The sequence below is a fragment of the Alosa pseudoharengus genome, unplaced genomic scaffold (assembly GCF_046254945.1).
Source record: "Alosa pseudoharengus isolate Yale_2024_CS ecotype anadromous, Long Island Sound unplaced genomic scaffold, YU_APseudo_1.1 YU_APseudo_1.1_scf_9, whole genome shotgun sequence".
NCBI classification, from domain to species: Eukaryota; Metazoa; Chordata; class Actinopteri; order Clupeiformes; family Clupeidae; genus Alosa; species Alosa pseudoharengus.
The window spans coordinates 28,281,677-28,353,765 of record NW_027468881.1 but is presented as its reverse complement, the minus strand read 5'-3'; the positions used below and the strand labels follow the sequence as shown (position 1 = coordinate 28,353,765).

General features: G+C 44.4%; 2 protein-coding genes across 2 annotated transcripts; one reads left to right on the top strand and one right to left on the bottom strand.

The window, feature by feature from the left end:
- The first annotated feature begins 28,290 nt into the window (after window positions 1–28,290).
- On the top strand, window positions 28,291–29,373 carry her3 (hairy-related 3). Its single transcript, XM_076277262.1, has 4 exons — window positions 28,291–28,341; window positions 28,467–28,562; window positions 28,652–28,733; window positions 28,868–29,373. Exons 1-4 carry the CDS (start codon window positions 28,291–28,293, stop codon window positions 29,371–29,373), a joined length of 735 nt encoding a protein of 244 aa, XP_076133377.1.
- Window positions 29,374–32,140: 2,767 nt separating this feature from the next.
- On the bottom strand, window positions 32,141–69,438 carry gpr153 (G protein-coupled receptor 153). Its single transcript, XM_076277497.1, has 6 exons — window positions 68,666–69,438; window positions 53,975–54,651; window positions 46,474–46,903; window positions 39,817–40,006; window positions 37,958–38,142; window positions 32,141–35,440 (listed from the first exon to the last, which is right to left on the bottom strand). The coding sequence occupies exons 2-6, from the start codon at window positions 54,328–54,330 to the stop codon at window positions 34,412–34,414; spliced, it is 2,190 nt and encodes a 729-aa protein (XP_076133612.1). The 5' UTR covers window positions 54,331–54,651; window positions 68,666–69,438; the 3' UTR covers window positions 32,141–34,411.
- Window positions 69,439–72,089: the final 2,651 nt, after the last annotated feature.

Here is a 72,089-nt window from a genome sequence, read left to right as displayed (position 1 = left end):
CCGGAGAGCGAGCGGAACTGTATGGACAAAAAGTGGTGTGCGTGTGCATCAACGGTGAGACGGCGAGCCGCCGGCTTTGGTTGGCTAGCATTCAGGATGATTGCATTCTCGGCCTGGACGTGCTAGAGAAATGGGGGGCTGTGGTGGACATTTCCCGGTTCACACTACACTTAGGGACGAGCAGCGTAGTGTTGCACACGGCGGGGAAAACAGAGCATGAAGTGCGGAGAGCTGGCGCGACGAAGAACTCTCCAACTCGCTCCACACAAGCCCGCAGGAAGCAAACTCGCAAAGAGTGCTCGCCATCCAAGACTCCGCCCCTCCCCACACAAGCCCGCGAAACTCAAGCCCGCGGAAACAACAGGTCTCATCCAGGTCCGCTTGCTGAGTCTCCGCCCCTCCCCACACAAGCCCGCGAAACTCAAGCCCGCGAAAACAACAGGTCTCGTCCAGGTCCGCTTGCTGAGTTCGCCACTGCTCAGCTCACGCCCACTAGAGAGGAGCCAGGAGCGCGGGTTGAGCAATCACCACTCTCCACTCAGAGAGCGCGGCCCTCTGTAGAGACAAGGCAAGCCGTAAATGAACTCTGCACTCGTAGCTGTGAGGGGCTGAGTGAAGCACAGGGTAGCCAGGTGCGGAGACTACTAGCAGCGTACACCGACATCTTCGCTGCAAGAGATGAGGACTGCACCCGAACGAGCCTGGTCCAACACGATATCGACACCGGAAATGCTCGGCCCATCCGACTTCAGCCTCATCGCTTACCGTTCGCCAAACGACAAGCAGCTGAAGAAAAGATCAAGGAAATGGCCGCGGCAGGAGTGATAGAGCCAAGCAGTAGTCCCTGGGCTGCGCCGGCTGTACTCGTCCGGAAGAAGGACGGCTCGTGGCGGTTCTGTGTTGACTACAGGCGCCTCAACCAGGTAACCCGGAAAGACTCCTACCCGCTCCCCCGCATTGACGATGCGCTGGACAGCATTGCCGGCTCCTGCTGGTTTAGCTCGCTGGACTTACGCAGTGGCTACTGGCAGATTGAACTAGCCCCGGAAGCTCGGCCGAAGACAGCGTTTACCATCGGGCAAGGGCTGTGGCAGTTCCGGGTACTTCCGTTCGGCCTATGCAACGGGCCAGCGAACTTTGAGCGGCTGATGGAGCGTGTCCTGGCGGGCATTCCACGTACATGCTGCGTGGTTTACCTGGACGACATCCTGTGTCATGCAACAGACTTCACCGGTGCCATAGGACATCTGGAAAAGGTGTTCGGCGCCATACGGGGTGCTGGGCTCAAACTGCACCCGAAAAAGTGCCACCTGTTCCGGAGGCAAACCAGATTCCTGGGCCATGTCGTGGGGGCCACCGGAGTGGCCACCGACCCAGCTAAGGTGGAGACGGTGAGACGTTGGCCTGTTCCGCGCGATGGTGCTGAGCTGCGGAGCTTCCTGGGCCTGGCGTCATATTACCGGCGTTTCATCCGGGACTTTGCTACAGTCGCCAGTCCGCTGCATCGTTTGACGCACAAAGGCCAGCTCTTCGAGTGGACGCGAGAGTGCGACGCGGCATTCCGGCGGCTGTGGAGGGCGCTATGTGAGGCCCCAGTGCTCGCTTTCCCTGACCCTCAACTGCCGTTCATCCTGGACACCGACGCCAGCGACGTGGGCGTCGGCGCCGTCCTCTCTCAAGCAGGCGAGCAGGGCGAGCAGGTGGTCGCATACTTCAGCCGCTCACTGGACCGAGCGGAGAAGAACTACTGCGTGACCCGCAGTATTTCCGAACCTACCTCTACGGCAAACGGTTCCTGCTGAGAACGGACCATGCATCGCTCACCTGGCTGCTGAACTTCAAAGAACCAGAGGGCCAGCTGGCTCGCTGGCTGGAGGCGCTCCAGGACTACGACATGGAGATTCGACACCGGGCGGGTCGCCTTCACGGCAACGCGGACGCCCTGTCCAGGCGTCCGTGTGCAGCAGACCAGTGCCAGCACTGCCACCGGAGGGAGGAGAGGAGCCTGGCCGCGGCTCAACCGGAGCCCGCTCGTCGGCTACAGGCTGCATCACCGCTGGCAGAGAGAGAGAGTCGCTGTTTTCAACGCTCACCAGCGTCGCGCCAACGAGAGGGTCAACGCTCGCCAACAGCACGCCAGCGAGAGACTCAACGCTCGCCAGCGCCGCGCCATCAAGAGAGCCACCGCTCGCCAGCTTCACGCCAGCGAGAGAGACAACGCACCGCAGCCCAACGCCACAACACAGCACTGCAGAGCGGCAGCTGAGGCCATGGACGCGCAGTCGCCGGTGGACGTGATGTCGAGGGAGGAGATCCGGAAGGCGCAATCGGAGGACGCCACGCTTGGCCGAGTGTGGTCATGGATCGAAGCCGGTCAGCGACCGCCATGGACTGACGTATCAGCACTCGATCCAGAGACCAAAGCGATTTATTCACAGTGGCCGGGAATAGTAGCACGTCAAGGACTGTTGTATAGACACTGGCGAGCCCCCGATCGACAATCTGACATTTTCCAGTTGCTGGTTCCTGCTGGATTACGAGCCCGTGTACTGGAACAGGTACATGGGGCTGTGGGGGCGGCTCATTTCGGCATCGCAAAAACTCTTCGTCGGCTGAGAAGCCACTTCTATTGGCCGGGATGCAGGCTGGACGTTGAACTGCATGTTCACTGCTGTGACGCCTGCACAGCGAAGAAGGGCCCCACGCGACGCTCGCACGCTCCGCTGCAGCAATACGCAGTCGGGGCTCCCATGGAGCGGGTAGCCGTCGATATCATGGGCCCACTGCCAGTCACAGAGCGGGGAAATCGCTACGTGCTCGTAGCTATGGACTATTTCACTAAGTGGCCGGAGGCGTATGCAGTGCCAGATCAGAGCGCCCACACGACAGCGGACAGACTGGTCACTGAGATGTTCTGCCGGTTCGGGGCACCGGAAGAGCTCCACAGCGACCAAGGGAGGAATTTCGAGGCGGAGGTGTTTGCTGAGGTTTGCCAGCGCATGGGCATCCGGAAAACGAGAACGACACCTCTGCATCCACAAAGCGACGGGCTGGTCGAACAGTTTAACCGGACGCTAGCAGTGCAGCTGGCCATATTGGCCGACCGCCGACAAAAGGACTGGGACTTACACTTGCCCTTAGTGCTCTGGGCATATCGCACAGCGGTGCAAGAGTCAACGAAATGCACACCGGCAGCTCTGATGTTCGGGCGAGAGCTACGCACGCCGGTGGACTTGGTGTTCGGTTCGCCTCCGGAAGCGGAGATTGGAGGTAAGCCAGGGCTGGAATACTACAAGCAGCTACGCGAGAGACTGAAGGGAGTACACGAGTTGGCCCGGCAGGCTATGAGTGAAGCTGGAATACGTCAAAAGCGAGCTTACGATACGCGCTGTCGCGGCCAGGAGTTCCAGACCGGCGATAAAGTGTGGGTGTACTGCCCGGAGAGAAAGAAAGGCATTTCCCCGAAACTCACTAGCCAGTGGGTCGGGCCGTGCGATGTCTTACAGAAGCTGTCTGATGTGGTCTATCGTGTAAGACTGATTAAGCGTCTGAGAGTTGTGGCTCTCCACCGTGATCGACTGGCCCCGTATCGACCCCTGGCCTCAGCTGAGGGTCGTGGAGACTTTGACACTGACTCTGTGGAACTTGGTGACAATGGAGCTGTGGCTCTAACACCGATCACCGTGCAGCCTTCACCGGAAGTCACCGCCGCGACAGCGGGGCGCCCACAACGCCAGCGTCGCGTCCCAGCCAGGCTCATGGACTGACGTAGGGTAAGACTTGAGTCAAGGGGACATGGACTAAGTCTCGGGGGGGCTGTGTAATGATCTGAGCCTAGCTGTCATCACTGTACTCCCATAATGCTGTGCGTGTGTGTGTGTGTAATGTTGATGTTGGTTTAGTATGAGTAATGGCGTTTACCTTATCATGTATGTGTTAGCTGGTATAGTCTTTCTTTATGTTGTACCTCATGTGTTTACCCCGTGTATTGTATGTGACTACCCTGTTTGTGTATTGTGCTTGTTTAATTGACCTCCCTTGTGTTGCCTGTTTTATGACGTTCGTGTTTTTGGTGCGTAACCAATAAAGACCATTTTGAGACAATCTTACAGTTTGTTACAGTATAGAACGCCAGTCATTGTTGGGAGATAGGTCCCGACAGGGCGAACCGGACCCCGACGCGCAGCGGAGGGGTCTTGTTCCGCCCTGAAGGGACCTATCTCCCGACAATGACCGGCGTTCTATACATTATCCCGCTTATTACACGGCTACTTACAAAAACGACACAATAAACTCCCCACGATATTAGCCTACATAGCCTAGGCTATACGGCTCTGGCCTAGGCTATAGCCTATTTGTTACCGTTTCATCATGGCTTTTGCTGAGAAACAAATAGTTCGCAACAACACACGCTGAACTTGAATCAAACATTCTTTAGAACACAGCTGATCAACCATCTTTCACTTTTGAATGAAGTTCCGATCCTTGCGTAGTGATATGAAAGAATTGACTTAGAAGCACAAAGTCCATTTTCCTTGACAGCGGTCTGTTATACTTAGCAACGGTCTGTTATTCAGAATTAGCAGACCGCCGAACGTTGGGAAGGCCCATTCAAGTGAATGGAGCATTCAGCAGCATTATGAAGAGCCGTGTAATAATGGGACTTAATACAGACAGAGTGGCCGAGTGGACGGGCTCTGGTTATATTTTAGCCTACGTCTTCGTAGACAGTAGCGTAGGCTACACCATTAGGCCATCTTGAGAATAAAAGACTTCACAGCTGCTAACGATCATCCTCCACAACCATGAGGATAGGTAGGCTAAACGGTCGTTCGTCTCCTTTTTGCTTCTTATTGTAAAACCAACTGTTAGGACCTACACAAGTGGTCGGCATCCCGGTCAATATTTGATATTAAAATTTAAATTTTGAAGCTATTTGTAACTATGTGTAGCCTATGCAACCCGACTGTTGTAGGCTTGCCTACCATTCTTGCCTACCACTCTAGTTGTAAACAAACGGTGACGTAACATTAGAACGGAGGTGCAAAAGCTTAATAAGTTATTATTATCGATTCATAGTCATAGTCAAGTTTATTTATATAGCACAATTTAAAACAACCTGTGGTTGACCAAAGTGCTCAAAAAATAAAAACAGATAAATAATAGTTAATATAAGAAAATGAATCAAGACACACACACAAAAAAAACACAACAGGAAAATAAAACTAAAATAATATGTACATATATATAGCCTATAATTACATTCCACAATTCATTTAAAAGCCATTAATAGCATATGTTCTTTTAACTTGGCTTTAAAAGCACCTAATGTGAAAAGGGAGGTTGTTCCACAACTTGGGCCCAGCTACTGAAAAAGCACGGTCACCTTTATTTTCTTAAGACGACTCTGAGGTACTGAGAGCAGTTGTTTACTGATGACCTCAGAGTTCTGGGAGGGCAGTGAAAGTGTACAAGCTCACTTAGGTATTGGGGAGCTTGTCCATTTAAAGCTTTAAAGACCAAAAGAAGAATTTTGTAATCTACTCTAAATTTCACTGGTAGCCATTGCAGAGATTCCAAAACTGGAGAAATATGTTGTGTCTTTTTAGACTTGGTGAGCAGCCTTGCAGCTGCATTTTGCACCATCTGAAGTCGGGATAGAGTGGACTGAGTGACACCAAAATAAAGGAAGTTACAGTAGTCCAGGCGGGATGAAATAAAGGCATGGATCAATATCTCAAAGTCTTTGAAAGAAAACATAGTTTTGGCTTTACTTAAGATTCTAAGGTGGTAAAAAGATGACTTGACAACAGCATTAATTTGTTTCTCAAATTTAAAATCAGGGTCAAGTAGAAAGCCATGATTTCTTGCATAAGGTTTTACAAATCTGGCAAAAGACCCTAGTTCACAGGCTATTTGCAGCTTCATGTGAACCAAAAAATAGAATTTCTGTTTTGGATTCATTCAGTATTAAAAAATTGGTCGACATCCATTGTTTAATCTCTTTTAGGCAATCAAGCAATGGGTTTAGAGCACCAGAGGAACCACATTTAAATGGGAGATACAGTTGTGTATCATCCGCATAGCAATGATAGGATATACCGTGCTTTTTCATAATTTGACTGAGTGGCAACATGTACAGTGAGAATAAAATACAACTAAGCACTGATCCCTCTGGAACACCATAAGATAAGGGGGCAGATGAAGATGAAGTATCATTGAAAGAAACTGAAAAGGTTCTGCCCTCTAAGAAGGAGGCAAACCATTTCAGTGCAGTTCCTGAAATTCCAACCCAGTGCTTAAGGCGCTCTAAAAGAATGCATTGAAAAAATAAAAGAATGCAATTGATTATTGATGTAATTTATTTTATTCACTTTATGTCATTTATTTTATTCACTTTATTCACAACACTTAAAACATACTTACAAACAAACTTACATACAAACAAACATACATACAGCTGCCGTGGCCTACTGGTTAGCACTTCAGACCTGTAACCGGAGGGTTGCCGGTTCGAATCCTGACCAGTAGGTGAGCAAGGCACCTAACCCCTCACTGCTCCCCGAGTGCCGCTGTTGATGCAGGCAGCTCACTGCGCCGGGATTAGTGTGTGCTTTACCTCACTGTGTGTACACTGTGCTGTGTGTGTTTCACTAATTCACGGATTGGGATAAATGCAGAGACCAAATTTCCCTCACGGGATCAAAAGAGTATATATACTATACTTATATACATACTCAACAGAAATGTTATCTCATAAATCCACATCAACAAATCCATTTACACAAAGAAGGCTGTGGCTCCACAGTAATAGTAATCTAATCTTAATGAGGTCATATGTAATATTATATCATTCATAAAGACCAAACCAGTAGGCCTACCGGATTTCTCACATATGCTATAATCATTAGGTTTATGTTACTATCAGGAACCCACCCCATGGTGAAGTGCAGCTGTTGTTCCTCTTCTCTCCTCTAGAGGGAGATCTGACCTCAGTGTGTTTGGCTGGCGAGCTGAGGAATATAGATTTACATTTTACAAATAAAATAATCATATTACAAGATGGCAAATTGACATTTGTACACGTGACGTTAACTCTATCTAGTCCGATCAATATTGGGTCAAAAATAACTCCTTTATCTTTTTGCTGTTAGTGACTAAGCTTATCTCGTATTTGAGTGAAAAAATGCATTACAGCTTAAATGCTGTATGTTATGAAAAACGTGTTGGTGTAGAAGGCCGCATATATCTGTTGGCTAAATAAATACCAAATTTGGCAATTAAGGGAACTCTCAAAAACAAATGTTGAACCAATGTACTCCTAACCATGGCAATTATGAAAATACAATACAATATTACAATATCACATTTTTTACAATACAATCAATATTAACCTTTTTTTATGATTTCTAAAACTGATAATGAAAAAAAGGTCAATAACATAAAAACATAGCAAAAGGGTTCCCATCCCTAGAGATATACAGGCACATCCCACATTGACATATGTTGTAGAAAGAGTGCCCTCTTTTTAGCACATCGCACTGTTTTTAGGTATCATGCTTGTCTCAGAGATCTTTTAAGACCTGTTAAGACATTTTTGATTGCAAAGAAGCAGCATTTGCATCATCGGTACGTAGGTACTGATTTTTGTATTGGCTGACGAGAAAGAGTCAAGGTAAGGTAAAGTATGTGCCTAATTTACCATTTACCTCCGGTCCGGTCACCTCAGATGCTGACTGTTGCTGGTGGTGCTGTCCAGCGTCCAGTAGGGAAGCACGTTCTCCTGTCCGTCTCTCCTCCTCTCTCAGCTCTTTTAAAGTCTTGCTTGATGTGGGAAGGAATTTATGGACTTTACACTCTCTGCAATGAAATGTTTTTATTGACCTGGTGATAATGTCCTGGCGATCATTTCCATGTCGACTTTTATTAAACCTCAGGGATGTGGCAGAAGCTGGCGCTTGATCCAAAAATCACTATAGACCTCTGAAGTTCGCTTACAAAAAAACTACCATCTTTGCCCATATAAGGAGATCCGGTATCTTGAGATTTTTCCTGTGGGAAAATAACATGGGGATTTGGAATTATCACAACTGTTAAACTCTCACGGGGACAAAGAAATCGGAAATGCAAACGTTTTGCTCTAGGTTTTTTGTGCTTTGTGGATATATTCAAATAAAGTCAACAGCAGCTGCTATGTCAGTTCTGGCAATTTTGCCGCAACAATAAACTTGCTAAAGCTTGTAAAATATGCCTTGACTCATCAACTTACATTTGCGGCAATAATAAATAATCAATTTGGTGAATTCCAGTGAGTTTAATTCATTGATTATTTACAATGTAATGAATTAAGGCAATCCGTAACACTCAAAACAAAACACACTTTAGTAACTCCAGTTTGCACAATGGATCTCTGTTTTGCAGTGAACAACGTCACCCTAGCATCTCCAAGATAATTTGCAGGTCCAGCTCTCTGAGTTGTGGGTGAGCTTCAACAACCGATGCCAGATTGAAACAGCCTTTCTCTGAGATGAGACAGGCAGAGAGCCTGATTGACAGGGGAGGAAATGATCCAGGAGACAAAGAAAAGGGGAACATATTTACATGGCAGACATAGATGTTGACACTAAACACTTACCCTAATATTGCTCAAATGACTGAATAAAACAACATTTATCCTGCAGAGGAGTTGCTTATATCTCGTGACAGTGCGTCTTCAGCTGTGCTCCATACGTGTCTCTCGCCTCTCCCCTAATCACTTTTAACCGTCATTACCAATTTGTAAATGAAGGTGAATAACTACTCATCATGAGATGTACAGTATTTCGTAATATCTTTATTCTAATTATGTTTCCCATTGTAATAGTGCAATTTGTAATGCTTTGCATGGACGTGCGCTGGTGTGCGTTCATGAATGATAGAAGGATGGTGCAATATGACTGTTGACATGCACTCTTAAAATAGCATATGAACAACTCGCCATTGACTTCTGACCAGGTTTAGGTGGTGTACGATAGAGATTTTTAGACAACGTGCCAGGCCCCTCCCTAGGTTGTTAATTGCCACACCCCTGGGCGCAATGTTTAAAAAATAAACGTGCAAAATACCGAATTAAACTTTGCTCGGGTGAAAACGAGTTGCGCTGGTGTGCAAAATACAGCCCAAAGACGTAAGGGGAAAGCCAACCACTTCTTTACCCATTCAGAGCTCAAAGCCCTTAGATGGATACATGCTCTCTACCAGTGGACTCCCGTCTATGACGGACTATTAGGGCCACACATGAAAATATATATTTTTTTTTTTGCCACGACGAGATTAAACTCCACATGTCGACTTTAAAGTTTCTCCCTGAAAGAAGATCTAGGTGGGCGGGGCCAGGCTACCGCGGACCAGCAGTCTCCAAGTTTGAGAAATGCTGAAGTAAGTGGCTATCAACCATTGGGGGTATTACAGTACAGTTACTTCACGTCATCAAAAGCTGCGCAGTAGACAAACAGGCTTTCGTGAGAACTCTGGATTTCCAGGGTACTTGTACTCTGCACAATGTCAATAAAGTTGAATCTAATCTAATCTAATCATTGAACCTGGCAGAACATGCCTGCATTTTTGTGGTGACATGATTAAGAAAATATTTAAGACCCAGCCAATCTGAACATTAAGATAATTTAATACTATTTAAGGCCTTATTTTTTGGAAAAGTGATTTTAAGTGATTTTAGGATGTTTTAAGACTTTTTGAGTACCGGCCACCCTTGAAATGACCAGAGTTCCACCTGGGCACTGGGGTACGGGCGCTGTAGCCAGTTGTGCCACAGTGCCCCACAACACATCTTTTGACATTTGCTAGGATCAACCTCATAACTTGATGTATGGCACAGTAGTGGTCCATCAAATGTGGCCTCGATCGCGACAGTATTATGCCTTTGAGATTTCTGAGCGAAATCGCTGAAACGTCTGATTGGGAGCCACTCTTGTGATCCCATGTATTAAACAGTAGGCCTACATCACATCCCTGCAAAGTTTATTTCAAAAATATTGCCCAACCAGCAGTGCTCAGTATGACTGGATTATGGATCCATTTAATGCAGCATGTTGGTATTTCATTGAATATATTGTACAATGCTGTAAAATGGCCTATGCTTCCTAATATGTTGCTGGAAAACAGAAATATGTGTGTTATGTATTTATTTATTATTATATCTGCAGCACCAGCTGATTTTAACTCTGTTGAAGAGGATATATTTAGAACTTGTCATTATTTCAATAAATTTGACAATTTTAAGCTTGACTTACCACTTTCTTAGAGCGATGAGGGACAGGTGGGGCTCGAGAATGCCCCCTTGATCAAAGTGGGGAATGAAAGAAAAAGTTTGAGAACCACTGATCTAGTTTGTTAACTACCACAGTCACGAGTTGGGTCGCGATAGTCTGTCAATTTTTAAAAGTGGGTCCCCAGAAAAAAAGTTTGAGAAACACTGGGCTAGTGTATAATGTATTCCTACAGACTAAAAATATACAATGTAGGTGAATGGTAATTACACCAGTGGTGGATGCATACAAAAAGGAATTGCCAATACACCTGAAGTATAATGAAATATAATAATCAAATATTTATTTAATAATAATTAGCCACGTAATAAAAGTGACAACCAATAGCTGAGAAATGTCAGCGAGCGAACAATTCACTCAAGGGGAAAACCGAACGTTTTGGTAACGTTAAAGCAGGGATCACCAAATGGCGGACCGCGGTCCGAGTCCGGACCGTGACGTGATCCTATCCGGACCCAGACCATAATAGCCTAATTTAGATTTTCACGTAAGATTTCAAATCTGCGCTAAATGTTTCGTTGGTTAGGATAACAGCATTTACTTCAGGAGCAGGAACCATCATTTCGCTTGCTGCTACTCAGCCAGTGAAATCTGTGAATTCTGATAAAGTCGAGTCAGTGAGTAAAGTAGCCTAGGCTATATGGGAAAGAGACTGATAGCCTGAAACGAGCGAGGAGAGGAGACGGGACGAGAAACAATCAGATGGATATCTAAGTTAACGATAAGTTATATCATCGATTGCTCAAAGAGGAGGAAGCTAGACAGCGAGAACAGAGCTTTATATAACGATACGGGGGCAATACCACGCAAAACTGTCACGTCCGTAACGCCTTTAAGAAGGCAATATGATTGATCCACCACAATCTAGTTAAGCCGACATGTATTCACTGCCCAACAACGCGATGTTCCTGGGTTTCCAGAATTTCGGGTCAACATAAAAAAAAAACTAAAAAAATTAAATTAAACTTGCTGATTAATGGGTTCAAGGAACCAGCCTTGTCTCAGCTCAAATTTTATTTTAAGTTCACGTTAAGATCTTAAAAATAGCCAAGGCTACTCATTTTTTCTCCCCAATCACTCTTATCTTGCCTTATTTCTCCTCATTTCGAATGCCTTTTAGGCTACTTATTTTATTTCACATTAAACATTAGGCATAGGCCTACAATCTTCTTGAATTTCCCCTTGGGGATCAATAAAGTATCTATCTATCTATCAATCTACAACTAGGCTCCATCCATCCATCCTAATATTATATATACACAGTGGCGAGACATTTTTAACAAGGGTGGCACTAGTGAGGCACTGATTCAAGGATGGCATGAGGCAAAACATCCAGATAAACAGAAACAGGCTCAAGATGTTAAATTAGCACAAATACATTAGGGAAACCAGATGCAAACACCATACTCATAAATTGAAGGACAAAAAAACACAAATACCTTACTCTCACATAAAATGTCTTTGTATTTGAATAAAATGTAATACAAACATATTAAAGTTAATTATATAAGTTGTCTGTCACTGGGCTATGCTGTTCTAAAACAAATTCCATCATTGGGACATTAAAATATAATACATTTTATTATATTACTGTAAATGAAGATATACAAAATATACTCATCCAAGACATTTCCCCCACTCTATGGCCATCTATTTTTGTAGCTGTTACAATAATTTGACCTGCTTTTTTGTCTATTTGTTTATTTTCTCAAGAAACTTCAGGTTGGTATGAAGGAGTGTATTGTGTATGTGAGCAATTTCATCTTCCTGAATCTCAATATTATGATCACAACAAGTCTGGGCAAATTATTAATTAAATTTTCACGTGGGGTACACCATAACCGGTTCCATGTGTTTGAATTGAATGACTTCCATGAGTTTGAATTGGATGACTAAAGTTCTCAAGAAACTTATCTGCCTGAATCTCAATATTCTGATCACAACAACTCTGGGCAAATTACAAGTCAGCACCAGTGCTGCATTCATTGTTTTGCACTTTTATAATCACATCACCAAAAGTAGGTTATTGGTTTTACCAAAATAATTTGGCACTATTTTTAAACTACAAACCTATAAAGTATTTTGATACAAAATATGATGCCATTTTTTTCCAACTAAATAAAATAAAAATGACAACATACTATTTTGTATTTTACATACATGTATCAGACATACTGCCTATCTCTGGCTGTTGGCTGCAGCAACTCAAGCTAGGTAGTACTGATTGTTTTGTGTTTGTTTTGTGTTTATGTTAGTTTTGATCCAATTTGACAGCTTTGCTATGTTGCCCACCCAAAATTTCTACCAGCCCACCCAAATATAGTAGCCTAGCCTAGGTTAGAACCAGCCCTGCCCTGCATGGAGACATATTTTACGATAATAATGGAGAAAATTTTAGCAAAACTTTAGGTTTTTGTTAACGGAATCTCCCGACCCTCATTCATCTATTTGCGCAACAGCCCACATTCTGCCTTCAATCCAGCGAGACAAGTGAAATAAATGTTTGTTTTTTTAAAGCTGTCATCGTCATAGGCACGATATTTAGGCTACCTCTGTTAAGCCTACACAAAGTTGCGTATTTCCTGATCGGGGAAACCTTTCGTTCCGCAGTTCAATTGTGCCGCAGGCCAATAAAGGCAAGTGTGTTTGCCACTTACATTTCTGACGTCTGACACTTCACACTGCTTCAGGTGCATCAAGAAAGGTCCCGCCTTACACCATGTTAATGGCCAATCGTAGACTAGGATTTGGGGTGGCACCTGGGGTGGCCAATCGAATCTCAAGGGTGGCCTGTGCAACCCGGAGCCACCCCTCTGGCTCCGCCCCTGTATATATATTATACATACATACATATACATAGCCTAAACATTATGATGCTCCGGACCTTTGCTTGAGGAAATTTTCCGTAACTGGACCTCGCTGAAGATTAATTGAATATCCCTGGCCTAAACATTATGATGCTCCGGACCTTTGCTTGAGGAAATTTTCCGTAACTGGACCTCGCTGAAGATTAATTGAATATCCCTGCGTTAAAGGTTAGGCTAAACAGAGACCAGTGTGGAAGACAATACAATATACACAAGTCAAGTTAAATCACAAGAATATACCAATCACAACAGTATTATTAATCATATATATAATAAAATAAAACCCCAAACCCCCAAGCGCTAGCCGTTGGAGCTCGGTGGTGCACAGGATGGCAGCTCTCTGAGCTGCAGGCAGGACAGCAACCGCTGAACGGCTCTCCAACTCGCCGGTGATCCAAGCAGAGACGAGAACGTGTGTGTGTGTGTCAGTGTAAGTGCAGTTGACGTTACTCACGACCGATCACTCAGAACCGGGAGATTCCGCTCAGTCCTGACACAGAGGAATCGGAGGCAGCTATGTCCCAGCTAGCCGGGGATGCGACTCCGGTGGAGGATATTGCTGCAGTCAGCCTGCAGTGCACACCTCAACAGCAGCAGCGGGTAGTTGGCGGTTGGCACTCCGGTGGGCTCAGCACCGGAGGCAAAACGCAGTCGTCCCTGGGAGGTCTGGCTCCGGTGGGCCCAGCACCGAAGCACAACGAGTCCGTCTCCGAAGGAGAATGCAACAGGAGCTAGCAAGTCAGCTACCCAGGTCAGGATAGCTTCAGTTACAAAATAGCACTGACAAAAAGCTAGCTAGACAAATAATAGCTGACCGGTAACTTAAAAGAGAAGGAGTAAACAAGTACGATGCGCCGATGTTACGGAGTAAGTGGGCCTATGAACTTGTTCAATGGTCTCCACAAACTACAGGCAGCAAAGTATCCTCTCTCTCCAGTGCAAACCAGGACCGTGACTGATGAGCCTTCTCCTCACTGAGGTGATGGAACCTTCAGTTTCACCGCAATTTCGCGGGCATAAACAAATAACAGATAATGATTGGCTGCTTAAACAATTCAAATAAAAGCAAAACAAACAAAGACATTTGATTGGTTCACATGTATAGAATGTCGTAAATCACAGAAGCAAATAAATTATAAAGTATTCTGGTACATGGAGTAAATTCATACAGTAACAAAAAGGGTAGTACAAGGTTATTAAGCATACTGAAAAACGTCATCAATTTTACAGTGTGTGTGTGTGTGTGTATCTGTTTGTGTACATGTGTGCACATGAAATGGGTTAACATGACCCCTGGAGGCAAACATATGGAAAAAACATATGGTCATCCTAGGCCCTACAGTTCTCTAGATATTCACAGAGAACTGTGTCTGCCCTACCCTCCTTTCGGGGGGTCCAGTCCAGCGGGGGGGCTACAGATCAAAACGAAAAATGACGGTTCCATGCTATCCATGTGGGGGTACATGCCCACCAAGTTTTGTGTACCCCTGTCTTTCAGTGTCCCGGGAATCCTTGTTGGTGTACGTCACTAAATGTACACATAAATTATTTTATTGTAAGGCCCCCCATGAACGAAAGTACACAAAACTTGGCATGCATTCGGAGGGTGTCATAATGATCCTACACTTTTAATTTCGTGCAGTTTTGACTATGTTAGGTCACAGATACCTTCAATTACAACACCTCATTTTTACTTTTTTGTGTTTAACTAGGTGGCGCTATACATGAAATGAGTGGTTATGGAATGGGTTGACATGGCCCCTTGAGATCAACATAAAAAAAAAATGGTCCTCCTAAACCCTACGGTTTTTGAGATATTCACAGAAAACTGTGTCTGCCCTACCCTCCTTTCGGGGGTCCAGTCCAGCGGGGGGGCTACAGATCAAAACGAAAAACGATGGTTCCATGCTATCCATGTGGGGTTACATGCCCACTAAGTTTCGTGTACCACGGTCTTTCAGTGTCCCGGGGCTTCGCTGCGCGGCGGTCATAATAAGAAAATGAACATACAACATATTAAGGGCTCTATTTTGACGATCAAAAACACAGTGCAAAGCTTATTCTTATCCCAACGCAAAGCTTATTCCTATCTTACACTCTAATTTCCCTTCACTTTTATTAAGCCTTGCACCCAGGGGTGTGGTAGAAGGTGTGGTCTGGCGCATGATCCAAAAAACGCTATCTTACACCCTCTAAAAATCATTGCCACTGACCAAGAAAAACAGAGGGTTCTCTGAGAATATGAGTGAGGTATCTCACTATGCATAGGAAGCGCCCTCTGGCATGGCCGTAGATTTAGGGTGGGACGCTAAGGACTAGTCCTAATCAATATTTTAAGATGACGAAATTGTCCCCACCAATATTTTAGCGAACTTATTTGTGCTGCTGATCATTCCGACGGCCAGCACAACAGTACAAGAAACATCGTCATATGATTTGCTGAAAAACAGAGGGGGAGAGGGAAGGGTTATCTGACATGCACGCTACAATAGGCCTACACGCACGGAGAGTGTCAAAGCACAGGCTACTGTAGCCTACTACCGCTCACCGGCAGTCAAGCGAGCGGGTGTGTCAACGACAACGGTAAGTTAGGGCTGTCTGCCAATACATAGCCTATCCCAAAAAAGGCCAGAGTAAAACATTGTGATATTCCCTTTGCCCATCAGCATGTACATGTTTGCCCCTTTTGTGGTTTGTAGATCAGCTATGCCACCCAAAAATACGAAGCTTTTTCATTGCAGTCTAGGCAAAATAATTAGCCATACAAACTGGCAACTGGTGACCAGGCTTTCAAATGCGAATTTTACTGTGTAAAATAGCATTAGCTGTTAGGATATTACCCAGGATATTGTCACAGATAACCTAGCTTCTGTAATCTTTCAACCAAAGTTAGGAGTCATGTTGAATAAGGGTGTGCTGCACGGACAGTCACATAGGCTATAAGTCACCATCACTGACTGTTGGGCTACCAATCTTGCAGTCGCAATAAACAATGGATCCGCGACATTTTCCTGTTCCTATATTCTGTTTATGTACGCTAATGTATTTGTGAATGTAGCCTGCACAATGCAAAGAAATAAAAGATAAACTGGTGCATTTCCATACTCATAGAAATGAACATTGCAAAATGAACTTATATGTTCTATGATCTCATCCCAGAAAGATTTTCTTTGACTTGTTAGTTTTTTGAACATTTATTTTATGTAATGACATAGCAAACATGATGAATTGAATCCACATATCCTTGCACTTGCGAAACTATTTTTCAGCATTCACGTTCCTCTTAAAGTGACAGACACTCAATTAGATTTACACACCAAATGTGATGATATAGACAAGTGTAGCCTAATAATTTAAATATCAATATGATGTAATCAAATTACTAAATATGTTTAGTTATTAGTAATCATGCCGATCATAAAATACTATAAACTAGATGTACCGCAGAGCGGTACAAAATATGACCGCCACCCACTCCAGCACATTTTTTCCACAAAAAGAAATCACGCTGAAAGGCCTATATGATTCTAACTGTCTCACTAAATTGCATTATCCACACTCAATTCTCACTGGTATCTGCTAGACAACAAGTACCAAAACATGATTAGTTCATAGATTTCACATGTAAAATTCATTTTATACAACCCCACCTCCATCTTGCCTGTTCATAATTCTGAGAAATTCTTGATTGTTTGTGTTATGTTTATGTTATGTGTGTTGGTGTGTGTGTGTGTGAGTGTGTGTGGGTGTGTGTGTGTGTGTGTGTGCGTGCTTGTGTGTGTGCCTGCGTATGTGCCTGTGCATGCAAGCGTACATATGTCTACTGTGTGAGTATGTGTCATACGTATGATTACTGTGAATGTATGTGTGTGTGTGTGTGTGTATCTGTTTGTGCACATGTGTGCACATGAAATGGGTTAACATGACCCCTGGAGGCAAACATACGGAAAAAAATGGTCATCCTAGGCCCTACAGTTCTCAAGATATTCACAGAGAACTGTGTCTGCCCTACCCTCCTTTCGGGGGGTCCAGTCCAGCGGGGGGGGGGCTACAGATCAAAACGAAAAATGACGGTTCCATGCTATCCATGTGGGGGTACATGCCCACCAAGTTTTGTGTACCCCAGTCTTTCAGTGTCCCGGGAATCCTTGTTGGTGTACGTCACTAAATGTACACATAAATTATTTTATTGTAAGGCCCCCCATGAACGAAAGTACACAAAACTTGGCATGCATTCGGAGGGTGTCATAATGATCCTACACTTTTAATTTTGTGCAGTTTTGACCTTGTCAGCCAGAGATATTGTGATGAAAACACCTAATTGTTTGCTTTTTAATTTTTAACTAGGTGGCGCTATACATGAAATAAGTGGTAATGGGATGGGTTGACATGCCCCCTTAAGACCAACATACATAAAAAAGGTGGACCTCCTAGGCCCTACGGTTCTCGAGATATTCACAGAAAACTGTCTCCGGCCACCTACAGGCCAGTTGGTGTATAGTAACATAAATTAATTTATTGTGTGGCCCCCCATGAACGGAATTCCACAAAACTTGGCATGCATACAGAGGGTGTCATAATGATCATACACTTCCAATTTTGTGCAGTTTTGACTATGTTAGGTCACAGATACCTTCAATTACACCTCATTTTTACTTTTTTGTGTTTAACTAGGTGGCGCTATACATGAAATGAGTGGTTATGGAATGGGTTGACATGGCCTTTTGAGATCAACATACAAAAAAAAATGGTCCTCCTAAACCCCACGGTTTTCGAGATATTCACAGAAAACTGTGTCTGCCCTACCCTCCTTTCGGGGGGTCCAGTCAAGCGGGGGGGTTACAGATCAAAACGAAAAACGATGGTTCCATGCTATCCATGTGGGGTTACATGCCCACCAAGTTTCGTGTACCCCGGTCTTTCAGTGTCCCGGGACTCATTGACGGAAATTTGGGCATGCGAAAAATAAAAATAAAAAAAATAAAAAATCTGACTAAACCTATATGACCGCCGCTTCGCTGCGCGGCAGTCATAATAATTATCAATATACATTTATAGTTTATATGAATTCCAAAATATGAAAAACAAACCTATGACAGCCATAACTTTCTATGTGTGTGTGTGTGTGTGTGGAAGGTCAATCAAATTCTATGATTGCCACTGATGTGAATGATCTCACAAATCACACAAACCAAATCAAATTTTAAAAAATCGCAATAGTATCGAAATCGAGATTCTTCACTTGCTATAAGTATTGAAACAATAATGTTGGTATCATGACAACAGGAGTTGTGGATGTGTCCCCACCAAAGCTGAGACCAAACCTACGCCCTTGCCCTCTCGACCAACCACGGAAGCACCTATTGCACCACGTCTGTCTATATAATAGACAGACCAATTGCAGCCCATGTCACCCCGTTATATTCGGCTGCGCAACCCTCTTTGCTCATTCTCTGGCATGCTTTCTCCCGTGCAGTAATGCAAAACGGGCGTATTGGTGAGATACCTCACTCATATTCTCAGAGAACCACAGTTACGTTAAGTAACTTTCCATTCACTATGGGAAGATATAGACTCCCGTATTGCATGCCTTCCGAAGCAGGAAGAGTCTGATATGACGAGTTCTTAGGGTTCATTTCACTCGTCTGCAGTCCCCACACTAAGCACTGTATGCGCCAGAGTCGGTGCCGTTACATCCAGCCTATAATAACGAATAAATGTGTCGGGGTTTGTTCAGCAGCCCACTGCACATACGTCTTTAATAACAAAAATTCCTTGGAAAAATGCCCAAGAAGTGCCCATGCCCCGAGTAGAATGTGCTCTAAGTCGCTCGGGAGGCTGAATGCCCCTTCATACAGCAACTTAATTGCGTTGACTAGCCAGTGAGAGACATGTTGCCTTGAGATGGGTTTCCCTGTGTGAGGAGGTGCCCACGACACAAACAGCTGGTCACTTTTCCTAATAAGGGGCAACCGTGGCCTACTGGTTAGCGCTTCGGACTTGTAACTGGAGGGTTGCCGGTTCGAACCCTGACCAGTAGGCACGGCTGATGTGCCCTTGAGCAAGGCACCTAACCCCTCCCTAACTGCTCCCCGAGCGTAGCTGTTGTTGCAGGCAGCTCACTGTGCCGGGATTAGTGTGTGCTGAGTGTGTTTCACTAATTCACGGATTGGGATAAATGCAGAGACCAAATTTTCCTCACAGGACCAAAAGAGTATATATACTTATACTTATACTAATATTTCTCGTTCTGTCTACGTACATTTTTAGTGCACGGACAGGGCACAAGCAATGCAGCCTCTGCTCCTCTGATGAGGAAAAAGGAGGAGAGTAAAAAGATCGTAGCTCTATGGCCTTGCCAACATATGTCGAAACGATTACCTTTGGAATGAAAGCGGGGTGCAGTCTCAACGTTACTGCTGTCAGATCTTTCAGGACCATGGGCAGGTCCCAAGATGGCATTGTAGGCTTCAGCGGCGGACGTAAACAATGTACACCTTTCATGAACTGCTTAATCAGTGGATGGCAAGCAACCCACCGAGAGTTTGCCGAACCCAACATGACAAGCAGATATAATGGCCAAATAAACTTTAATAGTGGTGAAGGCTTTTCCTTTGTCCAAAAGTCCTTGCAAAAAACACAACACATCGGTAACTGAGAAAGGGGTGACCTCCCTGTCCACACACCAATTTTCAAACCCATGCCATTTACAGTCGTAAAGTGTTCGCGTTGACGGGGCTATGAATAGTGGCAATGACCTCGGGAGGAAGACCCGCAGCATTCAGGTTTAACCACTGACGGGCCAGACCCAGAGTGCCAGACGATCTGGCTTGGGATGTAGAATTTGCCCCTGAGCCTGAGATGGTATGTCTCTGCGGAGAGGCCAGGGTTCTCTGGCTAGCATCTGGCTGATCTCTGCTAACCACAGCCTCCCGGGCAAATTTGGGTCTACTAACAGGAGAGATAGTACGTGCTCTCTTACTCTGGCGTGTGTCGGAGAAATTAGGCTGAGTGGTGGGAATGCGTAAAGGAGCGCATTCGGCCATGGTTGTGTCAGCGCATCCACACCCAGTAGTGCATCCCCGCATTTGAGAGAAAAGAACAGTGGGCATTGAGCGTTTTCGTGCGAGGTGAAGACATCTATGGTAGCCATGCTGTATCTCTTCCAGATCTGACTGACAACTTGGGGATGGAGTTTCCATTCTCTGTGTGGCAAGTGGTAGGTTAGCTCTCTATAGAGACATGTCGACTACGCCATCTGAGGCCCTGCCCCTCAGAATATTCAATGAATTGGACTATAATTTGTAACCTGAAGCCCAACCAGGCAACACAGGTTCATGATCACAGGAAAACCAGAGGCATGGTTGCAAAAATAAACTGTCTTTGTCTTTATTTACATTCATTAAAAACATACAGGGAGTGGGTTCTCTCCAGACAGTCAGAACCTTTGCCACTAAGGCACTGACACAAATGGCCTACAAGGCCTGGACACACATGTATACACACATTTTAATTACTTTATTTATGTCCACAATACATAATAAATGTGCATAAGGACATAAATATTACAGATACAGAACATTGCTAAGGCCAATGTGGGTCTGATGACAATCTCAAAAAGCAGATTTATGGATACACACAACACCTTCTTCTCCATATATGGCGACTTCCAATAATGGAGGATATTGAGCAGTATTTGGCAATTTGCTTTGCCCTTGCTTTTGTAAAGCCAACTATCCTGAAACCCCTAATGACAAGCCTATGCACGTGGCCCAGGCTGCCAAAGTTAAGTACCAGATATTGACATTTGTAGCCAAGGCCAGTTATTTGCTGTACAAGAGGGTGGTATTTTACTAGCTTTGTTAAGTAAGCCTCCTCTAGACATGAATCAAAACAGCAACCTACTTCCAGGATGAACACATCCCTATCATGCTCATCAATGATTGTAATATCAGGCCTGGTGGCATTTAAATCAGAGAACGCAGACATTGTAGAACACCTGGAAAACATTTGCTGTCTAACAACACAATTTACATGTATTGACACATTTGGAGAAAATAAGGATGATACCGACACACACCGTCACACACACATACACGCACAAACAGACCAGAATGTGCTCATTAGATTAACGGCTGAGGGAAAGCCAGGGACAGAACTGGAGCTTACCCAGGGCTGGAGAGTATATCAGAGAGAGGGTCTAAGACACACCACACGTGAACATGTCAAACCAAATACTCAGATGCACCACAGCAGGAAAAAGTGAAGGGACGCCACCACCTTGAGATAGCCCGCCACCCTAGTTGGCCTGCAGCTCCTTTCCAGCAAGAGAGAGAGATCACTGAATGAGCCACTAATTCTAATGCACACAAATATGCACTCACACTAGGGAGACAACTTATCTTATTATACAGCAAGGCCTAATGCTCTTTTCACACGTTGGCATTACACAGGCTACTAGCTAGTCATGCATACTCCTCGGATTATTGTCCATTCACAATTGGAAACACACATTCAGTTCGAAACCAGTTTCCATTAACACTTAACACACAGGGTGCTCAAGGTCACGTTGTCAGACAAGCTTGTGAAGTTGAAGGGAGAGTGTCCCTCCCTGGCGATTGAAATAAGCCATTACGGTTGTATTGTCTGTCCTGATTAGGACATGGCAACCGTGCAGGTATTGGAGAAAATGTTCAAGCGGTAGGAACACTGCCAACAGTTCGAGAATATTTATGTGTTTGTCTTTAAACCATGTTGGCCATGTCCCGTTGGCAGATCTGCCTTTGTGGACTGCAGCCCACCCTGTGAGGGATGCATCCGTCGTGACTACCTTTCTCTCGTACACAGGGGAGAGCCTGTTCTGAGTGTCTGCGGATTTTTCCACCAGTTGAGTGCGGTGAGGTATGCGTCTGAGATGCCTCCGGGGGCATAATCGTAGGGACCCTACCCACCTTTGAAATTCCCTTATTCTCAACCCAGAGGAGTCAATGATTTCCAAAAATAATTACACATTTTGATTGGTCTAACCACATGACCGTTTTTAACTTTACCTCAGTCCAACTTAAATGAGCTCAGGCCCAGATAAAACGGTGGCATTTTTTGCATGGTAATAGTTTGCACTAGCATTGTGGATTGAGTATTAACTGTGCTCAAAGACAATGGTTATCGGAAGTTTTTTCTGAGCCCATACAATGATTTTCTTTACAGAAACATTAATGCAGTGCCATCTGAGGTCCAAAAGACCACAGCCATCCAATATTAATTTTATGTTACTGCTGTGAAATATTCCTCATTTTGTTGTCTTTATCATTCCTTGACTGAACACACCAATGTTGCCAATGCAAATTTTAATCCAACCAGTGGTGAAAAGTGCAAAGTACTACCAAAGTGCAACATGTTTTCGGTCCCATTCAGACCATCATCAGTACCCCTGTCTTTATCATTACACACCTTTTCCAGCATTCTTTTGCCAATGTCCCAACTTTTTAAAAAAATAATCAAATGATCAAATTCAAACTGGATATTCAAACTGGATATATTTACTTTGAAATATGTTTCACATGTCCTTTTTGCAGCTAAATATGGGTTTACCAAATTTGCTGATTATCACATTCTGTGATTCTGATTTTTGGTTGTGTTTGTTTGGTGTGTTTATGGCCAGAAAGCAAAAAACAACAGATGCAAGACATGGCCAGTGGTGGAGACATAACCCACCATCTCGTGTATCCATGTAATACTGACCCCCACAGGATAATTCGTTGCACTACCTGAGTCACAGTCGCATACATTTGGATTCTGAGTGACTGGCTGATACATGTGTAAGTTACTCGAGTGTAAATAACTCACCAATGCCTATTACACAGATTTTCAAGATACATCTCGGTCTAGTCTTCTCAAAATAAGTTTGCAGTGCATGCTCAAAGTGGTTATCTGCATTATTTTCCATTTGTGTTGACAAACATGACTGAATAAAATCGTGCGCTATTATCGTACAGCCAAACTATTAGACAACAACTTTGAACGTATTTTGCTGAGCCAGATGCCATGGTGGCGAGCTAAAAATGCAACCCTGGGGGGTGTTGGGTCATTTGACAGGCTAAATTGCTACTTTGTTAGGCTATTGAGTGCGTTCCCGTGGAGAGGAGGAGGATGAACCGTGAAACTAGGAACGAATTGTTTAACTGGCTCGACTCAGCGTGGCATATGGTGCCGCTTGCCAACTACATGCTGACACCAACAAATTGTCGATTTCATACCAATTTTCAGGTAGCTATACAACACATTTACCACACACGTAGGTCTCGCCAAGCTCCCCTCCCAGAACAGCCTCAAGTAGCTTCCACTTGCGTGATTTTATGATCCTCACGTCCACTTTTTACGCATGTAGCCTATTTATTTATTGACATTTTTGTTATTTTTATTATTTTATGCTATTTTATGCTGTTGGCTTAAAATCATTCATCGTCAAGTACCATTGACGGGCTGTGCTTTTAGCAAGATGCAAGCACTTGCAACGAATTTCCAGACGATGTTGCCTTTGAGAAAATAGGCCTAGTCTTATTTCACTTAAATGACCATTCGTTTACTTTGCCATACATCTGGTGCCTGCCATGAAAGCTGTGCCTTGCCTCTTTGTACATTGAACTATAGGCACCAGCAAGCACATTCAGTCTTAGGCAGTGGGCATATTTCTGGACCCCAAAAATATGGAGCGAGGCAAATTGGAGGCACGCCTCCTGGCTTTTGAGATGTACACTCCAATTTTCCACTTTGGGGTATAAAAGAAATGCCATGGGAAACCTGCTACGGCAGTTGCACACAAATAGGGTTATTCTCCTGCAAAGCTCGCAGTATCGTTGAATGATTTTGAGTTAACCTGGAATTAAGAAAAGTCACCTCGTCACAATGGTGTAACAGGTGTGACTGTTGTCTGCTAGAATGCCGAAATGTAAATATAATCTGTAAACGCCTATTTATCATGTATTTGGAGTGAGACCTTGATTTAGAAGTCAGCCAGTGAAATTAACATAGGCCTATAACCAATGAACCGGAGTCTTTTGCATAGAAGCTTATCTTTGAAAAATCAAAATTTTACCACATTGCAGCCATACTGAATATAACATTCTAAACATTCTGAAAGTGCACAACTCTGCTGGAAGGATATCTGATGTTTTCTAAATTTCTTTCCATCTAGTCCACTGCTATTTTGGTTGTAGCCAAAAAGATGGTGTACAAAAGTAGCTATTTCATTCTTATACAAATGCTTTTTAGGTTGCGCGGGGTAAATGGCAGATGTTTTGCAATTCAAGGCGCATCAATGCTCAAGCGCATTGCTTGTGAGACAATGCAAAGGCTCTCCTTTTGTACGGCTCTTGTGTCTCTCAGTGAAGTGGGCAACAAAAGATCCATCCTTCAGCCACTTATAAAGTTACTTTCCTCGAGTTCATTTCGGGCCTTGAGAAAACTCAAAGCGATGTTAATGTGGACCTTTGAGCCTTTCAGCTCGTAACCCCTCTGCACATAGCCAAACACGGTCCATTGTGCGCCCGGACATCAGTAAAGACCCTTAAATAAGCAGTGGACTAGTCTATAGAAATTCATGATAGAACATGTTTGATCAGGGCTGTGGCAACAGGGCCGTCGCGTGGCTTTACCTCTGCTGTAATAAATTTAAAAAGTAAGACAGGTAGGCCTAGTTATTGAGTAAACGTTAAAATCATATATGCGAATCTTTCTCATCACAGGCTCTAACCATGTCTGCCTTTTTGGTTGCGCCACCGAATAGTTCTGAGGCGGTTCTCCGATTTGTTTCGCTCTCGGGTGACCTATTCTCTCTCACCCTATTAGTTGCGTCTTTCAGAGAACTGTCTCCTCGTGAACTAGTCTATATAGCTTGCCTTTCACACAGCTTAAACGTGGTTTTCTTAAATATTCTTAGGTATGTTTGGGATTTGTTTTAAACCTTTTTTTACTGTACCTCCTGCTACAACAAAATGTCTTCCATCAACTGAACTGAATTCGAACTTATTGACGCATCCTTTTACCATACGGCTTACACCATTTTATTATATAGCCTACTACACTGGCAGTGTCTTTCCGCGCGCGGTTTACTCCACATGATCCATGTTCACCTGCCCGTTGTTAGCGCCATTCACGTGGTAATATGTACCAGATTTGTTCTGAATAAAAAGAAGAAGTTTATTGCAGGTAATTATATAATTGCCTCACTAATTGTTGTTAACAAGTCATAGAATAACCTAATTATTACAGCACCCCATTCTGAATCTCCTTAGCTGAGCATCCATAACAAAGGCGCACTGAAGTTAATGAGTTACCCAAGGAGACGAAAGTGAAAGTGGAAAGAAAAGACCCGCAAGGCTTTTGATAAACATACTCTCCACTTGTTTTTAGTTGCGCGTAATTGTCATGTCAATTGTCTTAGCTCCTTTAGCCCCTGGTACTTGTGTAAATGAAGGTTATTTGAATAAAGAGGAAATACATTAAGGTCATACCACGAAAAACTACTCTGGAATATATATTTCTATCACTATGCCTCAGACATCTTTTAAGAGAATTAGCTAGTTTTAAACAGAAAGAAACGTAATTTAGTTAAATGACAGAAACATCATGCAACATTAATGGTGCATTTGTAGTGTTTAGAAGTCTCCACATGCTGAAAGCAGACAGGCTAACACGGAACGTGTTACATTTGAGCGTGAAAACGGGTTCATAATGCCAACAACAAAAGAGGCAGCAGCTTTCACACACTCCTGGACCTCTGTCCGATTTCATACTGTGAAATTCTGTGTTGCACCAATTATGCGGTGCATTACATGCAATTTTGGATAAAGTAGAAGCATATAAAAGGCAACGTGGAATAGCCTAATTAGCGTGCCATGTTAACAAATCTGCATGCTTAATTGGAACAGAGCTATATGAGCAGAGTTTCTTTTCTCCAAACATGGGCAATATACAAGGAATTTATATAAAAACAGTTTATTCAAACTGATATAACCACCAACTGACAATTAGTTAACAAATAATCCTGTGATTGTCCCGCTTATTTGTGCGTTGGAGACCAAGCTGTGGAGCTGTTATTTATTGCGATCATTTAAACTTCTTTTGACAGCAGCTTTGAATCTTTTGAAGTTTGCCAGCTCGCTTTGAAATATTCAGACGTAAGCTACGTAAAATCTGAGTTATTCTAGCCAACGAACACATTTGCCAATACTTGTGTATTTGTTTACCTGTTCACATGTACATTCACGTTTATATATTCGTTACCAAATAATCTACCATGTTTGTCACCTTAAATGTATAACGTTTTTGACATAGCATTGGTTAAATAGAAGCTACAATATTTAGATACCAATCCTCCTCTCTCTCAAGGGTTCCCCTTTCGATTTAGCAGTTCCCAACAATGAGGCTTAGGGCATCAAAAGGCCTAGACCTTTGATTTGCCTATTTTGTGTGAGTTACATAAAAGGGCAGAAGAATGGATCAGTGACCAGCCTTTGCACATATATACTGAGGGCCTTTTCTTTCCAATGTGGACTCCTCAGTGAACACTCTCAGATGTAAATGCGGGAGCCACTCGCGCTCTCTTTTCCACACCATTTGCGCGGCAAGCCACGGCCCCTATCTAAACAGTCTCATTGTGTGTTTTCCAGCTCCAGTCTGAGCAACTTTAAACGTGGCCCATGGAACGACATCCAGCTTGTCGCGTGTCCACTCTCAAATGTACATAACAAATGGATCGTCATGCCCTTCTTAAATGTCCAAACTGTACATAGTGGCTTGGTGTTGCATATTTTTAGAAAGCAAATCCATTTCCAGGTGTAGCTTTTGATATTCAGAACAAGTAAGCGCTTCAAGTTTAAGTGACTCTTCAGCTGAATGGTCTCTCATACCAGCAACAGATTTGGACGTATCACTTATTTGTCCTTATTGAGACATTTGTTGGAATACCCACAGCACATACTTCTATGGTGGCCATTTGCTAGGACTTTCCCAGGGCAGAGTCTTTTGATAGAAAAGTGTGGAAAATCGAGAAGTAAGGGCCCCAAAAAGAGGCGTTCCATCGATTCTCTTCGGTCCGCGCTCGACCTGCCGGGTATAGCATAGACTGGCCTATTTTTGATTTGGAAGAATTAAAGAACGATATTTCTATGTCTGCATTTTTCGACATTCACATTTACTATTAAATAAAGTTTAATGTGATATAGTTATGTGGATGTAGTAGGACTATATAATCCGCATGTTTATACGAATGGGTGGGAATATCAAGTGACAACGTGGGACCATATCCTGGCTCTTATTGCCAGAAAATCGCAAGGCTGTGACTACAAGTGCGAAATTACCACGGTGCTGCCTTCGGGCCTGTGGCGTGAAACCTAAAAAGAAAAGAATGAATAGGCAAGGCTGGTACAAGCCCCGCAACGGAGAAACGGGCTATTTGTAGCATTATGTCCCATTTTATGGATATTCTGTACGCTTCCCTTTGCCCTGTACAATATCACCTCACACGTCGATCTATAGTTTTGCATGTAGGCCTAGTCACAAATTCCAAAGACTTTTCTACGACACAAATTGTTTTGATGATTGTATTCGACACAATGAGTTATTTTTATTCGCAACGGACAATCTCACTAAATCCAGCACACGAGTGGCCTGCCTTAGCCTTCTCTCTCCAATCGATCTATTTCCACAAATTAATGTAGAAAGAAGCAGCTAAAATGCAAGGATAGGCTGATAAATGATGTCCATTACTGTAACATGTTAGAGACAACGGGAAATAAATGTGTATTTAGACTTATGTTAAATGTTGCATGCACCAAACTCCAGAGACAAAACATCTGACATTCAAATACACATGTGTTAATGTGAAAACTGTTCTGTTCACTTTTGATGTTTAAGGTTAAAAGTTTCTATCAAGAATTAAAAACAAGTGTCGTTGTTCTCTGTGTGACGCACCCCGCATTGAAATGTAAAGTGACTCTCACTATAAATACTCCAGCGAGACCGCATTCCTCCACTCTCAACGAGGACTAGTCAGAGCGCGCATTCGTCTTCACATACAGAACATTTTGACCTTTGTCATGGTTGCTGCAGCAGACTCAGAGAAGACCAAAGTCTTCAGTGGGAAGAAGGTGGGCATGCTCACATTGTTCATTTTAAAATGTTAAATTAAATAATTAAATCTTATTTTTTACACGACCCGATTATATAGACCTATGCAATTTCCTAATGTTTTCCCCCCTATTTGTATTTCCAGGTTTCCAAGCCACTGATGGAGAAAAAGCGAAGAGCTCGTATCAACAAATGTCTTGATCAGTTGAAGACCTTGTTGGAAACCTGCTACTCAAACAACGTACGTGTATAATGCTGACTGAATAGAAAAAGTCTTATTTGTTGATGTCAATTTCACTAAGTTAACAGTGGCTTGGCTTCTCTTTATAGATTCGTAAACGGAAGCTTGAAAAGGCCGACATACTGGAACTTACGGTCCGGCATCTGAGACATTTACAGAAAAATCGCAGTGGTAAGTTTAGTTTTTTTAAGAAAATGATATGTGTGTCCAAAGCTTTCCCTTTTAAGAGAGCACTTATTTCTGCTTTACAAATGCACTGAGTGACACTTAAAGTAAAGTGACAAAAAATTATCTTTATTCAGCAGGTTCCCCTATGCACACCGACTTTACCGAGTACCAAGCAGGGTTTCGTAGTTGCCTGGCTGGAGTGAATCAGTATTTGTTGGTAGCAGACATGGGCGGGAGCAACCGATCCGACATGCTCGCGCAACTCTCTAGCCGTCTTCTTCGCGCAGATGCGCGCAATGAAGATTTCAGCACCACGGACAGCGACTCGAGGAATCGCCAGTCAGCAGATCTTGGCGCGCAAAGACTGTCGCCAAATATGGCTCTGCGAGCGAATCGTATAGCCGTGTCAAGCTGTGTTAGAGGTGCGGCAACCATCATAAGTCATGGAAACGCAGTGAAAACGACAGAGTTACCAGGCAAAGACACTTTTCCTGGAGCCTGCCCGGTTGGAGTGACTGCTGCGAAAAAACACAAGGGAAACTGCACTGCTGGTTATTTGTCCAGAGGCAGTAGCCCCACTGATGGACAGCATATTGATAAATACGTCATGCCCCCCTCTGACTCCTACTGGCGGCCCTGGTGACACATTTAGTACAGTATTTGATTAAATACACAGATAGGTTATTTTAGTTTGTATAGATTGTCTATAGAACTATTTAATTACATAATTTGCACAAAGTAGATTCTATAATACACAACGCACTGTACTTTTGTATGCCCTTTCTATTTTTTAAAATAAAATACTGAAATGTTGAATCTCTCTGAATCTCAATCGTGATTGATCACATTGCTCCTCAGCATGATTGCCACCATCTCAAGCACAGTCTGTGTTTTATGTTGTTATAAGTATTGCGAACTGTAGACTATCAACCACCCTGAAGTGTTGTGTTTTCCAAAATGACTGGAGTGACTGGCCGCTGAACCTCCGTAGCAAGAGTGTGATGACTGATGAATAGTTCATGATCCAGTAACTTATTCACTATTGCCCCATATAGATTAGACCACAGGACTTAATTATAACTGCATTTGCGAAGGTCTGGCATATGAGCAATTTCAACAATGAAGCTGAGAGGCATAGCCAAAAACGTTCTAGTTTTCTGTTGGATACGATGGGAGGATATGTAAGGAAGTAAGTGCTTCTGTCACAACAGTGTCCACGTTGTAATATTTTGTCAAATAAAATAATCTATCAGTACCACCTAACACCTGTAGTTCCCAGGGTTACGCACTAGCCTACGCAGTTCTGTGGGAGATTCTACAGCATACGTCCAAAGGAGTTAAGTGAGCGGTTGGAGACCGATCGTGCGCAAAAAAATTTTCACGAATGCTTGTGAGAAAATACACTACCGGTAAAAGTCTAGGGTCACTTAGACATTTCTATTCCACTCCATACCAGCTGAGATCAGTTGCATTGTTTTTTTTTTTATCAGGGCAGCAGTTTTCAGATTACATTATGTGCTTACATAATTGCAAAAGGGTTCTCGACTGTTGTAGAAAGAAATGGCTGATCTTTAATTCAATATCTACATTGGCCATTATCAGCAACCATTCATCCAATGTTCCAAAGGCACATTCTGTTTACTAATCTGATATAATTTTAAAAGGCTAACTGAGAAAACATTGGAGAACCCTTTTGCAATTATGTAAGCACATAATGTAATCTGAAAACTGCTGCCCTGATTTTATTTTTAAAAAATGCAACTGATCTCAGCTGGTATTCTGTATATAATGGAGTGGAATGGAAATGTCTAAGTGACCTCAAACTTTTGACCGGTAGTGTACATTCACCGAATGCTGAAGCTGACTATTACAACTTTTCTGTCATCACCATTTAACATCAAACCTCGTTGAGACGAATACATCAATTCCCCTAACCTTTACCATTTTGCCCTTGGCGTATCTTAGTCCACCCCAAAGAGAGTAGGCCCGGCCTACAGAATGCATGAATATGGAATAGACTACGTTTGAGTTAGTATTTCCTCAGTATTTCTTTACTTTTCCTTTACGTTTTATTCCCTTATTCGAATGGTCAAATTCGAAAAAGTATCCTTTGAGGCTTTACAATCAATCCCTGACTGAAGGCAAGTGTTAAAATCACTTGAGAGTTTCTCTTCAGTTGTGGAGGCCCGTCGACTTTGCCTTATTACACTCGAAAGAAGACCGCTTTAAGACAAATGTGCACATGTAAGCCTGAATGGATTGGTACACAGTTATTTCCAGAAAACGCAGGAAATAGTTTTAGCATCGTAAATGGTGACATTGGAGTATTTGGCTTAAAAATTAGCCTATTAATGTGGGATATAGGCCTACATTATTATTGTTGCAACTTGAATACAGCTTTAGATGTCTTACTGTTATCTTCAGTGAATTTGGAAAAGACAGGTTGTAGTATTCAAGGATTGTTACTTGTGTCATAAAATCAGCTGCTTTTTGGTGGGAGTAGAGGATGGCACCTTGCGGCGAGGAGAATTGGTGACACGCCCTTGCCTTTTCACGGCGCATTCAGGAGTGCGGCGCGCTGGGGGTGGTGAAAGGGAGTGTGGACCAGCCAAGGAAGAGGGTGCCTCTCGAGCTATGCGAGCCAACTCGGAAGATCCTGTTTCAGTTTTTTAATGTGCTAAACGCGTCCCTTTGCCCTCCTCTACTTCCGAGACAAACCGTGGGGTTTTGACTCGTGAGCAAAGCCTCCCCTGAATATTCAGCGGTCCGCCTTTTGGCCGTACAAGGAAGGACAGATCGCTTTATTGACGCTGTTAAATGGAATCGTCAAAGTAACCTCGTTCTCAGTGACAGTAACTTGCATTATAAATGGTGCATACTTTTGTTGTAGGCTGTCTTCCCCAACTTGTAGTTTGTAAATGCATTGAATATCACGCTGCCAAGTACGCACTCATTGAAACGTTCAACGAATTTCTATTAACTCTTTGCGTTGTTTAAGTATCCATCTAAGGGGGAGCCACAATAGCAGCGCAGCAGAGTTGAAAAGACAAGAAAAGGAGAAGAGTATCAAATTTGCATTAGACTGTGTCCAGTGGAGCGCTCTTAAAGCCAGACTTGCCTCGCTGCAAAAATGTGCCAGTATTCGTCGGTACTCGTCTTATGAGTTCAGAACAATGGACCAAGCCAGTCAGTAAGTGCCATTTAGCTTCTTAGACTGCACTTACAGGTTTTATTGGTTCTGTCCAACAGGTGTGCAGGGTGAACATCATGATCACGACGATAAAGAAAGCACCCTAAACCGTCTTTTGTGTGCGTCAAAAACACCACACCAACATTATGAGACAGTTCTCTCTTTTTTCTGCGATATGGTGGAAAAAATATTGTTAAATAAGGGCAATAAAGAGTCAAGATGTCTTGAAAGATTTATTTTATTTTTCTAACCTTACATATTTTTTAGGCAGTATTTCAAAAAGTGTTAGCATCGTTAAAAATGAGAAGCGAGTGTTTTCATAAACGGTTGATGTAGCCTACACATTTTCTTGATGAACACTTCTCTCAGAATTAGGCAGGACGCCAGGGTTTCCATTGACAAACGCAAACACTTCAAACAATTCAACAAAAGTCGTGTTTCTCTTCATGTAAATGTAATTACTTCAAGCAAAGTCATAATATCAGCAACATAACATCAAACATCGTCCATTAGTTTGACAAAGTATTTAGAACCGAGGATATGTTACAAAATTACGCTCTGATATTTTTTTAACAAAACAAACGAAACGAGTTCTATTTTTCAAATCATAAATAACGTTAATCGTATTGATTTTTTTTAAAAATAGAAGTGTTTATAGATGTGCATTATGTAATCAAAGTGTGGTGCACGGAAAAATGTAAACTAGAACGCACAGATCTCACAAAATCTCAGACCTCCGCTGGGAAAAAAACGATATGGCCAAATGTTTCATTTAACATGTCAAAGTGCTTAACAAAATCTGACCGTGCTACATAATTGTATCATTATTTGAACAATGTCAAGAGTAAAGAAGAAGTATCTCCACAAACAACATAAGGCTACTAAAAATCCTTCTGGGTACTTTTCAAGTTGCAGGCAATATTGACTTTGTTGCTCTTCCTTATTTCGTCTTGGTGAATCATTGTCTAGCCCAAACAGAATATCATTGTAAATACATTCATTTAACGATAATACCCATTATTCTGGTAGATTACTTGACTTATTATCTAAATCGTGGCGAAATGTTGCATTGGCTATAATATTGTCCGGTATAGTCCTAAATGTTTGAAAAGACTTGGTCATTGTTACAGAATGAGGAAGACTCTGGCGCACTGGCTAGTCAACATGGCAGATGCCTGGCAGATTGTGGAATCCAAAAGCAAATCTTCAATGGCCGAAAGATCAGCTCAACTCAGCTGCACTTGCATGGAGCACCATTGGCGAGTTTCACAACAGTATTTGGCAAAGTGTAGCCTATATGCACACCCGTGCATGCTGGCAGCTAATGCTCAGCTAGGAGTCTGAACTCCCAACTCTTAATTAACAGTATTTAAAATGGACATCAGGGAATCCTAACATCCTGAATAAAGGAATCAGAATAGCAATACACAATGCCATCAGATGAAAATGCCACATCTTTGACTCTTACATACAAGATATTTTAATATAGCAGAAAGCCATTTGATTGTGACCTGAAATATCTGGGCAAGTCTCAATAATAAAAACATTTACTGTAGGAAAATTATTATATTAATAATATACCTTGTCCTCTTCATAGTCAATTAAGTCCAATTAAGTTGCCCCTAGTTTCAGACACACAGTAGACTCTGTGGGTGCTTCTGACTTTTTCCTTCTCCTCTGAACATCAAAGGCCAAATCATAGTGAAGTTATGTATGTGCAATCTGAAAGTCCTTATTGACAATCCAGTACCAGTAAGATCTACTTTAAACATCAGTACAAGAGGGAAATAATTTAGTATTAAATAATTACAACACATTTACACTTTTCATTTGACAGTATGACCCAACATATAAGGGATGAGAAAGAAGTCAACAAGGGCAACCTGGAACCTTAAACAACTATGGGCAGTTGTTTTCTGCAACACTTTGCAGAAAGAAGAAGAAACATTTTGAACACTTTAAAACTGAAGCACTATGTGAGAAAACACATTTCATTTATTCAATTATCAAAATAATAACACCGCACTGCCATGAAGCAAGATCTCCCTGTCCAAAAGAGACAAACAGCCAAGAGAGAGGAACCGTGGCCCAGTAAACATGACGTGTGAACTGAGAGAGAAAAAAGAAAAAGTCAATGAATAGTTGACTGCCCAGAATCTTCTCCATAAACCTCTATTCCATCTTTATACTGAGCGTCCTCTTTAAAAGAATGAAAGTAAATGTCTAAATGACACACACAAAGCACTAAGGTCAGCACTGCTTGACTCCTTTTTGGACCTGACTGATGTTTCAGAGACCCCGGAGTGTGGCCTGCTGATTCTGTGACACAGGTGAAACTCTGTAAACTCTGTTTGTCCTCTTTGCCCTATCGTCTCTCCACTGTGCTCGTAATACAAAAACATTCCACTTGAATCAGAACAGCAGGTATTAATCAAAGCAATAATAGTCAAAGTAATAAGAACAGCAACAGTGAAAAGCTTAAAACGGGCGCTTAAGTGGCGGAGCCGACCGAGTCGGAGTGGAAGGTGACGTATCCCGACGAGGAGGCCGAGGGAGAGCTTATAAAACTATTTGTGCTTCCTTTGCTCTCCATTTTCATGAGGAGTTTCTGCTCGGCCTCCCAGCCGCCCCCACTGCCCCCGCTGCCCTCTCCAGGGCCGGTCCTGTGCCTCTGACTGGGGGAGGCGGGCGGCTGCTCGTGTCCGTGAGGGCCCGCGTCCTGGCTGGCCACGCACTTTGTTGTGTCTCTCGAGGAGCAGCCCTTCCCCGAGCCGCAGGTCCCCGTGCCGCCCGAGCATCCGGCGCTTCCGTTCCCTGCGCCGCTTGAGGTCCCGCTGACGAAGCTCTCCAATCTGCTGCCCCGGCGGCTACCACCGCCCCCTCCCCCTCCTCCTCCGGTGCCTCGTCCGGCGTGGTCCTGGGGCAGCTCGGTGAGAGCGCAGCCCCTGCCGTGGTCCGAGAGGCGGCGCAGCGCTTGCGGCTCGCGCTCAAAGTTGGTGAGGGGGAAGTGCGGGTAGAGGACAACGGCGTGCTGACCGGCCCCGCCGCCGCTCCCGTGTGGCGGCAGCACCTCGAACGCCTGCGGCAGCAGCGAGACGGCCGAGGCGCGGCGGTGCGGGCTCTTCATGGGGCTGGCCAGCGGCGTCTCGTCGATGAAGCTGATGACCTCGTCGCGCCCGAAGCACTTGAGGAAGTCGGCCTCGTGGTGCCGGTCGCCGCACATGCCCGCAACGGCAGCGCCGCCGCCGCCGCCGCCGCCACCGCTTGACAGCACGGCCACCCTTGGCAGGCCGCGGAGCGCGTAGCCGCTGTCCTCGGAGCGCCGGCGCTTGCGGTAGGGGCCGCCCTCCTCATGGTAGGAGACCAAGCTGCCCCTCCGGCGGTCGTGGTGGCGCGACGAGCTGTACTGCTGGATCCCAACGATGTCCTCTGTGGAGCCCCAGCGGTGCAGGTAGGAGGGGATCTGGCCGCTGGTCCACATGTCGGTTTCGTCGTGGGAGTATCTTCTTGTAGGGGGCACCTGCCGCAAAAAAAACGAAAGGAACGTCTTATCAGCATTCACTCAGAACGCATGGGAGACATGTTAAAAGCACAGAATGACAACACTGTCTCACAAAGACATACAGGCTTCTGGGGAGAATTTGTAAGGCTATGGAAATGACAGTGGGTTCATTAATGACATTCAAAGGGAAAACTTTACCCAACTGATCACTTTTACCCTTTGACGTGTTTAACTGTCTGTGCTCTTCTGTGTGTATTTGACAAACATGTTTATCATTGTGTTCTGTTTAACTAATGGTAATGGTTAATTACATTGTCATCACTTTTTCAATGAGGAAAATCCATTACACAACTCACAAAACCAAAACTAAGAAAAGTTTTTTATTTTTTTTTATTTGGGGCACTATCAGAACTTAAGACACATCCACAAGTTCATACTCACATTCCACATTGTTCTGAGAACTAAGCAGGAAAGACGTAATGTCAGTTTTGTTTTAGTTATCAATCCACTGTCTCATACAGCTAGCATCCCAAAGCATACATCACAAGGCCCACAGCACCAGAGCGCCCCATTGTGCAGCAATCTTTTCTCAGTGCATGGAGGGGTTTGGGGGGGGGGGGGCAGCAGACTATACAGGGGCCTGGAGTGTGAGTGTGCGCTTTGACCAGCAGGGGGAGGCAGAGCATTAGCATTGGATGAGAGAGAAAGGGGAGGGGGAGAGAAGGGGAGGAGCAGGAGTGATGAGGTACAATAGCAACGCCTCACCAGGATGCAGAGATCAAATGCTGGATCAAAGCCAGCAGGACTTTAAACAGACCGATCACGGGAAATGGCATAACTCCCGGACCCATGTGGAGGGTGCATTTTTATGTGGCAAAAAACTGATGGTATGAATCAGCTTTAGGGGTAATGCACAAGCAGTGGGACTACTAGAATTAGTAGAGGCTCTGCTTCTGCTAGTAATGCACAAGCAGGATCCCTTCCCATCTCCAAAATAAGCCGGGGCCCTGAAATATCAAACTACAGTCCATGGCCACACGACTACATTTTGAGAGTGTGAGGAATTCATCTTGGGAGACCAGGGCCCAATTTGACAAAGCAACGCGTGATTTAGTGAGTGGCTGGAGGCTGGCCCTGACGTGCCGTTCTGTATATCTGCTGCGGTGGGTCGGGCATGAGAGGTGGCATTCGGGCATTACTCAACTCTACGCAATGCAGGAGGATGAGGTGGGCATACAGTTGCATGGTTTTGTAGCGGATCACAGTGCATCAGCATTTTATTGCAGAATGTCATTGCAACGGCACTCGACTGTTCAGCCCCAAGGGGAGGGGAGCTGTTGTCGTCTGGCGATTACAAACAACTGGCAAGTGCTCAATTTGGGTCACATTTTGCAATGAAAAGGCACAGAGATGGCACTGTGATGGATGTCTGGATGTGGAAAAGAGAGCTGAAGAGGAAGAGGGGGGGGGAGAGGGGGTGGGGTGGGATTGTCTTAGGAATTGGGTTCTCTATTTTCAGGCCACGCTCTCCGCGTCCAGCCGTCGAGCACTGTGTGTGTCCAGCTGCCGTCCGTCCGGCAAATCTGTTTTAAAAGAATCCTGACAAATTAGTGTCAGGACAAACACGGTTTAGCGTGTGGCAAATGAGGTTAGACGGGCCATCAGTGCTCGAAGACTGTATGCTCAGAGACGACTGCTGGGATCTCAAGGTGAAAGAGGAGCATTTTACAGCTCTACTGCTAACTGGCTTTCATGTGAGGGGGCCACAATGAGACTTGGGTTTCTACGGATGATGGGTTTTCTGTTCCAGTGCCTTGTCCTAAGCTAGGCTGCTGAAACAGTTTCTTACTTAGTCACACGAACAGCTTGCGGAGGCACTTTCTAAATGTACGTCTTGGAGAAGAAAGAAAAAAAAAAATGTTGTCAGGTAAGGTTCCTGTAGCCCAGTGGAGCATGCATGGCTCTAACAGTGAGTTCAGGCCCCTGAGAGTAACGCACACAAGATTTCAAAACGTTAGTGTCTGTACCACTGCCAGTTAGATAAAGGTGTTTGTTAGGTAGAAATTTAAAAGCGAGTGCAAACGCGAGAAATGACTCTCTAATTGGTGTTCCGAAGCGCTTGAAAGGCTGTGGGAGTTAAGCTTTGGTGCAAGCAGCAGGTAGCTTTGTCACACGTGGCTCTGCTCAGAGAGAGATAAAGAGTATGTGTCTGAAGATGAGGTGAGCATGGGCTTTGTTGGTCTTGTTTGCCAAACATTAGTCAGCCAGACTATTGTTTTGATTCATACGTCTCTAACGTCATGTCTGGATATGTCAAACACCGTGTGAGTAATAGTTTTTAGGGATTTTTTCCCCTCTGAAACGGGGAAAAAAAAAAGTTTCCTGAAGGGAAAAGACAATCATGTAACAACTCTCATGGAGAGGGCCTGCAGCATGCACAACTGAGAAAATCTTCATATGTAGGTTCACCATACGAAGGTTCACTGCAAAGTATATCAATTTTATGAAATAAAAATAAAATTAATAGAAATATACCTGCAAGTACTGCATTTTATCTTCCTGTTGTTCCCTCAATGGATAACCCTGGGGCACACCCCTTTCTAAGGTTGAGAATTCGTACATGGCAATACGGTCTATCGTCATGATATCGGGCCCCGGGCTATAGTCATACGGTCTGTCATAAATTAAATCCGGATGAAAGGCTCCATCCTGGCTGTTTTCTGCGAATGCAGAAAGCATATATATCAGAATTCAAAACGAAATGGACTCAGATACACAGACAGACAGACAGACAGATAAAAAAAAGGAATAGATCAAAAAGACAAGATCATCTTCTTATTTTCCATGTCTCTTCTTTGATGATTTCTAAACTGAAATTTGGTGTTAGGGAAGCTTTTGTTTAGTTGAAGACAAATCAATCAATATTGATGTCAGTATATGGCCAGTATTTTTCAGGTTCATTCTGGAAAAAAAATCTGTCTGAAAATCTTAGCTGCTGGCCATGGGCACATAGGTGATGCTGTACACCTGAGTGCAGAACAAAACAAAACAAAACAAAAATCAAAAGAAAACACCTACCCTCTCTGGAGAAAAGGTGGCACCTATGGTGAGGCATAATAAGACGTGCCTCTAAAACAAAACAATAATGTTAAATAATTTTACATTCGTTTTTTTTTATCGTTTGGGTCTGTGTTGACCAGTAGGGTTTAACTGGGCAGGTTTTAGTGTGGACTTTGAGGCATGAGCCTTTGAAGTACAGTGTAAAATGCTGATCTTGTGGCAGGCGTGGCCAGTTGCAAGATGAGAGATGAGATTAGCACAGGCATTAGCTTAGCATGCAGGTCAGTAGCTTTTGGAGAACAAGAAACAACCCTTATACATACAACTCAGCTGGGTTATACAAGGCAACCCTTCTGCAAAGAAGAGTAGAGAACTGGTAACATTAACAGCACAAATCGACACTATCACACACTAACCCCGCCCCAGCCCCCAAAAAACCACACACACTCACACATAAAAAGCACTATCACCCACAGTTCTTTTTAATGTACTAAGAATTACTGCTACATACTGCATCACAGCACAAATACCAACACACTTGGCAAGAGGGAAGGATGTCTAAGTTTTGGATAGTGTTTTAATTGGCCCTATCCTGTCAGACTAAAGCCTGACTTTCAGCCAAATTTAGACAGATTTATGATCAGGGGGACAGCCGGTCTTACGATGAGAGAGAAAATAATAATTTAACGACTGGTCAGTGCTCTTAAGGAGATAACACTTTAATTATGACAGTTATTACATAACAGGAAGACACTTTACATTAAACGATACCTTGTGTTGCGAAAATGTGAAATGTGTCGTACAGCCCATATTGTTACAGATCCAGCCATGCAGAGAGTACTGTGATCAGCTGCTACTAACGAGAATCGTTTGTGATCATTTGTGGTGCCTTTCTATAGAGCTCCTTAGTATTGTCCCCGGAGCCCATGATAAACAGCTGTGACAGCATTCAATCTTTTTTTAGCTGACTACCTTTCCAGATGGAGAAGTAGGTCACATGATAAATCCAATGAGTCTCTCTCATGCTCTGCCTTCCATAATCATCATTGGTCCACCCTGGGAGATTAGGTCTGACACATTTCAAGCCAGGGAGGGGAAAAAAAAGTCTCACTACCTAATTCAAATATGGCTGAAATTACCACTGGGCCCATTTCTGCTCGTCTTCCCATTATCGATTTGACATCAATTGACTCTGGAGGACTGACCCAATTAGAGGCCAAAGTCTGTGACTCTGACAGCCACCCTTCGCTCTCCGCCCAACACCTCTCCCCTCCCCCTCCCTCTCCATCTCTAGGTGCTCCCCATGCAGGTTAAGCCAGGGATTGGGACGTTACCTTCGTCCACGTCGTCGTTGGACATGATGGCCACGCACTTCTCCCACACCATCTTGACGTCGGCGCGGTAGCGGTCGCACGCCCACAGGAACATGGGCAGCAGGATGGACTGGGCGATGGAGCACCAGAGCACGCACAGCACCATCCACGTGTACGAGCGGTCGTACTTCAGACTCGCAAAGCTCACCACCTGACAAGGCCAGGGGGAGAGAGAGACAGAGAGAGAAAGAGAGAGAGTCAACAATCACATGCCGATTCAGGTGACGAAACTTCAAAGAGAGGTACAGAAAGATTGAAAGAGAGAGAAACAGAGAGAGAGAGTGAGAGAGAGAGAGAGGTTAACAATCAGAGGGAAGTGGATTCAGGTAGAGACAGTTAATGAAAAAAAGGGACAGCGAGATAAAGAGAGTGAGCAAGAGGAGCAGAGGGAAAGAAAAAGAGAGAAGGAAAGTCAATAATCAGAAGGGATGTTTATTCAGGTGAGGAGAGAGAGATAAAAGAAAGTGTGAGACAGAGAGAGAGGGGGCAGACGAGTGGAAAGGGGTGAGAGGAAGAGACTGAGACAAAGAGAAAAGAAAAAGAGAGAGAGAAAAAACCCCCAAAGCAGAGTGACGGCCTGACAAAAAGAAGAGAACGCGTTCAAGAATTGATTGTCCTTCAGCAGAAATGTACACCGCAGTGCAGAATGCAGCAGTGAGACATGTTATTAATAACGATCGAGCAACCAAGCTCTCTATGGCCCCACTAGAAGGCTGAGAAGTGCAACCTTGGGCCAGTCTGCTTATGCAGCATAGTGGAGTGCCACCACAGGACTGTTCTCTGTTTGATTTGTTTTTATCGACAGTCTAGCTGAGGGTGCTACTCAAGATCTGACTACATCAGAGCAAAAACTCTCGTAAGCTCAAATTCACTACTTAGTACAAACTTAGAGAAGGGTCTGAATATAAATCAAGAAAGATGGCTGACAATCTATTCAGTGGCAAACTCTGCCCAAGCACACTTTAATACACTGGATTTCCAGTATTGCCATGTAATGTGTGTTTGGAATGTAGCTGCACATAATACATGACCGTCACATTGTTTAATGCAAATGAGGGACAATGAGATCCCATTCAGATTTGTGTTTTTTGCCCTGATGGATGTAGAAGTCTAATGTCTAAATGTCTTTAATATCTAAAGTCTATTTGCTGTTGTGGTGCTGGCCAGATAATTACATTTCATATTTAGCATTATGGCACTTGACTGAAATACAACTTATCAAAAAGTTTAACTGCATGACTGGCCAAATTTTCATAGATGTCATATCTTCTGACTTTCGTTCAGACTACTGCTTATTTCTCTCTGTCTCTCACTCTCTCTGTCTCTCTCTCTCACACACACACACACACACACACACACACACACACACACTGAAGTGGAACATATTCTAAACAGTCTCTGATAATCTGGCTTTCTGTCTACATCCTCCTGTGAGCAAAGCCAGGCCTGAGACAGTAATGCATTTAAATAGCTCCTTCTCCCCCAGCACAGACACAGACTGGAGGTCAGCGGCCGTGTTCCTACGTCTGCTTCTGCTTCTCCTCTCGCCTGTCTGCTGACTGGCTGTGCCCCCCTCTGATGTCTCTGGGGTTGTTTTACGAGCCGTTTGAGACCGGGGGCCGGGGGCCGGGGGGCAGTGCCGTGCTAACATCACAGCACAGAGGAGCGGTGAGCAGAGGGACAGTACTCTATGTTTTCATAATGATGTGATTTAGAGAAGATGGAGCAGATTGTCAGCACTGTAGAGAGTGGCTTAGGCTATGCACATGTAATGGCACTGTTGTGTGTGAGTGTGTGCGTGTGTGCGCGTGTGTGTGTGTGTGTGTGTGTGTGTGTGTGTGTCAGCATGAGGATAGATTGATATTTGAAAGTGAAAATCTCTGTCCAGTGCATGCATGCATGTGTGTGTGTGTGTGTGTGTGTGTGTGTGTTGTGTATATGCATGTATTCACTTACAAATGTGGATCTGATTGAGGCTCAAGGTCAGCATAGGAATTGGTTTGGGTTTTAAATGAGTATTCAGTCACTGGTGCGAATCAATGGGTCATGCCACAGTTTGAGGCCTCCGTTATTGATTTCCCACAGTTGGGCATATTCATTGATGTACAGACGCTCACACACACTCTCTCTCTTTCTATTCTTCTTATGTTCCCTGTCTATCCCTCATTCATCAATGCCATCCCCCTTTTTCCGTTGTTCCACTCTTTTGACTTTGTGAGCTGTTTAGGAGTCAAACTGGAAAGCTGTTAAGAGCTGCTGTATGCTATATTAACCTCAGACTTATCAGAGCACAGGAGCCCAACCCCCAAGCCCTTCAATATGGGACTCACAGGTGATATAGGCCACTTGGCCAGTGAGGAGCGCATTCAAATCCAGTTGGATTCTTCTGTTTCTGATTACAGGGAGCAGGAGTCGAACAGGCATTTTCTGGTATAGGGATCTATTTTAGTCACAGCCATCGGAATATAGTCATCTGCAATCTTTGTTGGTTACAGGAGCTTTTAATATTGCTGAATTGCAAAAGATACAAATGACTGCCTGGCATATTGAATATTATTTTCTATGGGACTTGCCGGTCTGCTGGAGGCGTGTCATTTTGATTAAGTAACAACATACTTGCCCTACACATGTAGCTATTGTTGCAGTTCAAGATAACCCCCTACAATAGTAAGAGCAATATTTCACTTGTGGTGAGAAACCTGTTCAGAATGTGGCGACAGGGCTGGAGGCTTTGGGGGTTTGCGAAAGCTCTATATGGACAATAACACGCGGTCGAGTAACCATAAAAATTGCAGCAGTGCACTTGAAAATCAATTCCCAGACTCCCAGCACTGCACAAATGAGGAGTATAAAAAGACTTAGAGGGCAAGAGTAGCAGGAATACATAATGATGAAGGTAAGCCCCACTGTGATCCAATAAGAGCAGTGTCTGTCCTTAGCATCGTTCTATCTATCTACTACTAATGTGGTGCGTTGATCGTACAAGTCATACAGCGAGGGTTGGAATTGGACCCAATTTGAACAAGTAACAAGTAATCCCCCAAATGGCGCGGACATATTGAAGGTAGTTCATGATCATCTTTAACTGAGGCTAAACAGGAAGGCTGGCGTGGCACTGTGGACTTCCTCTCCAGGTGGCAGTCTGTCTGTCCAGCTGAGATGGTGGTGGTGGGAGAGAAGAGTGTGTGTGTGTGTGTGTGTGTGTGTGTGTATGTGTGTGCCGTGTGTGTGTGTGGAGATATAGTGGCTCTGTACTGGCCTTGGGACTGCATAATGAATCAGGATCCCATGCTAAAAAATGTATGAATGTCAGAGACAGAAGCTGGGCAAATGGCTCGACTGCGTGCAGCCATACTGGGAGACTGTGGGAAAAAGAGAGAGGCTGCGAAGGCAAATCAACCCTACTATGGCCGCCACCACAGCCAGCCCAGTGCCTAAAAACAACAGCTGGAGTGAAATTCTGTTGTTTTCTCTACGAGCTAGCTGATCAATTTCTCATTGTCATTCTAAATAGAGATGAAACAGACAGAAGGGGAAGAAAGAGGAAGATGAAATATACAGAAAAGGAAAAAAGGACACAGATGGTCCCAGGTCAATACAATAAATACATCATGTATCCAAATTTACTTGTTTTCGTAGGATTTTCTCTACTGCCCCACCATTCATTTTCTCCTAACATGAGATTTAAAAAAAAAGCAAGACAAAAATGGAGAGAATGAAAGACAGAGACCGAAAGAAAGACCAGGCATACACAGACGGACGCACCAACTGAGAGCCCCAGATGGCCTGATAGACGAACAGACAAACAGAGAGGGCAGGCGCACAGACATCTGCCCGAGACCCATGCCGACAGCCCCGCTCCAAGCGCACCCTAAGCCTTTTCTTCAAAAGTAGGAAAATCCACGTGGTTTCCTCCAATGCCTATGGACTGCTGCTGACCACCGCGGCTCCTCTAGCGCTCCTCATCTACATATCCGCTGACCTCACTTCCATTGGGCTCTAGAAGAAATCAATAACACCAGCGATGCAAGACAATGCAGTGAATCCCTCTGGACCCCTACCCCTGTATAATTACAGACGTATATCTGAGGAAAGAGAGCAGGAGAGAAAGAGAGAGAGACAGAGAGAGAGAGAGAGAGAGCTGTCCGGAGTAGTCTGTGCTGACACGATTCCTGGCAGCCGAAAGACAATTAGGGAGGGGAGCCACGCAGGAGCCTCAGCTGTGAGAGGAGTGTGTTGGGCGGGCGGGCGGGTAGGCCGGGCCACGAGAGGAGAGAGAGAGCTCCTCAGGGTCTCTGGGTGACTGGTGACGGCTGACACCAGCGTGGAGAGGTCTCTTGTGGCACCTCACCGAAAGAGAGAGAGAGAGAGAGAGAGAGAGAGAGAGAGAGAGAGAGAGAGAGAGAGAGAGAGAGAGAGAGAGAGAGAGAGAGAGAGAGAGAGAGAGACACTCAAGCGCTATTGGCATTACACACACAGTGGGCTGTCGGGGAGATTCGTTGAAAGAGTGCATTGGCAGTTCACTGTAATGCAGGAGGGGTTGAGAGAGCGAACTCAGAACATCTGTCTTCTCACTGGGAAGCCAACTCTGAGCACCAGAGATCTTACGGTCATCAGGACATGGAGTGATGAAGCGCACCCCATGGCCTCTCCACCTCATCACTTAACATCCAGCTTGACCACTTTAGCCAGAGCACAGGCCTGAATGAGCATCTAACTGACAACCAATGACATTCACTGACCTGGTATCAGTGCCTGCTCCGAATGTCTTTCAGAAAGTGTGTTACACTCCAACACCAGGCACTCAAAAAAAGAATGTGTTTTCATGGCTTATTTTGATTTCAGCTCGAGCCCCAGAAGGCGAAAACCCAGATCCACAAGCCTATGTGTCTTATGTGACACCTTGAATACTCATTTTACTCATGGAGCCTGATCTGATGTTTTGCCAAAACGTCTGGGCCCTCTTTACAGAACTACAGCTAATTTTTGTGTTGGTGGCTGAACATGACATCAGCGTAGTGATCCACAAAGAACCATATTAAAATTCAAGCAAGGGATAGAGGAGCATGTATTTTTAAGTACAGCCTAAAGGCATCTTATCCTGGCCTCTCCTTGAGAGAACATCTTGACATCTCATGTCCAAACCCATTCTCTGTGCAACAGTAGGCATTATTTACCAGATTACCAAACACATGGAAGGAATTTGCTGTGAGCATTGGCTCTTGTAGCAAATGACTCTTCATTTGTATAAATGGGCAACCTGGAGTGCCAAGATTTGCAGTGGAGGGTTTTCATATTGGTTTGTCTCTGTGCCTTTTGAACGAGTCCTGCAAGGGCACAGGATCAGGCTGGCTGCTATAGCTGTGCACAGCAGGACACAAACAAACATGACCACACACACATAGGAGACAAAAACACACCAAAACCTTGTTGGTAAGTTGGTAAGTTACCTGTTGGTAATCCAAACAAAGCATCAGCACACACACACACACACACACACACACACACACACACACACACACACACACACACACACACACACACACACAGATCACAAAAGAATACACACACACAAATGCATACACATGTATTAAAACACAGCCTGTGACCTACTTCCATCCCTGGCTGAGGTTAAGTGCAAAGCTGGATGTAAATAATACAGTGGCAAAAGCATTCCTGCTCTCTTTGGGTAACATTAGTTCTAATTAAGAATGATGATGTGCATTCTCTCTTTTCTACCCCATTATGCTCGACTCAGTGGTTCCCCACATCCAGCCCTCCTCCCCAGAGACAGAGAGAGAGAGAAAGAAAGAGGGAGTATATTTGTGGTGCAGCATGTGATCTCCCTCTCCTCTCTGCGCCCCCATCCCCCATGCTGACTCAAAAGCCTGTCTGAGGCCCCCACCCACGCCACGCCGCTGATGTCAGAGGAACTTCCAGCACCGGCGGCTGGCCGAGGACAAACATCCAACGCAGCATTAAAATTTAAGGACGATCCTCTCTCTCTCTCTCTCTCTTTCTCTCTCTCTCTCTCTCTCTCTCTCTCTCTCTCTCTCTCTATCTCTCTCTCTCTCTCTCCACCCCCTCTGTGCCCCCCACCCACAACTGGCCGTGGCTGCTGCTCCGCACATGCTCAGTGGGCACAGCTGGAGTACACCCGACTCTGAGTGAGTGGCTCTCACTAATCCACTCCAAACAGAGGTGTGAGTCTTAGTCATGTTTTGTGGAACTGCATGCTGTAGACTACATAGACTTCTGCTGTATATACTTGAGAGTTGGCAAAGTGCACTTGTCTGTCTGTGTGTGTGTGTGTGTGTGTGTGTGTGTGTGTGTGTGTGTGTGTGTGTGTGTGAGTGAGTGAGTGAGTGAGTGTGTGAGTGCGCACATGTTTATTTACCAGTCTATTGTGCATTTAATAAGAAGAGGGAAACGATTAGCACTGAAAGCTCCATGCTTCAGGCAAATTCTAGGTCACCAGCAACCAATCCATTACTATCCACCACCACCTACTAAACTACTGACCAAAGGTGGTTAGGACTGCTGAGAGACTGAAACAAAAAGTAGGTAGCCTCTACGCCCGGTCAGACAAGACAAAGCAAAGCCCAGAGAGCTCTTTACCAGTATGGGGAAGCCGGTGAGGAAGTCGTAGATGAAGACGATGCCGCTGATCAGGTAGGTGATCTGCAGCGAGGTCTTGACGGGCTCCGAGCCGTCGATGGATGACCGTCGCTTGCCCTGCGCGTCCTCCACCACGATGGTGGGCACGTTGAACTTGTTCTTGTCGGCGCAGTGGCCCGCCTGCAGCGAGAAGGTCTGGAAGAGGGCGATGCCGATGCAGACCACGCCCATGACCACGCTGCCGCCGATCAGCAGCAGGAAGCACACGCCGAAGCCCAGGCCGATCTCAGTGACGATGAAGCGGCAGTCGTGCGTGTAGAAGCGCTCGGTGGTGTCGTGCCAGCCCACGGCCGGCAGCGTGGACAGGATGAAGGAGACCATCCAGATGCCCATGACTGTGTGTACCGCCTGCTTCTTAGTGTTGCTCAGCCTGAGGGATGGAACACACAGAGACAGAGATATAGATACAGAGATAGAGAGAGTGAGCAGCAGTGAGAAAGTTACACAAATATACAAAGATTATATACATACATACAGGGTAGGAATTTCACGACGGCCACGACGGCCATGGCCGCCGTAGCCCCTTGCATTGGCCGTGAGGCCCCTTCGAAAATCAGAGGTTTACAGGCCACGGTGGCCTTGGTGCCCCGTTCTTTCAATATTCTGCTTTGCGTCCTACTAATAGCGATTTTTATTTAGTCTGTGGCCTGTCAAAATAATCTTAGCATTCACAGCGCAAATTAATTTAGTCTTTTACGCAGTGGAGAAAGTGACCGCGCAAGAAAGAAAGTGCGTCCAAATTCACCCCTTCTTCTCAGTTGAACTACTCGCGAAGTAGCCTATTCATCACACAGACATCACAAGCATCACATGAAAGAGCTTTTTCTCAGCTTTTAAACGATGTTAGCCGATAATTGCTGTGTTGAACGGTTCGCGAGAAAAGTAAATAATATAATTCAATTTAATCATACATTCTATTGAGGGTTTTGCGTCCCATGATCTCACTACCCATTCATCTCGGTGGAATACTTCACGAACCCTTCTTTTAACACATGACATACCAGATATCAGAATAAACAGCAGACCTTACCGAACACAAAAGTGTAAAGCAGTCCCCTGTACAGTTAGCCGTTCCAGAGTAATCTAGTTTTAAATTTGTAGCAAATTTCGACATGCATGGATGTCTCCAAATTTGGGCTTTACGTTTTACAATGTGTTTAAATTGTTCCACATGATTTCATAACGGGCCAAATACAAAATAAAGTTACAAATATCGCCTATATTGGTAAATCATAGGACAGCTGACTAAGAGTTTGTGAAAGTAGCCATAATGATCGATCACAAAATGCTAAGCATGCATCTAGGCTATTTGAGTTTCTTAAAGCTGAGCTGTGCTTAAATTGTTTAATACATGATTTCATAACAGGCCAAATATAAAATAAATGTTATATATAGCCTAGATATCTGCAAATATTAGATGATCAGATGATTTACAGTTCTATGTAATATGTCATGTTTCATGTTTTTGTAATGTTTCATACAGTGATGCAGGTCTACTGCAGTGAATAGGCTAAATACTTGATATACTTAATACTTAATTCTTGAATTTCCCCCGGGGATCTATCTATCTATCTATCTATCTATCTATCTACCTATCTACCTACCTACCTACCTACCTACCTATCTACAACTTTGATCATTTTTATAGCCTACTACTGTATAGTTAACTTTGGCCTTGGTGCCCTGACATGTGGCCTTTGTGCCCCCCACCAAATATGCCCAACTGAAGGCCAAGTGGCCTTGCCCCCAGAATGGTGAAATTCCAAGCCTGCATACATACATATATATATATATATATATATATATATAGAGAGAGAGAGAAAGAAAGGAGTTCAGATATGAATAGCAAACCCTGGAAAATAGTGTGAGCAGCAGTGAGACAGTTACAGAAATATACAAAGATGATATACATACATATATATGTAGAGAGAGGAGAGAGAAAGAAAGAAAGAAAGAAAGAAAGAAAGAAAGAAAGAGAAGATATGAATAGAGAAACAGACAAAGAGAAGGATAACCAGACAACCAGTGAGGTGAAGAGGGTGGATGGTGATGAGGGAGTGGGAGAAAAGAGTGACAAGTAGGGAGAGAGAGAGAAATGGAGGAAGGGGGATGATGGAAAGAAAAGGAGTAAAGAAGAAGAAACACTCTTAAAACGAATGCATTGTCCCTATCTGGACACAGAGATGCGTTGAAAAGACAACGCAAGTTGTGTTGATTCAATGCAAGTTGTGCTATTTTCAACACATTTTGTCCAACAAATGTAAAAAAGAAACAACACAAACTTGTGTGGTCCCTATCTGGACACAGAGATGTGTTAAAACAACGAAAGTTGCGTTGTTTTCAACACATTCATTTTAAGAGTGAAGAGAATTCGAAATACCCTGAAAAATGGAAGGGTTATGTGACACAAAAGTAACTTTATTAGGGCAACTATCCTGAATGGATGGATTTAACTCATTATCAAAATTGTGTCTTTATTCACATAATTTGTACTTTGCATGCATGAGCAACCTTGTTCTGAGAAGCCTAATTGATTGTAATTCGTAAACCTGTTAGGTGTGATAAGTTTGTCATTAAATGACTTTTACAAGCCAAGCCTTTCCCACCGAGTACATCACTTACTGGAGAAAGAGAGAAAATAAAGAAAAACTCATGACTGTATCAAGTATAATACAATCATTCCAATTATGCGACTCCACCACTCTGAATACCCAAATACTTAAGAATAAAGTATTAAATCCATCATGAATAATTGATCAAATAAATGATATGAAGGAGCCCTGGCTAAAGGTCAAGCCTGGCATTTTTCAGAGAGATGCTCAGTCAACTCTGAAGCCTCCGAATAAGCAGCACACCATTATTACACCACTCCATCTCTCTCAACGTGCTGTGAGCTCGATCGATGCGCTCTCTTTTAATGGCATTAGCCGTATACACCTGAAGCTGAGCACATGGTTTAGGGGGATTTTCTGCAATGCCTAATGTGCATGATTTCTACCTAACACTTTACCCAGACAAACGTTCTCTGAGCCTTTTGATTTTGATAATAATACATGTAATATATGTAGTTACTACAAACAACTGTAAACAGTGTGCACTGTGCTGTGAAGTTCATATCCTTAACGGGCTCAGGAGATCTCATCAAGTCCTCTGATCATGCATTGCTTTGTACTGTATTATCTTCTCAGTGGGGGTGTTTTCTGAGGGTGACTGTGTGCTGAAGGGGTTCCGAGGCCGGTCAGTGGCTCATTGAGATCTGAGTGGCCGCCTGAGCGAGCAGGGATAGTGATTTTCCGCATGGACTAGGCCCATGGTGAGCACATTTACAATGCTCTGGAAGTCACTGTGTGGAGCACCTCAGCCTCAACCACACCCGGGCCATCCACAGCGCTTAGACATTAGACTGCCTGGACTCTTTATTTGAACCCAGATGTGGGAGGTTCACATCCAATCCTGAGAGCTCAGTGGGAATGGATAAGAGGCCAAACCTTGTTGATGTGCCTTCTGTCCTGAAGCATCACACTCCATCTCTGCTCCAAGTCACCACGGTCAAGCAGGTAATAAGGCTCTTATTCAAAATGGACACATCTGCGGCTCTGGCTCTTCCTGGATGATTGGTTTAGCAAGGGAGCCCCAGGGAATACCTCGCCAGAAACCTTTGCTTTCTTCTCTCTTTCTCTCACTCTCTCTCTCTCTCATTCACTCCCTCAGTGAAATACAACAATGAAAATACTCTTCAATCCTCTCCTCCCTATTTCTCTGTACATCCGCAGCTCTGCATTCCCTTTTATCTTCGGCTTTGCCCTCTTGCCCAAACAGGGATGCTTGGAAAATAATTTAATAACCATGCAGGTGAGTCATCATTCATAATCTTTTCAGTGTGTCGAGGAGGAGGAGGAAGAGGAGGAGGGAGCAGAACTCCAGTCCCTCCATTCTCTACTTTTCTCCTTCTCTCTTAGTGTGTGTGTGTGTGTGTGTGTATGTATGTGTGTGTGTTCAACACACTCCGTGGAGACTGACAGTAAGTGCAGTGCTCTATTCGTAAAAATAAATAAATAAACAAAACAAAAAAATAAATAAATAATAAAATAAACAAACAGACGGAATTCTCCAGAGAGCTCTTGGGTGCTGATGAGAACAGATGTTAGAGGCTGCGCGTCTCTTTTCCCTTTAGAATGTTAATGCAGTGCTCACTGCCATTTTCCTTAAATGTTAAAGACCCTATTGAAGAGCAGACTGTGGGTTCATGTCGGGACTGGAGGAGTCGTGTAAAACCTTGCTTCAGGTAAAACACAGCCACATGATTAACTGCACCGCTCATGCTGTGCAGTGAATAACAATACAGCTTTGATTGTGAAAAGATCAACATGCTTTCAACGGGATGATTGCTGTTTGTATTAAGCAGACAACTGCTCATCCCAATCCTGTCACACTGTTTGCCTTTTTATACTTCTTTTTACCGCTTGATTCTTTGTTAGTGCCTTCATATTGATTTTTTTACGTTGTGTGGAATAATTGGTTTTTGAATGTGGGCATTTTGCTATTATTTTGTCTTTCTCTAAAAATGCAATTGTCTGCGAAGAAAAGGGAGAATGTGTCATTCACATACACAGATACACATGTTACACACACACACATATACACACACACACACACATATATATTCCTACAAACACAGGCCAGAACGAGATGTGATTCAATGTACGCTTCAAGTGTCCGTGTGAAATGGAGGAATCCGACTGGCTTGAGCTGTCTCCATGCCCCCTCTGGGTTGAAGTGGCGAGGGTGGGGGTTGGGGGTGCTGGCTTTACGTAAGATTCCACCGCAGGCAGCTTCGCATGAGCAGACTGCCCTCGTGACTTCCTCCCTGCATGTGCACATGAATGGGTGGCAGTGATGGAGACACTCTGCCATACCGTGCCGTACCGCATCGTGCCACATCGCCATGAGAAGGCAGACGAGCCACTCCACTCGGCTTGGCTCACCATGACTCCACCACGCTCGGCAGGACACTGTACACCTACACAGCGGCTCTGGCAGATGTGCCCCAACCTCAGAGCCAGAGCGAGGGAAAGAGGGAGTGAGGGAGGGAGAGAGCGAGGGAGGGAGAGAGGGAGGGAGAGAGAGAGGCAGCGATGCGCCAGGCCGAGCTACTGTCACAGCGGCCGCTGAGCTCGCGTCACAAACGCTCCTCGTCACCCCCAGCAACCCAGCCGGCTCAGGCCTGTGCACTCACGGCTGCTCCCATAAATAATAAGCCAGCCTCTACGCCCTCGCTCCCCACAACCAAATGCACAGGCTGTGTTACACAGAAAGTGCATACAAATGCTTGTATGTTGAACATACAGTGTAATACTACAGCTTTAGCACAATGGCAAGAGGCCTGGACATATAGTGTTCTATATACAGTCTCCCCACATCGTCTCTCCCTCTCTCTCTCCCTTTATCTCTCCCTCTCTCTCTCTCTCTTCCTGCCTCCTGCTCTGCTGGAGCTTTTAAATATTCATTGGCTGACTGGATGGCTGGAGGGAATGTTCTTTCCTGCAGCTCCAGAGTGGAGGTGATCTCTCCTCCAGTCAGACTCAGCTCGGCAAGGCAAGGCTGTGCTCTCAGGAGCCATAACCTTTCATAAGCCAGGCTGGAGCTGCAAGAGAGAGAGAGCTCTCTCCTTGTGTTTCAAAACAAGAACATGCAACGCCGGTTGTTTGTGTTTGTGTGTGTGTGTGTGTGTGTGTGTGTGTGTGTGTGTGTGTGTGTGTGTGTGTGTGACCTATATGTATGCATCCCATTTAATGATACACGCGCGCCAAAGCTCTATACAGTGTTTAGACTCTGCAGATTCTCTGTCACTGCCCTGGCTGGAATCAGCACATAGTCCCGGTCAGCGGTATTGCTGGGGTCACCGGTTATGCTTTCATAAATAGCTTTCTGTACAGATACATGGACGCACCTATATCCCTCTGTCTCCACTCTGATACTGGCCAGCACAACGACACGCGTCAGCTACAGAACAATCATTTTTTATATCATGGCACATACATAATATGCAGGATATTTATTTTGAGTGACACCTATGAGCCTTTGTGTGAAATATGTGAAAGAGAAATACTAGAGGATGAATCTAGTTAGACAGAACTGCAAGGTAAGCAGATGTTCCACAGTATGATTTTGCAGTCGTTATGTAATCTCATGGGGTTTATAGTTACACACTGACTGAAATAAATACTTAATGTATGGATTGCAGAACAGCCTCAGAACACAACACGTCTTAAATGTACTGAATATGCTGCTCTATTTACATAGCTCATGTTCAGAACATCCCTACGTTCACTGTGTATGGCACTATACTGTACTGTATATTGAATAACCACCATATGCAGTGAATGAGTGAATGTTCTGAACATAGGGATGGTCTTTCTTTTTCTTCTAAACACAGTTGGTATGTCCAAATAGTAACCAAAGATTTTAGAGCGGAGCACGATAGCTCTGTTACGTCATTGGCATGAAGTACGCTCTGAGCCCGAGTAGTGCTCTAAAATCTTTGATAGTAACTAAGTATGGCTCTGATATGGAAGACACGTATCTTCTCCCTGACTATACTGAAGTTGATACAGTATGTGATAAGTGATATGTGTGATAAGACTAGCCTAGAAATCTAGACGCACCCTAGCGTCACATTTGCTGCCAGGGCTAGTCTAGCAACTCTCCGTTGGCTTGTGAGCTCGAAAAATTAAACTTCTATCAGGCCAATCAAATCGTGTATAGAGTCATTAGGCAGGCTTAACATAATGATTGATGGCAGAGTTGCAACGGTTTGGCTTGAATTCCCTGCTACTTGAAAACAAATAAGATGGATGTTGTGTGACATGAGTTAAGCTTTTATTAAGTTGGCAAAAGTTTGAACTAGCCAACTAGCTCTGCTGGTGGGAAACGCATGGGACTCATAGCGCTGTCCTATTGCGTGCAGAGGGAATTTGAAAGACAACCGATTATCCCGCCCCTCGGACTGAGCACTGCGAATGGTGAGTGGCGACCCTACATTTTAATGTGGGTCTGGCTCGTCAGGCTATAATAAGACAACAAAATACACTTGAAAAACATGACATTCCAGTTCAGTGGACACTGCTCACTTGTCAGAAGTGATGGGCAAATGAATCTTTGGTGAACTACTAAACCACAGCGGTGTGAAGCTAGCGACACTATTGAAAAAATCCAATATGGCCACCACATGTAGATTTTTCAACATAAAAGTCTTTACCCAAACCAGTATATGTAACCAAAAATATTGGTTTGTTAAGGACTTTTATGTTGAAAAATGTATGTGTGGCGGCCAGCTTTTTGCTTTTCAGCTAGTGTCGCTAGGTTCACACTGCTGTGGTTCAGTGGTTCACCAAGGCTTAATTTGCCCATCAATACTTGTCAGGTCTCTCAAGATCCTTACCTGTAGTTGACTGGCCAGCGCACCATCCACATGCGGTGGTAGGAGAGCGAGGTGATTGAGAAGCAGGTGACCAGCGTGAGGGTGTAGAAGGTGGAGACGAACACCTTGCAGAGGCCCTCGTTCCACTCGTAGGTGGAGTGCTGGCGGCGCAGCGTGATGACGCAGTACATGGTGACGGGGATGCCCATGTTGAGGATGTGCGTGCCGGCCAGCGTGCAGATCAGGAACTCCAGGGGCTTCCATTTCTTCTGCTTGGCGCTCACGCTCAGGATGCCCCAGGCGTTGGCCAGGATGGACACGCCCGAGCAGACCAGCCACGCCAGCGCGTTGGTGCCGATCACCTCCTCATCGCTCATGGTGCGGGCGGGGCGGGGCGCCGCGGCCGACGGCCGGGCGAGGTCGGGGCGCAGGCGGAGGCGAAGGACGGGTGGTGGAGGCGGCAGCGGCAGACGGAGGTGCAGGCGTGGCGGCGACGGTGGCGGCAGGGTGGAGGACGAGGACGAGGGCGAGCCTGAGCCTGGACGAGACCGGGCATCCTACTGGGGCGGGCACGGGGGCTAGGGCTGCAGCAGGGGCACGGGCCGGGCGGCGTGGGGCACTCTGAGCATGGCAGCCGCGGGACACGGCGGAGGAAGGAGGAGGAGGCACAGACACGCCACGCCAGAACGCCAAGAGTCCTGGAGAGAGGAGAGGAGAGAGGAGAGGAGAGGAGAGGAGAGAGGAGAGAGGAGGGAGGAGAAGAGAGGAGGGAGGAGAGGATAGGAGAGGGAGGAGCGAGGAGAGGAGAGGAGAGGAGAGAGGAGAGGAGAGGAGAGAGAGGAGGGAGGAGAAGAGAGGAGGGAGGAGAGGATAGGAGATGGAGGAGCGAGGAGAAGAGAGGAGGGAGAGAGGAGAGGAGAGAGGAGAGGAGAGAGGAGAGGCGAGAGAGGGGAGGGAGAAGAGAGGAGGGAGGAGAGGAGAAGGAAGAGAGGAGAGAGAGGGAGGAGAGGAGAAATGACAAGAGGAGATAACAGGATGAAGAGTGAGGACACACAGTTGGTAAATAAAGAGATAAAGAGATGAATGGATGTGGGAAGTGAGAGGGAAACAAATGCAAACAAAGGAATAAAGGAGAACAACAAAAAAATAAGAAATGCAAAAGAAAGGAGGAGAGAAGGTTTGGGAGGAACAGATGGGTGTGGAGTGAAGGGAGGGTGCGGTAAGACCAGCCAAAAGGTGTAACAGCCAAGGAGATGAAAGGTGAGGGGAGCGTTGGGACAAGAAGAGATAGAGAGAGAGAGAGAGAGAGAGAGAGAGAGAGAGAGAGAGAGAGAGAGATCAAAGGAACATTTGTTAGAAACCTTAATACAGGTCAGCATAAACTAAATATTAGGGAAGGGCACAACAGCATACATTTGTCAGCACCTTCAGCTATCCTTATAACATTGTACTTGCTTTGATGTGAAAATTGTTCAAATTGACATATATTTAATAGCCCCCTAACTTCAGCGGCATGAAATTAATTGGAAAATGCTGTAAACAAGGAAGTTGAATTGTTACATGAAAAAAAAAAAGCTTTTGCTGATACCATCTCTTTATCAGCATAAGGCTCTCTCACAGTGACACCCCATATTTCTGATTGACAGCTGTTGATGAGGGGGCTGCACATGCTCACAGAAGAGCATGGAGCTGATGTCACTCACGGACATATAGATGCCGTGTTTCTGTATGCATATCCTGCGTGCATCTCCATGGTATGGTCCCTGCCCCCTGCCAGCCTAGAGGCAAGAGGAACCTGCCCGTCTGGACATCACTGGCAGTACCACCGTGTCACAACACTGATCAATATGCCTGCAGATCAATTAGTCACTCTGACACCCATACTCACACACACACACACACACACACACACAGAAAATCATACACACAGACACACATAAACTCCACAGAAACAGAACTCTGATGTAAGGTTCAGGCTGTGCAATCTGCCGGGTTTGGGCCTCACATGTCGGGGATCCTTATCAGCAGCGTGCCGGTGTGAGCGTTTGATAATCTGGCCGCTGGGTGTTTGCTCCAGCATTTCAGCATCTGTTTGCTCTCGATTAACGTTTTATTACAGCTGACATATCGAATCAGCGCAGATTCTTTTTTCTCTTTCTCTCTCTCTCTCTCTCTGTCTCACTCGATGTTCTGGTTTATGGTTGAGATCGGATAGATACTGTTGCCATCATCGGTCCAGGTTTCACTGCTCAGGCTGACAGGCAGTGCATCATGTAGCACCCATACACACACCACTGCAGATCTCTGCAAAAGATACTAAAAGTACAATAGCTGGTAAACACCCTGATGCTGATAAACAAAAGATGGTGAGTAGGCGATGTTTTCAGTACTGCAGCTTAGTAAGTATACCCATTGTTACAGAATGTAACAGGTCATTGAACTGATCATAGTATCTATATAAAGGAAAGACAGGCACTGCAATGCAACTTAGAACATTAATAACCCTATTAATCTCCTCTCTCTCTCTCTCTCCCTTCCTCTCTCTCTCCCTCTCTCTGTGTGTGGCAGTGGCACCTCCTCTGTGCCCTGTTGTGCACTCGTGAGGACTCCCACTGATGCTGGCGGCCAGGTAGGGCTGCCACTAGGCTCCAGTGGCCTTCATTAGGCACCCCACTGGGGCCAGTGCCACTACATCAATATCACAATACGCATAAGAGTTGCAATTCCGCTATCACCATAGCACATTTGAGTAAGAATGTGCAGAGTGAGCCTGACCGTGCACACATGCACAGAGTGTGTGTGTGTGTGTGTGTGTGTGTGTGTGTGTGTGTGTGTGTATGTGTGTGTGTGTCCTGGAGCCCATGAGAGATGAGAGGTGAAGCAGCCTGGCTGAGCACAGAGAGAGATTGCACATTAGTACCCAGCATGGAGCGGGAGCAGGCCCAGTTTATAGGGGGCCCGTGCAGACGCAGACAACGCTGATGTATCCTAGCGTCCACACAGAGTCCAGTAATGAGCTAACTGTAATGCAAAAGCCAAGCGTCAGTGGCCAATAAACTAAATGTCAGGGTCAAGATTTAAACGGAGGTCTTTTTTCATTGTTTATCCTCCGTCTCTATACGTCTCTCTCTCTACATTTCCCTCTCACTTTAATCTCTCTCTCTCTCTCTCTCTCTCCCGGCACTTTCTACCGCAGGTAATCTGACATTTTCTTCGAGCTCTATATCCACAAAGCTCTTGTCCCAAAGCACGTTCCCCTTTAACTGACAACCTGTATGCTACATTGTGTTTGCTACAAAGCTACAGCTGCTCTCTTTGATGCCAGACATTCAATTACTAGGCTGTGTGAGGCCGGGGCCTTTAATGCTGCCACGTTACACACACATTAAACCCCCCCCCCATTTACCAGTGGGTTGACCTCTTTATGATCTCATCTTATACTCATTCAAATTTCACAGGCATCTCCAAATCCAAACAAATCCGTTTGCAGGCCAAGCTGTCCCTATATTCACCATTTAAAATCCAATTTTCTCTCTCTCTCTCTTTCTCCCAGGCCTCATGTCCCTGTGGGCTTGCAATGCACATCGTTTGAACCCACAATCAAAATAACAAAATATGCAATTTTCCACCGACAGGGCCAAAACAATGAAACCCATTTAAAAGTCTAATACAAAAGAACATTTCCTCTTGTGTACTCCGTTTCTGTGTTTATTCTTGGTTGCCACTCAGTCCCTTTCATCAGGCGGTCATTCCATTTAATCCCGCCACTAAGCGGACCTTAGACGGGATTTATAACGGCCATTGTGGTAAAACGTCTGAATAAGGCAGCCTACGCTTGTCGTGGACCACTTTTATACGCGTAATCCTCAACATTAGAATTTAAATGAAGGCGCTGTGAAGGCGTTGCATATGGGGCTTCAATTAGCTGTCCACCCACTGCCCGCATGAGTAATGGCTGGGTTTGCAAATCAGCTGTCTGCAAGACCCCTGTGCTAAAAGAGCATTGAGGGTGTCTGAGGGAAAGCTTGTGTTTTTTTGCGTGCCTTAATGGGGTATCATCGTTCTACCCTGCCGGTGCAGGATTCGGAGGTGGGGGCGCGATTGTTTATAGTAAACACAAACATCAAGAGATTATCAGAATGAGCGAGTGTATTGCACTGACTCACTGAGGTCATGAGGTGCGGTGGCCTACGTATGAGTGTGCCTGTGTGTTCAGCATGTCTTGAGTGTCACATGACAGGAGGTCAGGGCACCACAAGGCAAGAAATAGATGTGGGTGGGTGTGTGAGCCGAGGTCAGTCTCAGATGTGGCGATGACGTACTCTACCAGAGGGGCCGAGAGAGAGAGAGAGAGACAGAAGCTTTGACCCCCATCTGTAACCTTGATCAGTAATCCTACGGCTATGGATGTTCACGTTAAAGCCACACCATCTGCATCCATCCCTTGGGCTGACAGACTGGTGAAGGAGATGAATGGAGGGAGGCATCGATGGACAAATAAACAAATGAAGGGGGATCATTAATCATGGAAACTTGTTTTCCACCGCCCATTACAACAGTTATGCCCTACAATAAATGACCATCACCACCATCCTCAACCTAATGTCCACACCGACTGATGATCTACTACTGTTTGATCTACAATCCTCTAGCTCTAGTTCTAGAGTCCAAGCATTGACAAGACAGTGCATCTGGACACCATCCAACTAAACAAAGGTCTTTTTTGTCAATTCCAGACAGTGCTTTAGCACACAGTGAACAGTGAGCTGGAACAAGCAGCCAACTCTCCTCTCTGAATGTCGGTTACTGTGCTTGGGGAGGCTGGGCAGAGGAGGTGTGATGTTGACCTACATCTCCCTTTGGTTTGGACAAGTTCAGGCGCGCTGCTCCCTTGCTGATGTGAGTGACGCATTCGCGTTGCCCGAGAGGCCGAGGTTTCAACGGCTGTCGCAAGCGATGAGGGCTGTGTGGAGAGGCAGCAGTGTCCCCGGCCAGTGCCAGCCTCAGCAACACACACACACACACACACACACACACACACACACACACACACACACACACACACACACACACACACACACACACACACACACACACACACACATACGATATTCACATAAATACACAACACAATGACCCCCAAACAAAAACACACAGCTCTCTCATACACACACACACACACACACACACACACGTGCACATACAACTTAGACATGCACACACAAACACAACAATCACACACACACAATCCACACATATATGATATTCACATAAATACACAACACAATGATCCCCAAACAAAAACACACAACTCTTTCTCTCTCTCTCACACACACACACACACACACACACACACACTTTATAAATTTAGCACAGAGCTTGGGCTGTAAGTTCAAGAAGCTTATTATCGGAAAACACAAACACAATGATCCGTCATGGCTGTTTCATCTCAGCACTGACACACTTGTTCCCGATTATGGCTAAACATGCGGGTGGAGACAGGAGCCCAGGGAGATGGAGTGGAGCACTTCGCCCATGTTTACAGCATCAAGTGCGCTTTCTAGAGGAAGGTACAAGGACCGTGATGACAGCTCTGATGAAGTCCACGGATCCACATAACCAAACATGAAGATGGCTGGATGCACACAAACATTCAGGCAGTGTCTTCCCTGTACAAGGGCTGCATGTCCAAAAGAGATGCCCCACTTGAGATGAGTGATGGTCAGCTTACTGGGGTTGACTGTAAGGTGAGATTAATATGCCATAAAATATGGTAAACAACAGGCCCATCTGTGTCACACCGCAGTGCAGAAGTGCGCACACTGCGTGACTTAAACCATGTTTGGTAAGCAAAACCTCAAAGGAATCTCTTTGTAAATATAGCAAACATTGTGCATTGGATATGCCAGGATCTTAATGAACAGCCCTCTTGGGGAATGTTAGAACTTCACTTCACTCAGTAACTGCTTTACCAACTGCTTCACCTCAACCTCTATTGTCAGAGGTTTTCAGTCCCCTGAAAACATGACTTGACTGCTGGTCTCAGGGATGTTTCTTGGTAATGTTAACAATACAATATGAATTGTTTTTTAATCGTTAAACAGTACTGTACTGTATGATTACCATTGGCTCAGCGCTTTTGCACACCTCTTTTGGGACAGGTGCGTCGGAGAAAGTAAGGTCACCAGTAATGCGTGTTGAAGAGATCGCGCACACCGTCCTTTACGCATGCAAATACTTTATTATACTTCACACTACGTTTCGGTCACACAGACCGAATTCACCTGAGGGAGGTCTGTGTGACCGAAACGTTGTGTGAAGTATAATAAAGTATTTGCATGCGTAAAGGACAGTGTGCAGGATTTCTGATTACCATTGGCTACCATTAGCTTCTATTAGCAATGAAGGAGGGGTTTGCATGCAATTTTATGTGCTTGGGCAGTAGCCATTATTGACTTTCTGTTTCTGTAGCAACATCAATTAGGATACAGACTGAGAGTTTACAATAGAATGCAATCTCACAGTGGGTCATTCTGTACATTTCAGATGCATGGGACAGATCATCAGAAGTTCTGGTTGCATTCACACAGCACACTGTGTGATGGAGAGTACTGTGTCACTTATTGTCTTTAATGTCTTTAAGAGAACACAAACCACCAACAAATGCACAAATAGCAGTGCAATCCCTCTCCTGTTGGGAGGATGTGCTTACACACACACACACACACACACACACACACACACACAGGCTCTGACAACACACACAAACACCTCGGTGTGTCACTCTCACTCGGAGAATGTCAGGATGCAAGGACGTCTGAAACAGCTCGGGAGGAGAGACGGGGGTTGGGGGTTGGGGCGTAGATATTTCAGCTCCCCCCATTGTGAGTTTAACAGAGCACACAGTCTGCTGGGGAGGCGGAGAGTTGAGCAGAGGCTACAAATTACAGTGGTGTGCTGTTGAGTCATCGGCGAGGCGTTTATGTGCTACTCAAAGCAAGAGAAGGCAGAGAGAGAGACGAGAGGAAGAGAGAGAGAGAGAGAGAGAGAGACGAGAGGAAGAGAGACAGAGAGAGAGAGAGACGAGAGGAAGAGAGAGAGAGAGAGAGAGAGACGAGAGGAAGAGAGAGAGAGAGAGAGAGATCAATTATGGGACATTTGTCAGTCCTCTGTCTGAGATTCTCCTATTTCCACACCTCCCCTTGCTGTAAATAATAGTAAGTATCGAAGAACTATGCTAATGCATGAAATGGTACAGCTGGCAGAGAGCAAGGCCGTCCACACAACACTTCTCATCTGAGGGGCAGAGGAGCTGGTGAATCATGCTGCGCAATTTAAGAACTAATCTCACAGTATGTGTGTGTGTGTGTGTGTGTGTAAGAGAGAGAGAGAGAGAGAGAGAGAATTAAAGAGAGAAAGAGGGTGATAAGAGACGAATATCCATAGGCCAAAGAAATCCAGGTAAATGTAGTGTGTGCACTGCAAAAGGCACGTTGGTAGATGACTTTGTGCTGCATCTGTTCTAGTGAAGGACAGAGAGATACAGCGGGGAAAATAAGTATTGAACACGTCAACATTTTTTTCAGTAAGTATACTTCCAATGAGGCTATTTGCATGACATTTTCACCAGACATTAGTATTAACTCAGATAATCCACCCATATAAAAAAATCCAAACATTAAAGTCCATAGGTAGAGTTATGTGCAATAAAGTGGAATGACACAGGAAAAAAGTATTGAACACGCCTGCTGAAATTTCTTAAATACTTTGTGGAAAAGCCTTTATTCGTAATGACAGCTTCAAGGTATTTCCTGTATGATGAAACTAATCAGTCACAGTATTCTGGTGTGAGTTTGGCCCATTCTTTTAAACAGATAGTCCTTTAATATTGAAGATTTCAGGGGTCCCTCTTGTGAATCCTGATCTTTAGTTAACTTCCAAAACTGTTCAATTTAATTGAAGTCAGGGCCTTGATTTCCTTTCTCTGAAACCAATTGAGAGTTTCCTTTGCTGAATGGTTAGGATCATTGTCCTGCTGGAAGGTCTAGCCATGTCTCATCCTCATCATCCTGGTGGATGTAAAGATTCTCCCAGAACAAAATGACTCCATTCATCATTCCTTCAACTGAAGTCTTCTAGTACCATGAGATGAAAAACAGCCCACACCATGATGCCACCACCTCCAAACCTCACTGTTGGTAGGGTATTTTTAGGGTGATGCACAGTGCCATTTCTCCACCAAATATGGTGTGTAGTATGACATCCGAAAAGTTACATTTTAAACCAGAATACATTCTCTCAGTATTTCATAAGATTGTTCAAATGTTGTGTAGCAAAGTTTCAACGAGCCTCGACATGTTTTTCTTCAGCAATAGAATCATGCTGGATGAGCGTGCATAGAGGCCATGGTGGTGGAGTGCATTACCTATGATTTTCTCTGTAACAATTGTACCTGCTGCCTCCAAATCTTTCTGGAGCTTTCTCAGAGTGGTCCTTGCCTCTTGGACTACTCTTCTGACTATCCTTCTGACTTCCTGGTCAGAAATCATGCAAGGAGATCCTGTGCATGGCCAGTTGATGATGTAGTGATGTTCCTTCCACTTGCAAAAAATGGCTCCAATACTGCTTGCTGGATGATTCTGAAGTTTTGAAGTGCATCTGTAACCAGTTCCATTAATATGTTTGCCAACAATAAGGTTGCAAAGATCTTGGGAGAGCTCTTTGCTTTTACCCATCATGAAATGTTTCTTGTGTGACACCTTTCTAACCAAAAACCTTTTTATAGCCCACCAGTATGTACTAACCCAGCTTATTTCAATTTGCACAGATAGGAGGGATAATTTCTCTAACTACTTATAGATTCCAGTTTGTTCCTTGCCATTCCTTGCGTTTGTGTACTGCTTTATCTTAGTGTGTTCAATACTTTTTCCCTGTGCCATTCCACTTTTTTACTCATAACACTACTTTTAGACATTAATGTTTGGATTTTTATATATGTGTGGATTACCTAAGTTAATACTAATGTCCGGTGAACATTTCATGCGAATAGCCTCACTGGAAGTATACTTACTGAAAAAATGTTTGACGTGTTCAATACTTATTTTCCCCGCTGTAGCGACAGAGAAAGAAGGTAGTGAGAGAGTTTAGCTAGAGAGAGAGAGAGAGAGAGAGAGAGAGGTTGACTACTCATCAACAAAAACATGCCATAGCATTGTGACTTTAACCACAAAACCGCTCTTGTGGTCTTATTATTTTCCTAATGAAACTGTGTGCAACTATAAGGCAGTCAAATATGGTCAACTTTCCTGTCTGGACTGATAATATGTTTGTAATGTGCAGTGCACCCCTTGGCCACAGTAGTTCTCAGTAGATTTGTTCATGTGGACTGCCCACTGTCTCAACCTGATGACAATTTCCTGGGAGCAGCAATAAAGAGTTTCAGTTCAATTTGCTCCATATTTGTGTTTGGACATGTTGCTGAGATACCTGAGGTGACACTACACTTCATTACATAGAACCTCACTTTATTAACACAGAACTAATAAAGTATGGCACTGCATCCCATGACTACAAATTGATATAGTTTGTTAGCTGAAACTGGAAGCATTAGTATGGGTTATGCTTCCACTGTGATGGGTTATTTGAAGTGGGCACGTTTGTGTTACTGTAATCAGTTTGAATTTACCCACAGGCCAAAAAACTGATAATTTCTCAACGCTATGCAGTTTAATAAGTGAGCCTTTGATCTACTTCGCCACAGTGATGCCTGATAAAGACAACTTCATTTCCTCTCTGTGCATAAGTAGCGAGTGTCTGAAGGGGGGAAGGAGCTCTACGGCAGAGGCCTGCGTCTTCGTATCGGCTGCCTTGTCAATCACATCTCAGATTACGTTTAGCCATAAGTGGCGAGTGCCAACTGACCCTACTGTGAACTTGTCAAAACTTCTCACTCAGGGTGGCCATTTGAGGCTTTGTCCCCTGTGATGGATGACGTTGGTAGACTACATTATTGCATGCACCAGTCGATAATTCAATGATTGAATACTGACGCAGGGCTCTTACGGCCTGCTGTCCCAACCTGACCCTCCTGCTCGAGCATTCTGACGCCCCATCAACCATGCTCCTCTGAGGCGCCTCCTCTGAAATGACCACATAGGTGTGCACTGCTACGTTCCAGATACCACTGCGAGGACTTTTATTGCTTTGCTACCCGCTGCATAATTAAAGTTCTATTAAACTGTGGGTATCCCACGGCGACAGGCACCAAAGCTTCCACTGAGATCAGGGACTGGGGTGTGATGATTGGGACACTGGGACACTTGTAACAGAAAACACACCTTTGATGCAGCCAGGCTTCAAACAAACAAGATGGAAGTGGTGAGAGGATGAGATGGAGAGGGTGAGCTTGCAAAACTCTTCTGTAGTAACCGTGACTGGGGGAAATGGGGAATTAGGCCTGTCCTCATCCATATTTCACAGGTCTGTAACGATACACCAACCTCACCATTCGGTTTGTATCACGATTTTTGACCCACGGTTCGATACAAATCTCGATTTTTCTTTTTTTTCCCCTTTTTTTTGGGGGGAAGGGGGGGGGGCTAAACATTTTATTAAATAACATTTTAATAGCCTCCCTTAGAACACCAGAGGATTACAATATAATATATCTATTATTTTATATCCTGATAAAAATATTTTTCTGAATGACTGATATTTATGACAGCACACTTTATGCAGATTAGCCTATAGCCTAGGCCAGGGATTCCCAAACTGTGGTATGCGAGCTGCTTCTAGGGGGTACGCGAGATGAAAAGGGCTATGGCGGACAGGTGTAAAATTAAAATTTTAAATCTTTTGTGATTAATTCATGAATAAATACACAATTTCGAATCAGGTCATAATGATATGGAAACATGAAATTAAAGGATATCATTTATAAACTCTGTATGTGTTCATCAAAAAAAGGGCAGCTTATTAAACATGACGCCTGGAATAGCTAATAGAATGCCTTACTTTTGAATGCATTGGATGGTCCGTGGTCCGTGGGGGGAAAGTTTCGCGGATATAACAGGTTTTTGAAAACAACAAAAACAGAAAGGAGGGAAGGAGCAAAGCTAGGAGTTATTTCAGATGTGCAAGAAAGGTAACATTAAGCTAGGCTTTACATTTAACAAACTAAAGGTAGCCTAAGTTTAGCCTTTCTAGGCTGTATGTTGTTCAAACGAATACATCCTTGTCAGGCGTTGTTGTAGGCCTATTATAAGATATTGTATGTGGATGTAACTTTTTAACTGACCAAATGCACACACCTAAAACCGGGAAACGGACAAATATTGTCAACGCGGCGGGGGGGTTATAGAATCCGACACTGGTACGCGAGGGAAATGTAGGCGGTGGTACGCGGGGGAAAAGTTTGGGAATTTAATTCAGCTGTCTGGTTGAAGCCTGGAAATATTGTAAACAAAGTAGCATATAGTTTAGCCTATCATAGTCTACTGATTGGACTGTTCAGTTTCCCCATGTGTGTTTAAGTTTCAAGGTAATAGCCTACTTGTTCTCCTTGGGACAGGCCCTTTTGGGAAACGTTGGTATTGAGATGATCAGTCAACTTCAATGCAAGAGTTTTAAACAAATATGTGCAGCATGCTAATGATGCTAAGCGGATTTAATAGTAATTTAGCTAGTCGTCTATGCGTCCTTGCTTTCACGATTGTGAATGTTTTATTTAAGTCGCGCGTGTTCATTGAGCAGGAGCGCGAGAGAGAGAGCGGGGTAAGGAGAGGGGGTTTACTTCTATACTGTTTGGTTGCACACATAGTCTACAATGAAAGCAAGGAGGAATGACATTGTTATTTATTTATTTATTTGTTTTTGGACAACGTAGGCTACCGATAAGTAAAGCGGGAGTTGTGGGTTGCTTTTGCGGCCGCATAAGCTGCAAAGCACTGCGTGAAACACTAGAAAGGGTGTGTCGCGATTCTGCCTTTTCACACCGCGACACAGTATCGTGGATATGAATGTCGCGATTTCGGTTTCGAATCGTAAATCGTTACAGCCCTAATATTTCAGTTTCTTTGTGCAGGAAAGAGAGTCTGGAAGTGTTTATGAGTGTTAGAGTGAGCGTGAGAGAAAAAGGGAAAGTGCGTGTGTGTGTGTGTGTGTGTGTGTGTGTGTGTGTAAGGGGGCAGAGAAAGAGAAAGCGTGAGGGTTGGTGTTGATGTGTGTAAGAGAGAACGAGCGAGAGAGAGAGGGTCTGTGTGTGTGAGAGAAGGAAAAGATGGAATGAGAGTCTTGAGAGGAGGAGATGGGTGCAGTTGTGCGCTGCTTGAGGCTCACAATCTTCCCTGCTGCCATCTCTCTGATAGATGACCTTTAATTTCACTGCATCCTCTTTTGTCGGAAAGCGCTGGAGAGCAGCTGGGTGTTTTCCCTAACCGACATACACAATTAGGAGGGAACAAGCTCCGCATTTATTTTTAATGATGCTCAAGAGATACTTCATCCAGCTATTAAGTTAAGTCACATGCCAGGGTCTCTCGTGTATATTTGCTGACAGCTCAGGCTGTGGATGAAGTCTCCACTACTAAGAGGTGCACTCATCTATAAACTAGCAGGTTTCAGCACACAGCACTTCACCCTGCTAGACAGGGAGCATCTACTGGACCCCTGTTTTAAGGTTGTTTTAAGGAGCATCTACTGGACCCCTGTTTTAAGGACCCCTGTTTTAACATCCCCACCCTAAACAGATAAATAATCGCATTGTCTGACTAAGATCTCTGTTTTTCACTCTCACAGTGAGGTGTCCAAACGTGCACCTCTCACTTGGTCCAGATGTCATGCAAGAGTAATGTACATGGTCCTCAGTAGCCATAACTGCTGTTGCTTAAAACCTCGGCACATACTCTGGAGTGTGTGGAACATGGTGTTCCCCAAGACAGCCAAAAGAGGCAGGATTAGCTCTGGAATTGGATAACAGAAATCTGTCAGGTCACAAGTTTTACACAAGATTTACATATTCCTAAACATTTCCTCCAACAGAGCTTCTCCTCAGAGCCAGCCCAATAGGGCTGTTCAGTTCTGTGTGATGCCATAAGAACATTCTTTTCTTTCAAGCAGAATTGTAGCTGCTAAAGTGAACAGCTCTACAGCAGCTAGCACCGTGTGTATATAGACTGTATTGAAGGGTCATGAAGGAAGATGCTTCTCATAGTCAGATGCAGGAGAAACTAGATGGAGACGTGTGATAAATGTTGGGATAAACCTGGGACTGGACTTTATTATATGAATGTGTTCTCTATTCACCATATCACCTGTAGGTGGATGCGGAACTGATTTGGCATACTGATGACTGCAGCCTTCAACAAGCATCTGTGTGTGTGTGTGTGTGTGTGTGTGTGTGTGTGTGTCCAATCTGATCGTTGGAATGGTTGGTTTTACATTGATTGATCTGCTTAACTGTGTGAGTTTCTGTGGTTAAGCTAAAACAGCACGGTATTAACAGGCTTAATTCCTAGGAAGAACAAACTGATAAAAAATGACATACAATCTAACTAATCTCTATTCTCATTTTGATTAATGTATCTGTCAAATTGATTCTTCTCAATGTGGCTGTCACTTATGTGAAAATCACATTTAGGCTATAAATGCTTCTGTTTCATGAAAATAGTAGCTGTGGTAGGCCTACCTACTGATAAGGAACCTAATCATGTAGCTCACAACATTCAAAATGTTGAATTGCAATTCATGCATGTTGTACACATTCTTCATAAGACAGTGATTCTCCATGTTCAGGGCCATAGCTGTTATTCTTGACTGGATAGTAGTATTTAAACTTGGTTTCCACAAAGTTTAGAGAGCAACACGTTGTCAATAGCAACACCATAACATGGAAGTAGGCCATGCCAGCTTCACTAGGCTACTCTACTTCTGTATTCAATCCAAATCATAACAGCACACCAATCAATTTTCAAATGATTAGCCGACTGGTGGTGGCAGTTTTGCCACCAAGTGGGATCAAGCGGTCCATGATACAAGTTACACATTTTTGCTGTTTAGACACTCCTCCGACAGCCATGCGTTCCAGCTGAGCGCCTTTGTAAGACATGGGTCGGATGAGAGAGAATAAGGAGAGAGAACATTTGCTATTTTGTTGGAGGCGTGGATAGCGTGAAAATATCTAGCTTGTGAGCAATGGTTCATAAAAAAAAAAAAAGCGCATTTAAATTTGAGAACTGGCGTTCATATGGGCAACTGGCGTGTAAAGCACTGTGTAATTCCATCAACACATTAATTATTTTTTGGCTACTTTGTGTTTACGTGCCCTTGTGTTAACTTCTTTCTCGTTCATGGAGCTACTGAGTGAAAAATACAGCCATTATTTGTGTGGGTGTTCCCAATCCCAACTCGAGGTTAGGCTACTGTGTACTTAATTGTTGACACCTGAGCGGCTGCGGAGCTGTCAATGAAATGAGCTCAGGGATAGAAGTGATTGAAAATAACCCGTCCCTGACATTTAAAACACAAAACCAATGTTCTTTTTATGGCCTGGCAGTGTCCCAAAAGGCACATCAAGCTGTGTCTGACCTTGTGCTCTGTAAAAACATGAACACCGCTTAGGCTACCATTCAAACCAAACCATAGGATATCATCAACTGCTATAACAAGCGAACGACTGCACAGGGCAAAAGCGAATGAAAAACATCAGCAGCCTACCTTCTTTGAGCGACAATCTCTTCAATGTACAGAATCACAAACAAACGGCGGTGCCTATTCCCCTTGTAATGTTTCGGTATTCAAAAATGTGGCGTGCAATCCTTACATTCCGACCTGTGAGATGGTATGCACGGCAAAGAACAGTCCGGAGCGAAACATATGTCACGCAAAATGGAAAATGGACAGGCAGGCTAAGAATGCTTAGAGTGGCGCCTAAAAAAGCACTTCCCGAACGTCTTTCATTTCGTTAGAGCGGAATCAGCTTTCGATCTCATTTGTTACCAATCCAGGGCGAATGGATGCAAAAAAACGCCGTGATTTAACACAGCATGCTCGTATTGCGTTCTTAAACAAATGTCTACCGTATCCATACAGTTATCGCTCAACGAAGCAGAAACAGTGAATGAGAACGATCTCTTCGTCAAAGCACGTTTTCCATGTCGCTCCCGGGGTGGAGTTGCATTTCATTTAAATCACTTCACTTGTAAACACTGACATTTTCAGTTCTGATAGACAGTGGTTTTCTTTTGTAGAGAGCAATCTGCCATATGTTGTTGAATAAAAATAAGTATATCCTGTAAAGTTAGCAAGTAGCCTCTCCAAAGCTGTTTTTCCTGAAAACTATTTTGAAAATAAAACTATGACTGCAACATCCTACACAAAAGCAAGAGAATGCGCTATAGGTATCCACACAAGGTCCAATAACGCACAAAATAGACCACATCAGTGCGACTCGAATGGCGAGGCATCCCCTACACTGCGCACGGGGTGGTGATTGGCTGGAGACTTGTAAGCAATTGCTACCAACACACTCTCGGTTGAGGAGATGGGTCGGGCACAGTTCCGTCAGAGACGTGGGCCAAGCCACATAGAGACCCACATGCCCAGCGACTCCTCCCGACGATACGAATACCCAGGCTGTGGTGAGGGATGACTAGGGCATGCGAGCGCTCCGTAAAGGGAGGGGTGGGTTGTGGGTAGAGGTGGAGGGCACCACTGGATCCTTATCAGTCGACTCACTGCGTTTGTCTTCAGTGGATGTTGTTGTTACAGCCTTTCACATGTCCTCGCTCGTTGACTTTATTGTGCTCTTACATAACATGCAAAGGGAGGACTTCTCCCCTTGATGATTTGCTTAATGCATGAATAAGTTCTCCCCCGGGGCCTTTCTTGCACCCAGTGAAGAAAAACACAGTTGTAATTCAAGAGAAAGGCAACATGACACGTGGCTATGGAATTAAATAAAATCGACCGACACATAAATCAAGTTACACAGCATTGTCGCTTGGAAAATATACACCTTCAATCCACAATATTATAACACACATTTGTTTCGCATCATATACACCTCTAACGCACTTCTGTGTACAATTTCACAGAAATTGAACATTATATTCTATACAGTCTTTGCCATTCACATATCTCTTTGGCCAAGATGTCAATGCACTCTCGCTCTCTTTTGCGCGCGCACAGACACACCTGCACCATCACATTCAATACGGCTCTCCATCCGCCTTTGAAGTTAACGGAGGATCACAGGACCAATCAACGCAACATTTAATATTCAGCAAGGCTTGCACAATGTGCAAATGTAGAAACGTAGCCATGTCCCTCGGGCTAAGGCCAACCATCGATTTAGAAGAAATGAGTTCAGCTCAGTATAGGCAAAAACATTTCTTTGCTTTCTTTTCTTTTATTTCCAACATAAAACAACGACCTGACATCAAAAGCACACCACATAGACTACCGTATTCACTGAAAATAAATATTTCACAAGAATACGTTTACTCGAATGTTGCTGCATATGCACACCACACCTGAAATTACTCTTTTGAAACCTTAATTTCCATAGGTCCTGCAAGATACAACTAAATATCGTAAAACACCTACATTAACTTATTTGTTTTTTTTATGTATCAGTAAGGATGCAAATGCAGAGTGGGGTTTTGCACGGTAAGCGAGGTGCAGACCTTGCGCAACATTATTTTCAATACGTTCCCTGCTGATGCTGGACGGCATGCATGTGCATTACGTAAGCCCAGTGCTGTGTGCATGTGATGTTGAATGATTCGCATGGAAGCCAAGCAGCACTGTTTGAATGGATCTCGGCATCATTCACAGAAAACAGATCTGAATGTAAAAAATGAAAGAGTGCTTTAGGCTACTAACTGAAGTCCCACATACAAATGGTCTGTTACTGTACGTAGCCTAAAAGGGTCATGTGAGATATGACATGCAAAATGACAGTGACTTGCAATAGGTTTTAAAATTATATTTTTAATCACATGGTGACCACACATAGCCTAGATTAACTGCAATTTTTGCACAAAAACTAGAAGCAGTGGTAGATGTCTTACAGGGGCACTATATTTATAATATAACTAATATATATAGTTTAGATTGGACCCATAAGCCAGTTGATTTACATTGGAGTAATAGTATAATTAGGTAATTGCTATTCTATAATTCTATGAAGAACCCATCATTGCAGGTGGTTGCTTTATGTGTTTGCAATTGTTAAGCAATTATAATAACATACATGTAATTATTATGCAGAAATGTACTGGTATTATTGTATAAGTGTTTACTCTGGGATATGAATGAAGCTGTCAAATGGTGGAAAACTCTTTAACTTGGACACATAATGGTAAAAATGAGAGGTGTATTTTAGTTACCAAGGCAACTGTAGATGAATCAAAGTCTACAAATGAAAAGAATAGAAGCGATAATACACCACTGAAACACTAGTTCAATCAGGTTGGCAAGATACCTCATTGAGTAGAATCCATCATTTGGATTTCTGAACATTCCACCATTCATGATGAGGTCTACATTGGAGTAGTAGTATCATTAGGTAATTGCTATTAAAAAATATACTGAGTACCAGTGTAGCCAGTAGTAGTGTCTGTAAATTGATTAATACTTCAAAGACATTGGAGTAGAGGTAACGTTTTACAGTAGGCTACCTGAATAATGCATTTACACGCATTTATCATGAGCTTTTAGACCTTTGTCTAGATGTGATAATAGCTGAAGTCAAGAGGCAATCGCGGAAGACTGTACGCACAAATTGTATGATAAGACCCACTCTCCTGAGGATCTGAAGCTATCTGAATCAGTATCTCAGTAAGCTACATCATTTACACAGAGTAGTGGCACTCCCTAGCTCAGTATACATGCCAATCACATTAAAGACAGAGAGAGAGAGAGAGAGCTAGAAGAAAAATAACAAACCCTCGCCAACATGCAGCCAGGTGACCTGGAAGTAAATGCCGACAGAAGGCATGGCAGCCCACTCATCCTGTGCACTCCGGGCTGTGCCGCTCTCTTCTGTCTGCCTCTCTCTTGCTCTCCCAACTCTTGGGAAGAGAAGAGGGGGACTCACCCACACTGCAAGCCATCCACACTGGGCACACCGCACCCA

What these genes read in the sequence shown, in the direction of transcription:
- her3 (XM_076277262.1), top strand. Translation starts at nt 28,291, where the DNA reads ATGGTTGCTGCAGCAGACTCAGAGAAGACCAAAGTCTTCAGTGGGAAG. An exon ending in AAGTCTTCAGTGGGAAGAAG is followed by an intron (nt 28,342 to 28,466) that starts GTGGGCATGCTC and finishes TTGTATTTCCAG; the next exon opens with GTTTCCAAGCCACTGATGGA. An exon ending in TTTACAGAAAAATCGCAGTG is followed by an intron (nt 28,734 to 28,867) that starts GTAAGTTTAGTT and finishes TTTATTCAGCAG; the next exon opens with GTTCCCCTATGCACACCGAC.
- gpr153 (XM_076277497.1), bottom strand. Translation starts at nt 54,330, where the DNA reads ATGAGCGATGAGGAGGTGATCGGCACCAACGCGCTGGCGTGGCTGGTC. An exon ending in TCACCGGCTTCCCCATACTG is followed by an intron (nt 40,007 to 46,473) that starts GTAAAGAGCTCT and finishes TGGCCTTGTCAG; the next exon opens with GTGGTGAGCTTTGCGAGTCT. An exon ending in ATAAAATGCAGTACTTGCAG is followed by an intron (nt 35,441 to 37,957) that starts GTATATTTCTAT and finishes TTTTTGCGGCAG; the next exon opens with GTGCCCCCTACAAGAAGATA.